Source organism: Quercus suber, unplaced genomic scaffold (assembly GCF_002906115.3).
Source record: "Quercus suber isolate HL8 unplaced genomic scaffold, Cork oak 2.0 scaffold_488, whole genome shotgun sequence".
Taxonomy (NCBI): Eukaryota; Viridiplantae; Streptophyta; class Magnoliopsida; order Fagales; family Fagaceae; genus Quercus; species Quercus suber.
This window is the reverse complement of record NW_027069938.1, coordinates 283511-355351: the sequence shown is the minus strand read 5'-3', so window position 1 is coordinate 355351 and position 71841 is coordinate 283511. Positions and strand designations below refer to the sequence as shown.

Here is a 71841-nt window from a genome sequence, read left to right as displayed (position 1 = left end):
TGTCTTGGTCTGATAATAAAAAACTATTATTAAGAGCGGACGCCATAGGATGAAACTATCTCAAAAAAAAAGTGGTGTGAATTAATAAAGATTTGAAAAACTACATAGTTTGATTAATATTCTTCATTCCCTGTTGTAATACAACGATAGCCAATAATTGAACATTAAACATGTCAGGATTGGTCTAAAAATATATCAAATGAAAAACATTATTTTTAGGACCTTTTTACTGCTTACATAAGTTTTTATTAGATTTTGTAATATTACAGCTTTTGGCAAACACCTAAAAATAGCTATGAAAATTATTTCTTCTAAATCATTTTTCTAAATATGCTCTTTTATTTATTTATTTATTTATAATAATTTGATAGTTACAATAAGAGAAATGATGAATTTAATGCATGAACATATTTCTGTAAATAATTAAAATTTCTTTAATATAAATAAAATCCAAATTGTTTGGGACAAAGTTATATATTATGTAACTTTTATCCGTATTGCAGTACTTAATAGTTTCTATTAAAGGGGTTTTTTGACAATAGGAGCAAGTGTAAGAACAAATGAAAAAGTGTAATCCAAATAGCAGAAAAAAGAAGACATAAAGTATAAATTGAAGAGAAGAAGTATTTGAGTGCTCAAAATAATTACAAAAGACAAGCATATCAAACGCTTACAACTAAACCAAAAACTCTTTAGAGTTTAAACTACATTTTATTACTCACCAAATATGTAATTTATTTTGAATTTGACAATGAATTTTTTTAGTCGCATGCCTTATATATAATTGCATAAGGACCACCAAAGAGTTGTCATGTATTATTAAGTTTCATAAAAATGATAAATTTGAGTGAGATTTTTATAAAATTTATATAATATCATTGTAATATTTTATTTATTTTTAAGGGAGTCAAACTCCTAAAATTTTAATTTTAATAAATAGTACATATAGATAGTAGAGAGATGGTCCCCTCTAGCCCAGATATTGCTGTGTCTTCCTACACTATAGTTGCAAATCACCTAAAGATCATTTTGAAGGACCAAACCAACACCACATAAAACCTTCTTATTTTTTATAATCTTTTTTGTTTGATTGACAATTTTCTTGATTTAATGGTAAGTTTCTGGATACTTTCTTTCTCTGCTAGAGTATGCCATGCCTTTTCCTATCCTATACTATATAGAAGCAAATCACCTAATATTTTATTTCCTATGTGTTTGAATGATTAATTCTTTTTTAATTAATGGTAAGCTCATGGACGGTTACTTTGTTAGACTAAATATTTTAAATGCTTGTTTTATATGTAAGTGGGTATGGTCAAGTAGCCAAATTACATACAGAAAATTCATCAATTGTAAATAAGTGTTTTAAATGCCACATAAGAAGACCTTGGCAATTTCTCAAAAAAAAAAAAAAAAAAAGACCTTGGCAATTTGGTTACTTGACCTCATAGCAAAATATTTCAATTTTAGATTTTTTTTTTTTTAAATAGCTCTTATTTCACAAATTATAAAATAATCCTCAAGATACATTTCGCTCTTGTGATTATGAGTTAAGCTTTAAGACTTCATCCTAAAAAGGAAGAAAAAGGATTATGTTAGAAAAAAATTTAATTAAAAATTTACTTACTATTTATTTTCTTTAAAAAAAGTCATTCACTTCATTTCACAATTTCAGTTTTTTTTTTTTTTTTTTAATTTTTTTAAAGAAAATAACTAATCATTTTGGAGCCGCCAAGTGTGAAGTGATTTTTAATTTTTTAGCAGGCTGCAAAATTGAGTCGACTCATCTGTCAGCTAAGCTGATTTGCCTAGTCAATTTAATTGATAAGTGGGCTAGTTTGGGCTTTTAAGTTAAGGAAATGGAATTGAGCTTGAAGATAGCCTGAATGCAAAACAAAAGAATTAAATGGTCAAATTATACTCTCTTTTATTTATTTATTTATTTTTAATGTGAGGTCAAATTATACATTTTTTTTTTTAATAATTACAATAGAAAGAGAGAGAATTTGAATTCTAGATGTCTTGGAATAGAAAGTATTAAAAGAAGTCAATCATTTAAGTGACAAGGCTAGATAGTCAAACTATACTTATATGTGTTACTATCATACTATGTTAGTTTAGTCCTTATATTTTAGAGTTTTCTGATAAAACAAAAAAATATATATATAATCTTATTAAAATTTTCAAATTTGAGAATCTGGTCAGCTTATCCAAATTGATGACTTTGTTGATGTGACAAATATTAAGATGAGTTACTTTTTTGTTGGATAAAATATTAAGACGAGTTACGTCTATCGATTTTTGTTATTGTGTCATTAGTAATTTAGTACTAGCCTCATCGCATGTACTTTGTGCATGCAATGGGACTTTTATTTTTTATATTTTGGGTTTATGCTTTTTACTTATGACAGTTTTATTTTATTTTTTATTTTAAGAAGAAATTGCATTAGTACTTGACTATTAATGTGAAAGAGAAATGTGGAGGTGGGAAAAAAAAAAAATGCCACATAAGAAGACCTTGGCAATTTCTCAAAAAAAAAAAAAAAAAAAAAAAGACCTTGGCAATTTGGTTACTTGACCTCATAGCAAAATATTTCAATTTTAGATTTTTTTTTTTTTTAAATAGCTCTTATTTCACAAATTATAAAATAATCCTCAAGATACATTTCGCTCTTGTGATTATGAGTTAAGCTTTAAGACTTCATCCTAAAAAGGAAGAAAAAGGATTATGTTAGAAAAAAATTTAATTAAAAATTTACTTACTATTTATTTTCTTTAAAAAAAGTCATTCACTTCATTTCACAATTTCAGTTTTTTTTTAAAAAAATTTTTTTAAAGAAAATAACTAATCATTTTGGAGCCGCCAAGTGTGAAGTGATTTTTAATTTTTTAGCAGGCTGCAAAATTGAGTCGACTCATCTGTCAGCTAAGCTGATTTGCCTAGTCAATTTAATTGATAAGTGGGCTAGTTTGGGCTTTTAAGTTAAGGAAATGGAATTGAGCTTGAAGATAGCCTGAATGCAAAACAAAAGAATTAAATGGTCAAATTATACTCTCTTTTATTTATTTATTTATTTTTAATGTGAGGTCAAATTATATTTTTTTTTTTTAATAATTACAATAGAAAGAGAGAGAATTTGAATTCTAGATGTCTTGGAATAGAAAGTATTAAAAGAAGTCAATCATTTAAGTGACAAGGCTAGATAGTCAAACTATACTTATATGTGTTACTATCATACTATGTTAGTTTAGTCCTTATATTTTAGAGTTTTCTGATAAAACAAAAAAAAAAATATATAATCTTATTAAAATTTTCAAATTTGAGAATCTGGTCAGCTTATCCAAATTGATGACTTTGTTGATGTGACAAATATTAAGATGAGTTACTTTTTTGTTGGATAAAATATTAAGACGAGTTACGTCTATCGATTTTTGTTATTGTGTCATTAGTAATTTAGTACTAGCCTCATCGCATGTACTTTGTGCATGCAATGGGACTTTTATTTTTTATATTTTGGGTTTATGCTTTTTACTTATGACAGTTTTATTTTATTTTTTATTTTAAGAAGAAATTGCATTAGTACTTGACTATTAATGTGAAAGAGAAATGTGGAGGTGGGAAAAAAAAAAAACAGTTTGCGATAATAAAAAAATTGTACAAAAAAAAAAGTTTTTTTTTTCAAAAAGAAAAAGTTGTATTAGTACTTGACAACTAACGTGAGAGAGAAATGTGAAGGTGTGAGAAAAAAACTGTTTTTTTAATATTTTAAATTTAGCTAAAATTTAGGAGTTTTTAAATTAGCAATTTTACATATATAACCCTATTATTTATACTTTGTAAACTAGTAAATTTGATAGTATTTTGGGCATCAAAATTGAGGATTCCAAACAGAGGAAACTCCTTAAATAGTAGTAAGTATAGATGATGGATATAAGAATTACATTGCAAACAAAATTATTAATTTAAAATCAAAATTCAAACTTATGGATCATTTTGGACATTTGAAACCTTCCTCCCTACCATTCTAGTTAGTACAATCATGTTCATGATTAGAGAGAGAAAGCAGAAGACAAGAACAAAATATAAAATCTAAAACTAGTAATAATCTTATAAGATGATCTTATGAGGCTTCTCTCTCAAGATACTTGTAGATTCTATACGTGTAAGTTTCTCATGTTGTAAGAGGATGGTCTTATGAGACTAACCCAAACATGAAATACCTACCAAAAAATCTACAACACTGGAAGACTATTGAATTCTTACCGTATGTTTTTAAGTGTTTTGTAGAGAAAATATTTAGTAAAATGAAAAATTACAAAGAAGAAATTACTACAAATGGAGGAATTATTCTAGTCTATAGCCTTCTCCTAGAAAACCATTTGATGGAAAACACCCCTTCTTCTTCTTTTTTTCCTTTTTTATTTTTATTTCTATTTTTTTATACAAAGGCTAGATTTGGGACCCTTTTAATTTTAAGGTTTGTTCACTTTACAAAATAATATTATAAGTGTTTATTCATAAAGACTCCTAATAGGATGAGTTTTTATATGTCACTTTTATTATCAATAAGTCTAGTTAACGATTGCCCTTAATGCATTTGTTAATAGATCATTTTAGGAAAGTTTTAATACCACTTTCATAAGAAATATAAAAAGCTACCCAAAAAAAAATCAATTTCTTTTTTGAAATTTTCTTTTCCCATAAAAATTTTCTAAAAATATTTCTTAAACCAATACCCTTAGGACTTTCGTTAACTTTTCTCTGTCAATAAAATAACATAAATCCGAATTTATAATAATTAAATGATTCAAATAAATTCAATGTAGGTAATATTAAGTCTCTTCATAGTGATAGAGAAAATCTAACAAATTTATCTGTGTGATTTGAGCTCAATTGTCTTTGAATCTTTTTTAACAATTTTCTTTTGAAGAATCTTGGAAGGCAATGAAAAGTTATATTCCTTAGCATGTTTCGGCCGAAAGGGAAGAATTAAAGTTGAACTCTCCCTCTAGAATTTCAAGGTGGTCGAAATTTTGAGGACATAATATAGTCCTCTTTGTGCATCTTTTCTTCTTTTGAAAGTTTGGGTTTTTCCTTCTTAATTTCTTGCACTTTTTTTTTCTTCTTCTTTTAATCAATTTCCCATGAATTCCTCACTCCATTTGCAAACAATACTTCATAAGGTATGTCACTCTTCACATGATTAAGGATCAAGGTTTGCTCTAACATGCTACCCACTATAAATGTTTTTCAAGCTATGAAAGTGTAGCTTTCTAAAATTCTTGCAATTCAAACTTTTTTAAATTTAAGTTTCTTAAATGATGACGATTGCGCCTTGAGCAAAATTGTAGATTTTAAAGCTTTCTTGTAGTTTTTTGTTAGATGAGAATCTTGATCATGACGAATTTTCTTGTCAAAAGGGAACTCCTAACATATAATATTTACAACATACAAAATTTTATTCAGTCTTGCCAAAAAAAAAAAAAATTGCATACAAACATATAGGAATTTATTTACATGAGCACATTTTTTTTTTTTTTTGAACGTACAGAATTTTGTATGTGCAAATTTTTTATACGTGCAAAATTTTGTATGCGGAGAATGTGTTACAAAGAAATTCTTAAACTAGGGGCATCGGCCGATAGGTTCACAAAAGGTCCTACATCAGCGGGGCATTTACCCAATAGATAATTGAAAGTAAAGGAAGTTTTGTTCGTTGTCTTTTGCAGGTTGTCAAAAGCTCTTTCACTTGTCCTATGTCAGAGGAGCATTTACCCAATAGAAAATTGAAAGAAAAGGAAGTTTTGTTTGTTGTCTTTTGCAGGTTGTCAAAAGTCATTTCACTTGACCATTCTCCATACCTCATCTTCATGAAGCACGGTAACTACTTTAGGAATTTTTTTTTTAAAGGACTAATAAATTTAATTTATACAAAATTTAATAAAGATATAACTTGAATATTTGATACAATTTCAAGTCAAGTTGTTAAAGAGAGCTAAATTGTTGTAACCGTAAAGTCAAAAATAAAGAGTATAACATCATCGTCAAGAAGAACTCACAACCACAGGTATTTTTCTTGATACCATTTTTTAAAGAAAAATGAAATTAAAAATTATTTTTATTGAATAGGTTAAATGAGCTACAAATTTGAATAGTTAGCGACTTTTATCTTTTTGTTGAATAATATGTTTACTTGTTGTTGTTTGATCTTATCTTGTTTTTATTTAGTTTATGTTTGTTATTATTTGGGCTAATATTTATTGTTATTATTTAAGTTTTTTTTTTTAATTTTATAAAAGTGATTAAGGATTATGTTTGAGGGACATAACTAATTTTGGAATATTGCTACATCCACAATATTTTTACAATAAATCTTATACAAAAGGCTATTATTGATGGGTAAAAAAATAATATCAATATTGGACCTAAATTAGAACCACTAACAGTTTATCACATTGGATTTGTTGTGAAAATATTGTAAATGCATTACTCTTATTTTTATTGAACCCAAATTTTTGTAATTCTCAAGTTAGAGTGTTCAATATTTTTATTAGGGTGATCACAATAGGTTAGTTTAGTATATAATATATTTTTAGCAACATGTGGAGCCGCCAGTGATGAAGCACCTTGTGAGTTGAGACAAAAGGCAAGGCCATCAATGTTTTGTTTTGTTTTGTTTTTGTTTTTTTTTTTTTTTTTTTTTTTTTTTTTTTTTTTTTTTTTTTTTTTTTTGAGGGAGAACATTGAAATTTTATTAAAAACGCCTCTAGAATCGGCTTGTACAACTGAATGAAGATGTGGTGGAACATCCTCCATTCACACTAAAAAATCTGGTATGCCAATGACATATCTAGCTAGACCATGAACTACAGAATTACCTTCTCACATTGTATGAGAATAAAGCAATTTAACATATTGTGAGGATAAACCCTTCACCTCGTCTATAAATAAACCAAAAAAAAATTGCTAAGGGGTTGAACCGTATAGTTCTCACCGGTTCATGCGGTCCAACCCCGATTTTAGGGGTTCACGAAATTAACAAAAAATCCGGTTCTTAAAAAACCGATTTTCATCCCGATTTCTGGTTTTCACAGTCCAACCTCTCAGCTCGGTTTGGTTCTGAGAACCATGAAAGAAATAGCGTCTTCCCTTTGAGCCTTAATTCCAGGTTTGTAGATGAGAAATTTTTTTTAAATGAGCCCAATTTATTTGGATCCAATATTTTTGTTTTAAGGGTTCAGAGCCTTGAAAAAACTCTCAAAACTTTTCAAAAGAATCCCTAGCTTAAGGGCTTAAATCCTAAAGGACCACAAAGTTTTTCAAGAATTTGACTTAAAAGTTTAAGGCCCATTGACCCATAGAGATTTTTATAAAAAATATTGGCTTAAGGAAGAACTTTCAAAATTTGAAAGGCCCATGGCCCTAGAACCCGCAAGTCATCCAAAATCCCAAATGTCCATCAAAAAGAATAGTCAACATTTGTAAACAATGCTTTGGACTTAAAAACCACTTAATTATTATTATTATTATTTTTTAAGAAAGTAGATTTCAACTTGGGATTAAGTTGAAAATGAGTTTGGAGGGGCTCAATAGTTAGGATGGACTTGAATGGTTAACACCTTCTCTTTACCAACCCCTCAACTTGGGGGAGAAACAAGCCTCTCTGTTGCTAAGAAAGTGAGTTTTCTCTCTTCTCTTAGGCAGTAGAAGTTTTAGTCCCTTCTTTCTGAAGGAAAGTTTTGTTCTCTAAAGGTATCAAGTTTACCTCTAGAGCTTGTGGGTTTTTTTCTTCGTGGGCCCTCTCTTGTGCCTAGGTTGCTTGTAGAGCTTGTGGGTTATTTTTTTGGGGTACGGGAAACAGAATAGGGTGGGAGGGAGTTTCTTCTCATCTGCTACAGCATGGAGGGTTCATCCAAAGATTGGGGAAAATTATCCTTATCCAATAAGGAAGAGAAAGGGTATGTACTTCCAAAGGTTCAGCGGAAAAATGAGTTTATGGTTGCTGCAAAGGTGATCTTTGTCCTTGGTTTTTATGATAAATTGGGGTTGGAGAATGACAAAAGGCCGGGGAAGGGGGGTCATGGTAAACCAGTGGTGTCAGACAGCAGTGATACGGCGGCGCAAAGAGAGGAAAATTCAAATATGGAAATGGAAGAGATTGGGGAGGCATTAATGACAAATTTGAATCATGATGGGGCGACAGTTAAACTTGTGGAAACGGCTCCCGAAATAAATGGGGTAGCAAATAATATGGAGAAAATCTCTAATGTTGATAATGGCATATCAATTACGTTACAACTACAGCGTGTTTCAGGGAATTCCATTATGAACAGCAACAAGGAATTGTTTGGTAATAAGTCAGAAGAGCATATTTAGGATCTGCCAAGTGGATTAGTGATGACTCATGAGTTTGGGTCGGTTAATATGGTCAATATTCCAGACGAGGAAAAAAGCGCAACAACAACAATGAAGGGTAATGAGCTAGATCAGTCCGACCAGCCTCCACACCGTGCCATTTGGAAACCACCTCCATGGCCAATCCTGAAGATGACCTCTGATGATGCGATTTTCCGGGAACAAAATTCTGTGGATGTTGTTTTGGATATAGGAGGTGGATTAGTATTGTTTTGGAGATCGACTATTGATGTAATTGTGGAGGGTTCAGGCACAAATTATATCGATACAATGTTTCAAGAAGAAGATAGGGCAGGGATTGGAGTGATCATCCGAGAATGCCAAGGAAAAGACTTGGCACACATGGTCGAAATCATCCCTCTCCCCCTAACTGTCATAGAGCTTGAAACTTTGGCTATATCGAAGGCTTTACAGTTTGATGCTGATCTGAGTTTGGAAGATGTCACCCCAGAGGGAGTTTCAGAGATTGCAATGAACACTTTGAATGCAGATTCACAGTCTTTGGAATCCTTTGGTTTACTTAGTCGTGATGTCAAATGTTTTGCAAGTTTATTTCATTGTATTAGGTTTTCACATGTTCATAGAAAAGGATTGTTGTATTCTCACATTAAGAAAAACAACAATAGGGTTGCTTATAATCTAGCTAAAAATGCATTATGCATACCAGATTTTTAAGTATGGATAGAAGATATCCATCTCATATTGGTTTGATTTTACAATTGGATGTAGTTGAATTTTATTAATAAAATCCATCAGTTTCTTTCTCAAAAAAAAAAAAAAAAAACTTGGGATTAAGTCTCAAAGAATTAAGCCCAAAAAATTTCTTTTCAAAGGAATCAATCATTCATCAAAAATCTAGATTTTTCTAAAATTATGTTCGGAAGCATAAGAATTCCAAATTACCCTTCTTTCAACTAAGAAAGTTAAAAAGATTTTATCAGGATTTTTAAGCATGTGCTCAAGATTTGATTTTGGAAACTTTTTATCCTCTAGAAATTAAATTTTCAAAATACCAAGGTTCTATAAATTTTCAAAATTTTCATTCGAATTTCCTAAAGTTGGTTAATAATTCCAAAATACTCTTCAACATATCCTTAGGACATATTTCAACCTTCTTGAAAACAGTTGAATAAATGTCATACCCTAAGGACACACTTCAACCTCCCTCAAAATAGTTGAATAAATGCCTTACCCCTAGGACACATTTCAACCCCCTTGGAGATGGTTGATTAAATGCCCTACCCTTAGGATACACTTCAACATCCCCTATAAAGATGGTTCAATAATTAATTAATTATTATCTAAAACTATTTATTTTTTCAAGAGTAATTTCAAAATTATGCAAAAATAAAAATTAGAATAAATAATTCCTATTTTTTTCCCAAAAAAAAATCCTTTTTTATTTTTTTTGATTTTTTATTTTGGTTGAGAATCATGAATTAATTTAGTGGGTTGTTTCCTAAAAAATAAAAATAAAAATTGGTGGGTTGTTAGACAATAAGAATATATGTTGGACTAATTTTTGTAAATGGGCCTAGAACACTAGTCTTTTTATTTGTCCTTTCCCAGCTCTCTTATATTTCCTTATCTTTCTCTATAATAGGAAAATGTATTTTATATCAAATGATACCATGTCATTTGTATCAAAATCCAATAAACGAGAGATATGTGTGCAAAAATAACTACTCACTAATACATGTCTTTTATTTGTTAGTGGATTAGTTATTTTTTGCTGACATGTCTCACACTTAATAGATTTTGATACTGCTAATATGGTATCATTTGATACCAAATACCTTCTGCTAGACTAGAGTGCTGCAACCAATATCAGTCCCTCCACCCCAGTTAGAATTAGAATTCTCTAGGTATTCAAAATTCTTTGAGGCTCACTGTTTCTCTTATCAATTGGTCGCACATGAGTTTATCACAATACAGTCAATTGGGGAGGTACTTTAGCAGGGGAGGTGGACTTCGAAAATACTTTAGGTGATATTCTAGAGATAGCCTATAAAAGTGAGAAGTTGATAATCTAATAAAAAATAGGAAACAAACGTAAAGAAATAATAATAATAATAATAATAAAAATGTTATCATTTGAGAACACTCAGAATACTAGGTATTGAGCATTCTCCAAAAAAAAAAAAAAATAAAAAAACAATACTAGGGTTTTTTTTTTTTTTTTTTTGGGTAGAAATGGGGAAGTCTTATTTAAATATAATACAGTTTATACATAAGCAGTTCCATTTGCCTTGATGGGACATACCCTACTAATCCCTAGGCCTGCCTTATCCCTTATAAAACAGTGGTATACAAAATTGGGACAAATATCATAGATAGTCAAAAGTTGCTGGTGGTGGTTTCCCCATTTCGCTAATGCATCTATGAATGTATTGGCCTCACGGTAGATGTGGCGCACCTGAACCACCCAGGCCCGCTCCATAAGGCTCTTGCAATCATAGATTAAGGGAGGTACATCAGGAGGGAAATTGTTAGTTAAAGCAGTTAACCAGGATATTACTATCACAGAATCAATCTCTAGTTGGATAAATTTGAAACCCAAATTCCACGCCAGCGTGAGACCCTAATGCACCACTCCCAATTCTGCCATATTATTCGTAGCAATACCCATACTTAGAGAAAATTCGAAAATCCATGAACCTGAACTATCTTGTAGAAGCCCTCTTGCCCCAACCTTCCTCGGGTTGTCTATAGCACTTCTATCCATGTTTAGTTTAGTAAATGGGTCAGTGGGGGCAAGCCACTTAATAAGTTGAGGAATACCATGACGAACAGGTTTGGCAAGGCTAGCCAAGTAAAAGAATTTGATGGCAGCTTGAATCGTTTTGTGGACTATTCTATGCTGGGAAAAAGAGTGGTTTTTAAAGATACACTCGTTTCTAGCTAACCATAAATGCCAACATAGGAATGAAAAATATATATTCCAAGGCTACTGTTGGTACAAAATGACTCGATCGGAAATGGCATTGGTTCGAACCAAGGCTTGAAGGGGTAGCTGAAAAAAAGATAGTGGTAGGATGCCTGGGGAATTACCCCATACTTCCTTAGCCCAAGGGCAATCTCGTAAGAGATGTATTGTGGTTTCCGGAAAGTTGCATCGTAGACATATGATATTCACATGTGGGCGAGAGAAGGCTAAATACTGGAACTCAATTGCACATAGCTTTCCAAATGAAAATTTGGATTTTAGTGGGACATCGGAGTTGCCAAATCCACTTCCACAATTGCTTATTTGTATTGACTTAAGCTTGTTGGTATAAATATTTTGAGGCGGACTTAACCAAGCAAATGCCTTTATTGTGGGGCCACACAAAGGAATTCGGTAGTCTAGTAATTTATGCCATGAGGATACCTTTAATAAGTTGCTCAAGTTGCACAGGGAGGGGGACTTGAAGGACATCTAAGGCCCAATCATGATTGTTATGCAACGAGCACACAACTCGTTGCTCCTCATGTGGCATTAGAGGTCTTGCAATACGACTCCTCAGTGTGCCCCACGGAATCCAATGGTCTGTCTAAACCCAAATAGTTTGACCATCCCCTGGGATCCATCTCATTCCTTTCCGTAACCATTGTATGCTGTCCTGGAAGGCTTTCCAAATGTGGGTTTCACAAGGAGTCCTAAGACTGTCAAAAAGGTTTGTGTGGGAAAAATATTTAGCTTTCAAAACTTGCGCCCACAACATATTTGGCTATTGGTGAAGTCTCCAAACCTTGTTCATAAGCATGGCTAGATTCATGTGGCGACTCATTTTTAATCCTATCCCTACTGCCTCTTTCGAAGATGTAATAGTATCCCAGCTAACAGTATGGCAACATTTTTGTTGTGGTGTATCTCCTTAATACTAGGTATTGATAATTTAAACAAGAACCAATAAGTTTGAGGACAATTTATGTAGATTAAGGTGGAAGTGGTTGTGAACAGAGTATTAAAAATTGTAATTAAATTGGAATTTTGATGCTCTTAATGCTTTCAAACCATTTTTTTAGGGGGATAAGTTGTTTTCATGCCAAACTGAAGGTGAAATATTATATTAGGATACCTAAGTGTAAATTTTAGCATATAATAAGTTAGGTATAGAATTGTTTATGTATTCTTTAGAATTAGGGGAAATTACATTTTATCTCCTTAAAATATACCTCTTTTACACTTATCCCCTAAACTATGAGAATGCACACTTAGCCCCCTAAACTATTACCCGTGTAATACTTGGCCACAAAAAATATAGATAGAGGGGCTACTAATGCAAACAGAATAGTATTTTAGGGGGTAAAATTTAAATTTTGAAACTTTAGGGTGTAAAATCCAAACATCCCTAAACTTTAGGGCTGTAGTTTGCAATTTATCCTTTCATTTACTTCTTGGCTTCTTGCTTCATATGAACTTATTACCTTTTCTTGCTTCATGTGAACTTATTACCTTTTGTTACCCTTGATAGTAGTATGTGAACTACCATTTACTAAGCTTTTAGCTTATCCATGACAATCCTCTTTTTTTTTTCTTTTTTTTCTTTTTTCCTTCAGATTAGCTATTAAGATTCATAGAGGTAAGAGGTTGCTAGAATGTGATTGCTGCAAGTGAATTATTACTAATCTTTCACTTAGTGTTTCATGAAGAAATATCACTTAGTTTGAAAAGATTGCTGTCTAATTTATCATAAACCAGTAAATTAGATTGGATCATGTCAATTAGGTTGGTTGGTTGAATGTCAACTATACTTTTCAACATTCTCTTTGGTTGTCTTGTAGGAAAGGTTATCACCTAAAGGTGGTATCTATACTCTATATAAAAAATGACAGTTGAGTTGCTTGTGTTTGGCAAAATGACACTAAAAAACTTAAAATGGTAGAGGCTCAACAGATTGGTAAAATTACATTGTTGCTCCTAAAGATATATGTGAGCTAAAAAAAATGTTGGATCTTGGAGTCCTTTTTGGTCTTTTCTTCTATAATTTTTTGCTGACACATTTGGTTGAAATTACTTTGTTGCTCCTAACTTCATTTGTTAGCTAAAGAAAAAGTGGGGGCTTTTTTGTCTTTTTAATGTCAACTTTATGGTGCTGCCAGACGTTCAACTTTACAGTGCTGCCATATGTGTTGCTTTTTTTTTTTTTTTTTTTTAATGAAATTACAATCTTGACTCCTAAGTACATGGGTAGGCTAAAGGTGTATGAGGGCTTTTTGTCTATTAACTCTAGAATATAGATGCTTCTTGAATATTACTGTTTGTGGCTTCCTTGTCATTTTGTTCAGCTACTTAAGGATTCACTTGAGTGTGGTCAATCTTGCAATGCAAAGGCAGCTGTTGTTGTTGTTGTTGTTGTTTTTTTTTTTTTTTTTTTTTTTTAATGGAATTACAATCTTGACTCCTAAGTACATGGGTAGGCTAAAAGTGTATGAGGGCCTTTTTGTCTTTTTGTCTATTAACTCTAGAATGTAGATGCTTCTTGAATATTATTGTTTGTGTCTTCCTTGTCATTTTGTTCAGCTACTTAAGGATTCACTTGAGTGTAGTTGATCTTGCAATGCAAAGGAAGCTGTTGTTGTTGGAGAGGTGTTGGCTATGCAACTCAGGGTGGAGGGTCTTGAATAGGGGCAGGGCAAAGGGATTCATGTTGATTTAAACAAGGAAGTAGAGAAGAAAGGCTTTAATAACCGCACTAAGATCTGGACCATTGTCAATTCTCTTAGGAACAATGGAGTCAAACTTATTCTGGATAATAATGATGATAGTACTTCTCGGCCAAGTTAATAAAAAAAAAGTTCCTACATTTTTGGTATTATATATAGAAGATAGCTTTACAAATGTTTTGTGATAAAAACTTTTGTTTTCTTGCAAAGAAGAAAATGGATATAGGAGCATGTCTTTAGAATTTTAAATTTGATATGCAGCAAAAATGTTAATAGAGGTAGCTGGTTAATCTAGTTGGTAATTATAATTCCCACTTTTGCTTTACACCCACATCTTTTATTTTGAAACCATAATTCTATTTCGCCTATCTTGAAATAGGAGAAAATGGGCCTAGGCTTTGCTTGTGTTTACAGGGATGTTAATGAAGGAATGGGCCTAGGCTCTGCCTGTGTTTCTCCTGGGCAAGTCACATAATTCTATTTCTCCTATCTTGGAAAAACATAAAATATTGCTAGAATGTGGTGGTCTATTCGTAGGTGATCTTCAAATTTTAGACATTAAGGATAGTATAGGATTATTGCATATGGGAATTCACAACAACACACTTAAGTTGTCATGGACATTTCATCTCATCTCATGAAGAATCTAACTTGACATTGCCTTCTAGCTAAATCAACTAAAATTCTTCTAAGTGAAAGTGGGATTTGATTGCAATGCGTCTCAATTTTTTAACCTAACTTCAATAAGGCCAGAGGTTAGTTAGCTATGAAGGATGAGCTATTGTGGGGCTCAGACATTCAACTAATAAAAAAGAATAAAAAATTGGCATGAATTGATGAATGCTATCTTGCATTCTCTATTAGCAAATTAGGTAGAGTTGTTTATGCTGCCTAATATAATTTCTAACCTAGTTTTTGTTTTTCTTTTTCTTTTTCTTTTTGTGGGCATCGTTTATTCTTTCAAAATATAATAGTTTAAGCCAATGAACACTATAGCTCAAGGGTTACTTCTCCCTTTAAGAAAGGGCACCTCTAACTTATCAATAATTATATAAAAAAAAAACTTAATTACTATTCCGAAAATGACTTAGTTTTTACTATCCTAACCATATCATAAAATATTTATTTGAAGTTAGACAGTGTTTTGCACGTGCAAGCTAGTCATATAAACAAGGCGAAAATCACATTTTCGTCCTTACATTTTCAGGTAATTCCCACTTTGATTCCTAGATTTTATTTTTACCGCTTTTAGTCCCTATCCTAAAAAATACTTCCCGTTTTGGTCTCTGCCGTTACACCAGAAACGGAAAATGTACACGTGGCAAACAGCAAAATATATATATATATATTGTCTATGTGGCTTATCTGCCCTAATTAGTTCCATTCTTGTCCTTAAATAGTCACGTGGCCCTCACGTGACATTCCCTAACATTTTAAATTCAGCTGCTCGCCAAATTGAAATCCCTAACCCCCAAATTAACTCAGCTCCCCACTCAATTCCTTGCTCACCACATAGATTGAATGAACTCAACTCCTTACTCTCATGGATTCAAGCTCATGGGTCATGACTCATGAGTCATACACTGGATTCAAGCTCAATCCCTAACCCACGAACTTAGCTCCTTGCTCACCTCACACTACGGGTTTCCAAATTTTTAGGGAAGTTTCTAGGTTTTTAAATTTCTTTGTAAAGTTTTTAAATTTCTTTTTAGTTTCTGGGTTTCTGAGTATTTTTGTTCTTCACTTGAAAGCTTATCAAGTTTACTAAAATTGTCTCCTACAATTGCTGGGTTACTCTGCTTTCTCTTGGCAATGGTGCTCCTGATTTCTTTACAAGCATTGTCTTGTTTATGGGTGAAGGTACATGTGACGTTGGCCTTAATACAGTACTAGGTGGTGCTTCTTTTGTAACGTGTGTTGTGGTTGGAATCATAAGCATTTCAAGGGGCCGAAGAGTGGTTCGAGTACACAATTCTACCTTTATTAGAGATGTTTGTTTTTAACTTTTGGTTCTTGTGTTTTTGCTTGTTATATAGATTCAAGAGGAAATTGATCTATGAAGTGCAATTGGTTTTTCTTCAATGTACCTTGTTTATGTGATAGCACAAGGGTGCAAATGCTTTTTAGTTTTGGAAGATCAGAGAGCACAAGGGTTTTTATTTTATAGCTATTTTCTTTAGTGGGTCTTTTTTAGTTTCAAGGATTTTAGTATTTTGCTAATACAAGTGTTGGATTGGTTGTGACCAAATTTCGCTAATTCTATTTGTTGTTGTTTTTCATGATTTTGGTTGAAGAGGCAACGGAGCAGAGGCTACAAGAAGAGTGAGAAGATGTTGCTCATCTGCCTAGGGCTGTCTCTGGTGATAAGTGGAATGTTACTCTGCTTGATGTTTCTTTCGGTTGGCTAAATAGGTGGGGGGTGCCATAATTTTGGTGTATGTTGGTAGGTTTTGGTAGAATGTTTGTGTTGGTACGTGTTGGCCTGAATTTGTGTTGGTATGTATTAGTGGGAAAAGGCCTGAACTTTGGTGTAATTCTCTTTGTAATCCAAGACTTTAGCAATGGAACATGGTCTTTTTAATTAATCTATGACTTGTGTACCAATTTATTGCATTGTTGTGAAGTGTTTGTGCCTTGTATGCAGTTAACATCAAAGTAGTTTGAACAGTACCTTAAAAGGCTTGTTTGTGATATTATTGGGAACCATAAGAAAGAAGCAGATTAACTCCTCAGCTGTATTCATATAGCATAAAAAATCAAACAATGTTCAAGTAAATGGACTTTTAAATGGTGTTCCACTGTACCCAAACAATGTGCAGTCTAACATTATTTGAACCACCAATGCAGCAGTATTCAATGCCATCACTCCTCATAAGAGAGCTAGTCAGCATGTTGCAATAATATCACAAACAATTAATTCAACTTGTTCTACAACCTGTAAAATGTGAATGGTTTAAATGTCCTGTTTTAGACAGCAATTTGAGACTACAGAAACATCATGTGTGTCTGCCAAGCAACAAAATGGAACCTAAACCATTAATACACTCAAATTGAATATGCAGGTTGACTATATAATACACTCAAAAATAAAAGAAGCTTGATCCAAAAGAGATGGTACAATCTGCACAGGTTGACTATATAATACACTCAAGCTGAATATTACCTGTATACAGGGTGACTATATAATACACTCAAACTTGATCCAAAAGATATGAGTTTAAGCCTTTTAAAAACTAAAGCTAAAAGCCAGCAAATCTGAATAATGGAAGCAGAATCATCACAACAATGGGAGAAAGGGTAAATACTAATGAACACAGAAACACAACATCACCTGTAAATATTAATTATCGCTAATTAACACCAATGACAGTTTTTGGTGTGCCATAATAATTACAAAATATGAGACAAAGTCTACCCAGCACATTCATACAAAAAAAGGACTTGGTCAGCCATTATATAAGTATACCAAAATGCCAATTGTCTTGGTAGTTACATGAATATATGAAGAGTGCTTTCAACATATAGCACACCAAAAAAAAGGTCTTGCTTCAGCTTGCTATCTTCCGGCAGATCTCATTGCTGCCATATACCTTGCTACATTCCCAGTTGCATTCAAGGTCTCAATGGTGACTACACTTCTCTTCCTCTATCTTTTTGGTCTTGGATTGGATTGGTTATTAGCTGGGTTGTTTGCATGACCATCCTTGGCTGCCTACAAGCACAAGCACAATAACAATTAATAATCTGCTAATTGAAAAACAAAACAATGGAGATATCTAAGTCAAAGTAGTATATTTACCCTCCTAGTGGTCTTGCTAACTTAGGATGCACTCCCAGGCAGGGAGGAGTTCCCTCGTACTTCTCCCTTGCAACTCCTCCTATTGTGTCCTAATTTCTCACATAACTTGCATTATTTTGAGATGCCTAGACCTCTATTTTTTCTGTGACTTCTAGGTTCATCAGGCTGTAGTGTCCTTTTCTTCTTAGGCCTGCCAAGAGGTTGCATAAGTGGCAGTCCACTAGGTATCCACATATTCTGGCCATTGATGGGCTCTATAATGGGGTTATAGCAATCAATGTAGGTAGTTCTTTTGTAGCAAGTATTTACATATTTTTCAGCATCTTCCCTGTTGAAAAAGATACAGGAAATGGCATGGCAACATGGTATGCCAGTTATGTCCCACTTCCTATAGCTACACTTCTTCTTTTCCAAGTCCACAATGAAACTCTCTAGCCCGTTCTTCACTTCAAACTTGGTACGACCAACCCAACATGCTAGCCACTTGTACAGTCTCTTCCTTATCTTAGGACACAACTCAGATTCCACCTTCATAATCATTTGTCTGTTTAGTTGAAATCTAGTCATCAGATATAGCCTAATACACTCAAGTTGCAAGCACATAGAGAGAAAGGGAGAATTAATCATTCATGAATCACACAGGTCTATGGATCATAATGCATAGATATAGCCTACCATGGTGATTATAGGTTTGCTCTTGAACTTAACTATCTCTCTGTTGAAACTTTCACACATGTTGTTCAGGACTGTGTCACTCTTGCCATCACTTTTAAACATGTGCCATGCCCAGATAGTTGTTGAGTGAGACTATAGCCATTTGAATGCATCTTCATCCGCCTCCTTTAGCTCATTCATTGCCCTCTCATGTGCTTGCTGATAGGTAGCCTTGGTTGTTTTCCAAAAAAGGTCTCTAATAAGGACACCAGGATGATTCTTTCTCAAGTTATTGTATAAATGTCTGCAGCAGATCTTGTGCTCGTACTATGGCCAATTGTCAACAAAGGTGTTCACCAACCCCCGCAAAGCACAATCATTTAATTCAACGAGCAATAAGGCTACCATCAACCACAATTAATTCAGCAAGCAATAAAGCTACCATCTGACCTTCTGTTGATCAAATATGAACACCTATTTGTTGTCATCTCCTATGTCAGCAAGCAATAAATTAAGAAACCAAGTCCAAGTGTCCTTCATTTAACTTGGACTACTGCATATGCGAAGAGGAAGTATTCATCATTGGGATCTTTGCCAACAACACACATCAACTAACCACTTGTCTTGGTCTTCAGATGGCATGCATCTAGACTAATGATTGGCCTGCACCTTGCCAAGAAGCCCTTCTTGTAACCTTCCAAGTAGATGTAGATTCTTTCAAAATATGGCAGCCCAGTTGCCAAGGCATGCTCAACTGCCAAATCACCATCATTATAAGTATGCACCTTCATCAATACTATGCTCCCAGGACTGCACCTTCTCAACTCATCACAGTATTCCCACAGCTGGTTGAACTGTGCAATGTGGGCCCTATTAACAGCATCTTGAGCTTTCTCTCTAGCCCTACTTGCCTTGCCTACACTTATGTCAACCACATGCTTCTCATGCACAACATCCTGAATGTTCTTGAGCTTTATGTCAAGCTGTCTTCTAACCCTTTTCACTAATTTCTTCCCAATGTATGATGTTGTGCACCTTGGATTTCTATAACTTTTGCTGCATGTGTGTTCCATGTTTAGTGTTTTCAATTTAAAACTCTTCTCTCTTGGCACCTTTGCGAGGTAGGCAACAAACTTGTACCCTGGCTGGCATCAGGCTCTCACTCTCACCAAGTCATTTTTCACTAATTTTATACCCTACCCACCGTGGACTGCATAATCAGTTATAACATTTTTAAATTGTTTATTTGAGATGAACAACATATCCTTCTCAAACCTGAGATGCTCAGTTTTGGCTACTGGCCTAAAGATTGGGTATTCGCTCCTTTTAATAGAATTGTCAACCTCAGCAATAGGGATGTCATCATCACTTGAATCATCACCATGCTCACTGCTTGATGATGATTCGTCAAGGCTGAGTAGCTCCTCACTCTCATAGTTAGAATTCATGACACCACCACCCATTTGTCCTGGTTCAACCTCATTATCTTCAGCTTAGTTGTCCTAACTATCAGCACTATCTTCACCAATGTTCATTGGTTGCATTTTTTGCTCTTCTTCTCAGTCACTCCTCTTATCCTCACTACTTTCCTCAACTTGGTCATCAACAACTAGTGCTTTGCCAGCCCTCCTAACACAAACCTACTTAGCATCTACCTTATGTGGCTCACCATGGTCAACATTAGTAAATTCAACATTATCATGGCCTCCAAATTGTGAAAAATCAGGTCTGTACTCTTCATCATCATACTTAGCATACTCATAATAGTATTCACTCTGAAGCTCACTGTCACTAACAAAAACTTCTAAGGCCTTAACATCTACAAGTTTTGGTTCACTACCAGGTTGTCTAGCAGCTAAAGGCTCAAAATCCTCCATTGGTAACTCAAGTGGTTCATGCACTGGATGCTCCACAAAAACATGAATCTCCTCATATCCCTTTACCAAGTCAGTCGTTAACATAGTAGCATCATCATCAACCACCTGATGGAAATTTGCCTGATTTGGGTTCATACCAGGCATTTTAAACCATAACTTATCTACTGTAGTGTACCCAAACACCCTACAGATACTCTCAACCGACCACTTATCTGGGTCACAATTATCCATTATATCAATTGTCCCTCCCACATACATTTGAGGGTCCCACATGAAATGCCCACCATGGTGGACATACAGAGTAAAAAGCTTATCCATCCTACATGCAAGTCACGGAAAGAAAACATAATGAAAACATATATCCACTTTTTGAAATTAATAATACATTTTTAGGCTAATAAACTTATAAGCAAATAAAAAAAACATACAATACAGACAAAGGGAACACATGGACCCAACCACTTCTTGAAAAGCAAGACACAATACAGACAAACAATGCAATTACCAACAAAAATATCCCATTGTTTATCACAGTCAGTATTGTGGTCCCTGATAAACAAAAGCAAAACAAACAGAGCTACAAATACCAAAAGCTATAGACAAAAGTAACACACACAGCCAAACAATGCAAATCCCAAAAGTTTTCCACTATCAAAGTCAATATTATGTCCACTACAAAACCCAAAAGCTGAGATTTAGACCCAGCACTTAAAAATGGCATTCATAAGAGAGAGAGAGAGAGAGAGAGAGAGAGAGAGAGAGAGAGAGAGAACCTTCTCAATCTGCTTAGCACAAATACTCTGATGCTATCTAGGATTGTGCTTACTGATTTGTGGTTTTTTTGTGCAAGTCTATGGTCATGTGATGAGCAACGGGTAAGAGATTAGGGAATGTGGCCGCCGATTTGGTCTTTTTATTTTGTTTTTGATGTGAATTGATTTGGGGTTTTGTGGTGTAGGGAATGTCATGTGAGAGCCATGTGACTATTTAAGGGCATGAATGGAACTAATTAGGGTAGATAGGCCACATGGACAATAATTTAAAATTTTTTTTTTTTTTTTCTGCCGTTTGCCACGTGTACATTTCCCGTTTCTGATGTAATGGTAGGGACCAAAACAGGAAGCGTTTTTCATGATAGGAACTAAAAGCGGTAAAAATAAAATCTAGGGACCAAAGCGAAAATCGCCTGAAAATGTAGGGACTAAAATGTGATTTCCGCCATAAAACAATTATGAAACAATCCTATCATATAGAGTTAAGTGATGTTACATATTATCAACACATAGATAGTAAATAATCTGATGAGAAGTTTTATGAAAATGAAACCACTTGTGATATCCATATATGTAGATATGACAAAACGGGCTGAAATTTGCTAGCCCGACCCGAACCCGCCCATTTTTTTCAGAAATAAATATGGGCCAACCCGTGGCCCACCCGTTTTTTGTGAGCCAACTCGACCCAAACCGCTGCTTGCCCCTTTTTTTAACTTTTTTTTCCCTAGAAAATATTTAAAAACTAAATGGCATCATGGCAAGGTGTGCTAGACTACTCATAGGTACATAACATTATTATAAAATGCACAATGAACTTGTGTGTTTTGATAGTTCTGCCCCCTATTTACTAAAAAAATAAATAAATAGTTAAATGAAAAGAAAAAATATATATACAAAAGGAATAGTAATATACTAATATCTATCAAAGTATCTAACAACATGTCCGAATTTTTTATTATCCAAGTTTATCTATTTAATATAGTAATAATAGTAATAATGTAATATACTAATATCTATTCAATCTATGTATCTAACTAGCACAAAGCCACAAACCTAGCCACAATGAGTTAGTGACAAAGTGACAAACAGTAAACAAAACAAAATAATTCAATAGTGACTCAAATCAAAAGGCCAAAAAGCAAAACTAAAAAAAAAACAAAAAACAAAAAAAAACCTAACTCATTAACTATTTGATTTGATTCATTCTCTCTAAAAAGTTAGCATTTATTTGTTTTTTTTTTTTTTAATGTGAAAAATATGGGCCAACTCGATTGACCCAACCCATTTTCAACCCGTTTAAAATGGCTTGTTTTTGGCCCACAACTTGGCTCGAACCCGAACCTAACCCGACCGTTTGCCATGTCTACACATATGCAGGACCCACCATATTAAATCTTAATGAGGGTATGAGAAGACAAAACTCATAATAATATTTTGTTGAAAACTGAAAATACTGTAGCAAAATTATTCTTAAATATGTGAATAATACCGTGTGATCCATTTTTAATGAAAATTTTGTTAAAAATAGAGATTTGTAGGTCCCGTGAACAATGCACAAGATCCATTGAATAGTCACATTCTAGTGAAAATTTTAGATGTTCAAAGAATTAGTGTGTCACGTGCACAGTGCACATGGCCCACTAACAGACACATTTCCATATAAAAGGCAGCTTCTTAAAAAAAAAAAAAAAAAAAAAAAAAACGCAATCCATACGTATACTAAGTGTCATCAAATTGCCCTCTTGTGAGCTCATATATTTTTATATATTTTTTGAAATGATTACAGATCTGTAAATATTTTATTTTTGAAATTGTTAAAAATAACGGTATAAAAAATTCTAAGACCAAATAAAAAATCACAATTTTTGCTATAATTCTATACGCCACAGACTGCAAATGATAGAAAAACAATCTGTCACGACTCACGTACAACCATTGTGACAAAAAAGATGACTTTTTAGGTGGCAATATAATATAATTTCTCTAGATGTATATGCCTGCCGCCAACTCATCTCGAGCATGATGATAACTTTTTCAATTTTGGTATATATTGCATTGGTCAAGGTCTTATTTTTTTATTATTTTTTTAAAGTCTGGTCAAAGTCAATGACGTGGTGCGAGGCTGCATGCGGAAAATCAATTTCGTAACTTCGGAGGAAGTTGCATTGTATCTTCGGTCATTTCAGCATTTGTTTTTGTCCTTTTCTGGTTGAATGCCCATTTCAATTTACAGCCTTTTGATTAATGAATACTCAAACACTGTCCTACATCTAATCTTTTCTGTGGCCCATCCTCTTTCACTCTTCTTGACCCTATCTCGTTTTTGTCATGCAAGATAGGAACATTACATACTTTAGTAGTAGGAACGAGTAAAGTAATTTTAGCATTACAATTTTTTTTTTCTTTTTTGCGTTTATTTTGTGTTATGAATAGTTATTTGTCACTTTTATCAGATTTTTTTTTTTTGCAATTATTTTTTTTTGTAGCATTTTAATATTAAATAGTTAAAATGAATAAAATTAGAAAACTAAATGTAAAGATTTGGAAGTTAATATAAAAGATAATGAGCTAGTCAAAATATTTAATCCCACGTTGAAAAAGAGACTATGTTATTGTTTTTTTTAGTGTGGAGATTAATAGGTAGAAATGTATTGGAGCACATTTTGGATTAGATACAAGCACATGAGGAAAGTGAAAGGAGGAGGAGCCATTTAGGCCTACTTATTCTTCTTAAACTCCTTTTCTAATCCATTAAAACGTGTACTTCTAATCCATTAGATTCATGTCTAGTCTGTTACTTTTACATGAGCTCACTGTTTTTCATTTCACCGCTCACAGTTTTTCACATTAAAATTGTGGCAAAGAACGTTGTGATACTAGATTTTTTTTATTAGGAATTTTAGGACCACACCTTTTATCACCTTTTTTTATTTTATTTATTTTATTTTTATAGTTATGTGATAGACTGTAACTGATTACCTATTACTTTGACCCACTACTTTTTCTCCGCTAGTCATAGTCTATCATGTTAGAGTTGTGGTACAAAAAAGTGTGATCCTAGCTTTTTTTTCTTAGTATTATTGGGTTAACTATTTTAGGGTAAGACCCCAATTTAAGGAGAAAAGTCCATAATACTTTTACATCATACTCATTGCTGGTTTTCTTCTTCTTCTTCTTCTTCTTCTTCTTCTTCTTCTTCTTTATTTTTTTTATTTTTTTAAATCTAAGCATGGTTGATTTTCCAAATCTGATTTTTGTTTTGAATCTTGTTTATTATTAATTGAAATAAAGAAAAATCAGTATTTTGAAAAATAAAAGTAATAATATATATATATACACACATACTACTTTGACTCACTACTTTTTCTCCACCGGTCATAGTCTAACATGTAGAGTTGTGGCACAAAAGAGTGTGATCCTAGATTTTTTCTTATTATTATTTACTTATCTATTTTAGGGTTAGACCCCAATTTAAGGAGAAAAGTCCATAATACTTTTACATCACACTCATTGTTGTTTTTCTGTTTTTACAACCACCAAAAAAAAAAAAAAAAAATCTAAGCATGGTTGTTTTTCCAAATCTGATTTTTTTTTTTTTTTTTAATTTTAAATCTTGTTTCTTATTAATTGAAATAAAGAAAAGTTAGTATTTTGAAAAGTGAAAGCAATAACAATAATAAAAATAATATTTAAATAAAATGCTAAATTACAAACTATACTCCTAAAGTTTGGGAGTGTTTGTATTTGACTTCTTGAAGTTTCAGAATTTAGATTTTATCTCCTGAAGTTTTATTTTGTTTGCATTAGCAATCCCTCCATCCATAGTTTCCTTTAAATGCCACATAAACTTGTTACATATGTTTAATTTATCCAATAATATGATGCCACATTATTTTTGCAACCTAAAAAAAATTAAATAATTAAAAATAGCATGACATCATTTTATTAGATGAATTAAATATTTGTGGTAAGTTTATGTTGCACTTAACGAAAAATGTGGACAGAAAGTTGCTAATGTAAACGGAATAGAACTTCAAAGAGTAAAATCTAAATTTTAAAACTTTAAGGTGTAAAATTTAAACATAAAATAAATTCCATTTTAGAAATATTACTATATCTTTATCATTTCATTAATAAATTGTACCATTTGGATTCCCCTAATCTTGGGAGATATGAAGTATATAAATGGCATTTACTTTTTTTTTCCCCTATAAATGGAATTTACTTTATACGAGAGGTGGCACTACTTTTTTTAATAATTTTTTAAGGTAAGTGTAATATAAGAAATGGTAAACTACATATTTGGTTCTTATACCATATTTCAATTTAGTCCCTAAATTTTTAATTGTATTTATTTGTTCCCTAACATTTTGGTGTCGTATCAATTTAGTCCTTGCTGTTATCTTTTATATGAAAATTGCTGACATGACTAAATTGACACGATAGAGACTAAATTAACACAACACCAAAAGATAATTACAGATACTAAATTAAAACGACACTAAAATGTCAAGAACCAAATTAATACAATTAAAAAGTTAAGGACCAAATCAAAATATGGTGTAAAAAATAGAGACCAAATATGTAGTTTACCCATTTTTGTTTAAACTTAAAAATAATTTATTTTGATTTATTAGAGCATTCTTATTCGAAGAGGTAAAAATCATTTTTATATATTGTAAAAAAAATTAATTTGAAAATTTTGGTAAATTTCTTATTTGTGAGTTCTAACTTGCCTTACTTGTTTTATAATTTTTTTTTTTTACACTTAAAAGCCCTCTATTTATTTAATAAGGTACCCCCACTAACCCACACAAGAAGTTATATATATATATTTTTTTTAAATTTTTTTGCCAAAATACTTTTAGCTATTCTAAAATAAATGAAATTTTGCAAAACTACAAAAATTCAATTTCTTGTATTACACTTACCTTAAAAAAAAAAACAAATAAAATTATTAAAAAAGTAGTATCACCTCTTGTTTAAAGTAAATGACATTTTCGGAACATTACTATATCTTTATTTTTTTTATTAATAAATTGTTCCATTTGAATTTCAGGGTATATAGAGTACATAACTCTCTCTCTCTTCAATTTCTTATATTACACTTACCTAAAAAAAATTATTAAAAAATTAATGCCACCTCTAGTATAAGGTAAATGTTATTTAGGAAAACTTCTATATTTTTACCTTTTCATTAATAAATTGTGCCATTTGAACTAGACTTTTATAAGGATAAAAAATACCCTCATTAATGAAGGGTAACTTCATTTAGAAATAGGGTCATAAATGTCAAATAACAAATTTTATTCTGAATTAAAAAAGAAAGCTCCTAAAATTTAGAATTTTTTTCCCTTCACGTTCATCTTTTTATTCTTTAAAATTTAATTATTTATTTATTTATAACAAATGCAAATTATTAATCTTTAACAAAAATAAATAAATAAATAAAAGAGTCTTTGAGCACACGCAACGTGCGTGCTTAGAGGTTAGTGTGTGTGTATATATATATACATAAACAAATAAATTAAACTAAAAATTCAATTTCTTATATTACAATTACCTAAACAAAGTTATTGAAAAATTAGTCACCTCTAGCATAAAGTAAATGCCATCTTAGGAACAATACTATATCTTTATATTTTCACTAATAAATTGTGCCATTTGAATTTCACCTCTTGGTTGATAGGGAGAATATATATATATATATATATATAACTAAATAATCAATTTCTTATATGGTAAACTATGTATTTAGTCCCTATTTTTTACACCATAATTCAATTTGATCTCTAACATTTTAATTGTGTTAATTTGGCTTATAACCTTTCAATGTTGTGTCAGTTTAGTCCTTACTGTTATTTCTTGAATGAAAATTGCTAATGTGACTAATAGTCAAAATAAATAATTAGTTGATTGAAACTATTTTATTTTATTTTTAATTTTAGCTGTTAGCTATGTCAACCGTTCAAAATGTTAACATAATCAATTTTTATCTAAATAACAACGTAGGAGACTTAATTAACACAACATCAAAAAGTTAAAAACTAAATTGATATTTGATGTAAGTGATAGAGCTAAATACGCAGTTTAGCAAACAAAAATTATAAAACAATTTAAGGCAGCTCACAAATGGGAAATTTACCAAAATTTTCCTTAAAAAAGAAAAAGAAAAAGAAAAAGAAAAAGAAAAAAACAGTTAAGTGATTTATTGGCTGGGGACAGAACAATGTCACGTGCGTTTGACTGAAATTTCTCTCTTCCTCATACAATTCGCCGTTGGCTCGTCATCTCTTTCGTCTTCCTACCTTTTCCAATCTGTTTTCTTTTCCCCCACTATATATAAAGAGACCCCATTTTGGTTTTTGAGGAATCAAAAAGCTATTTTAATTTTTGAGCTGTTGGTGGCTTCAAGCAACAAACAATGGCTTCCATCAACATCTCTTGTTCTTCAAATACATCTCTCTCTCACCTGCAGTAAGCTTCTTCTTTTCTCTTCATTTTCCTTTCTAATGCTTATATTTTGAAATTTTTATCACCTTTACAATTTACTTTTTGATTGTTTGAGTTAAAACTCCATCTGGGTGTTTTTGGTTTTTTTCTTAAATCTTCTAAAACTTTATAGTTGAATGTGATTTGTTGACCAAACTTGGGTTTTTTTTTAATGGTCAATTGTGTCATATCATATATTCAAATTCATCATCTTTGTGATGGGAAATACCATTATGTTAACTATTTTTTATGTTGTTTGCTTATTGTGGCACTTGTTTATTATTGGTATTGTATATGGGGATGTGGGTTTTCTCCCTTATCCTGATCTGATCCAACTTTTTTTAAGGATATGCAATTTTTAGTATTAAAGATAGGGTATAAGAATGACATGATGATATTATGTTAAGTAGAAAGCTACTTTTCTGTTTAATTGCTGAGTAACATGGTGGTTGATAAAAACCAATGAGCTCTAGCTCAGTTGGCGCCTCCTCCCCTTATAAGTACTAGATGAAGGGTGAGGATGTGGGTTCAAGACTCATTGGGTGCGTATCTAACTTGCCAATAACAAAAAATGAGGTTGAAGAAAAGTCAATTTCTGTTTTCACTTGTTTCTATAATTTGGTTTAGTCGAAACACATCTCTACCAAGCCACTAAATTCCACAGGGCAAAGTCGAGTGTCAGCTTTTTTTTTAGCTAGTCTTAAATAATATATATATATCAGTGATTCGAATTCTTGCATCTGTTTGGTTCTGTAATTGTGTTTCAGAAACCTTTTTTTTTTAAAGAGTTTTTAAAGGATGATAATGAAGTTTTCAAACATGCTGATTTAAGTGTTTTCTTTTTTGATAACAAAGAGCATGAAGTGATGAATATCAAATAATGTTCTCTCCATAGACTGCATTAAAAATAAAAAGATCTTGAGAAGTAGGTTACTGAATGCACCTTGGTTCTGTTTTTGTTCTTTTGTGTCTTTAGAAACTGATAAGTTTCAGTGTTGGCCAGAACCAAACAGGTCCTTGATTTGCCGTTATATTTCTACATTTGCCTGGTAGTAAAATGAAGCGGATATTTTTATGCTAAGTAATTGGCTGGTCCTTATAAAATTGTGATTAGTTTAAACTCCTTGCATTAAGTGCTTTGCATTGACATGGCTGTTGCACATCTATTTTGTTTACCTCTTTTTAGCAGATATATATATATATCAGTGATTCGAATTCTTGCATCTGTTTGGTTCTGTAATTGTGTTTCAGAAACCTTTTTTTTTTAAAGAGTTTTTAAAGGATGATAATGAAGTTTTCAAACATGCTGATTTAAGTGTTTTCTTTTTTGATAACAAAGAGCATGAAGTGATGAATATCAAATAATGTTCTCTCCATAGACTGCATTAAAAATAAAAAGATCTTGAGAAGTAGGTTACTGAATGCACCTTGGTTCTGTTTTTGTTCTTTTGTGTCTTTAGAAACTGATAAGTTTCAGTGTTGGCCAGAACCAAACAGGTCCTTGATTTGCCGTTATATTTCTACATTTGCCTGGTAGTAAAATGAAGCGGATATTTTTATGCTAAGTAATTGGCTGGTCCTTATAAAATTGTGATTAGTTTAAACTCCTTGCATTAAGTGCTTTGCATTGACATGGCTGTTGCACATCTATTTTGTTTACCTCTTTTTAGCAGATACTATTAATTCTCTACTCTTATGAACACTAAAAGCATCTCTTGCATAACAAGCTGGCAAAGCTCACGGTGCCTCATCTTGCAATTCACTTTGTTTACATTTTTTAGATTGAGAGATCCCCAAGTCAACTAAATTCTACTGCAAATTACCCAGCTAGACTACCATTGGCCCAACCAATACCATAAAAGCCTTATTCTTATAAACATATTAAAAAAAAAAAAAAAACATGAAAGCCCTACATGTCTTGATCCAACTTGGAGTTGGTCATGATTTTTTATCCACTACTTTGCAATGTTTTATTTAATCATGGGCATGGATTTTCATTTCCATAACCTTTCCTCTCCAAAATAATGAAATTTTTTTAGCTTCACGTTGGTAAAAAGTATGTATAAAGGTTCCTATGCTATATCAACTTTTTGAAAACGTGATCTCTTCTTCTGGGCCTTGAGGGGTACTTAAACTGGATAGTTTCCACATTCTGGCAAAAAAAAAAAAAAAAAAAAATCTATGGTCCTTGATTTGTTATGTTGAGATTTGCATCATGAACATTCTTTTATAGACACGTTCCAAGTGAATATGGTATTTTAATGCCAAGCTTGTTGTGCTTCCTTTCTGCTGCTTCTGCCATTACATCTTGGTACTTATTAACCTTCTCTTGAATTTAGAGTATGCAAAAACTTCAAATTGTTCAATGGATTGCACGGAGTTAATCTTTCTCTGGCAAAAGGGTATGCATCCAATTTGCCCTTGATCCAGCTGGGTGGCAAATCCTTAAGTATTGAAGGTGTTGGTAGAACTAGAGCTACAGTGATATCTGGAGAAGGTGACCTTCTGTCTTATGCCAATGAAAATAATGTTGAGGAAAATAACACTCTCATTGGAGATCAATCGGTTGGGATTGAGATACAGCCTGATAGAGTTGCGTTTGGAACACTTGCAGCTGATACTGCTCCTACAAGTGGTGCTTTTCCCATTGAAAATGATGAATTTGATTTGGATTGCCCTACCAAAGGTTTTTCTTCCATCCCAGAGGCCATTGAAGACATTCGCCAGGGAAAGGTAGCCTGTTTCCTGAGTTTTGTCTTGTTATGAAATCTATTAGCAATAAACTTTTGATTTTCCACTATATTTTAGTAGTTGTTATTCCATCACTTATTTTGTACAGTGCTGCAGATGGTAGTGGTTGTGGATGATGAGGACAGAGAAAATGAAGGAGATTTAATAATGGCTGCACAATTAGCAACACCTGAGGCTATGGCTTTTATAGTGAAGCATGGAACTGGGATAGTTTGCGTGAGCATGAAAGAAGAAGATCTGGAGAGATTACAAATCCCATTGATGGTAACCCAGAAGAAAAATGAGGAGAAGCTTTGTACTGCATTCACTGTGACAGTGGTATGTACTTTTCCTAGTTGACATCTATAAATTTTGAGGCTTTTTTGTCATCTTAATATTTTTGTCTTGGGTATCATGTAGATTTGAATTTAGACAAACTATTATCCCATCAAGAGTCGAGTCCTTCGAACTTTTGAAATTTAAGGGTTTTGTCTGAAATTGCAGTTATATAATGCATTGTATGTTCACAAACTAGGCCATTTCAACAAATTCTAAATGTATTATTAATTATGTATTTGAGGGATATTAGTGATTGTTGTATTGTATATGCAATCAAAGGACGAGAACACAGATCATTTGCTATCCATTGTCGAATTTTTGTGAAGATGGGCTTTTGACTTTGTATTGTTCTGCATATGATGGATGATGCCTAAATCAGTGAAATATGTTGCTTCAGTGTTGAAGAAGGAGACCTAATCCTTTGAGATATAGAGTGGACTATAGTCCTATCATGTCTCATGTGAACTTTATGGAAAGAGAGAAATAGGACTTTTTCCTTGATTTTTCATACTCATTTCAGATTTTTAATTATATTTATTCACTACGTTTTTAAAGGATTTTGGTGCTTGTGATTATGGAAATAATAATAAAACCTATTAAACGTCTACTGTCTCAAAGAAGTTGAATTTGATAGTGACTTTTGATATAGGATGAGTATTTTGCTCTACTTTTAGTATAGAATTGGCTTTTTTAGTATTTAAATAAATTATCTTTTCGATAACTATAGTTGATTTCATCCTTGTTAATTATTTTCATAGGATGCCAAAAATGGTACAACCACAGGGGTATCAGCTCGTGATAGGGCAACAACAGTATTGGCTCTTGCATCCAAAGATTCAAAACCTGATGATTTCAACCGCCCAGGCCATATTTTTCCCCTGAAATACAGAGAAGGTGGTGTTTTGAAAAGAGCTGGGCATACAGAAGCTTCTGTTGATCTTGCCATGCTTGCTGGGTTGGATCCTGTTGGAGTTCTATGTGAGGTTGTGGATGATGATGGTTCCATGGCTAGATTACCAAGGCTTCGTCAATTTGTAGAGCAGGAGAAGTTGAAAATTATATCTATTGCTGATCTGATTAGGTAAATATTGTTTTGAAGATTCTTAATTATACGCCTTTTACAAAAACATATGGTTGATTTTATTTATTAATGTCTATATGTTCATCTTCAGTTAAAATGTAAGGAGATCAAATTTATTGATTGAATCCAACCCCCTTTAAGCGCCAGCTGATTATTATATTGCAAATTGCCTTAACACCATCAGAATGTGGCGAGTTATATATGAATGATTATATACATCATAGCTGCAAATTAATGTTTTTTTACTTGAATTTTAATGTCAAGTTTTTTTTCATACTACTCAATGTTGAATTTTATAAATTTTCAAGCAATAGTTGGAAAGTCAACCCTCTTTGGTTGCCCTATTTGGTTGCTTAAGATATGCACAACTTGGATGAGTATTATCAAGCTTCAGGCTAAACTGGGACCTTAGGCCAACACAAAATGGTAAATAGGGCAGGCTGTCAACTCAAAATCTGTTTCATTTTAGGGTGTTAAACTGGCCAGCGTCCCTGAAACACTGATTTGTGTGTGTGCATGTGGGGTTTGGGTTGTGTGTGTTTTTTGTGTTTGGAAGGGAGGATGGGAGAGTGGCAAGTTTTCTTATGTCAAGTAGTAACTTCTATTGAGGTGTTTGATACCCAATTTATTTGTAGTTTTGGTGCTTTTTCATTGGAACATAAAAGAGATCATTGTTCTAACATTGATAATCCTTGTCAGGTATAGAAGGAAGAGAGATAAATTAATAGATCGCTCTGCTGCTGCCAGGATACCTACCATGTGGGGCCCATTTATGTCCTACTGCTATAGATCCATCATAGATGGGATTGAGCACATTGCAATGGTTAAGGTAAGTGATGCTTGTAATTTTGATAGTCAAGACTGTGATTTTTATTTTTCTTAATCTCACAGCAAACACAAATAAAATTGCTTGAAGGCCCAATGGTGGTTTCACTGTCATATTGGTGTCTGAGTTGTATTTACCTATCAAGAAAATAAAAAAATAAAATAAAAATTAATAGAGGGTGCCATTAATAGGCTACTCAAATTCTTTTGGTATTGTTGTTTCTAGAATGTACCACAATTTGTCTCAATCTGTTATGTCGTGTGTGTGCGTGCGTACAAAAGGGGAGGGAGATATATATATATATATATATATATGAGATAGGTTCAACTTATACATGGTGTAACTTCTGTAAAGTTACACATTTTTTATATCGTAGATTTCTAAGAGATCTAACGGTTAAAAAAAAATCATTAAATGTATTGCTTTTTACCTTATTAATAGTATTACCTAATTAATACTAACATTCTCTCTCTCTCTCTCTCTCTCTCTCTCTCTCTCTTTATTTATTATTGCTTTCCACTTGATCCAAATCTTCAAATGTGAGCCCATCATAAGCTAAACAAAATATCAATTTAATTTAAGAGACCGTCTAGTATATCCTTTATAAGAAAATCATTGCATAAAAAATCATTCTTATATAAGAGGGGTGTACAGTTTCCATTTTCAAATGATTTGTTTATCCTTTATAAGAAAAGATTTTTATATTATATGGATGACCAAAGCATGAACAAGGATAATAATTTTTCACTATCGTTGCATTTGCAATGCGAAAACTTTTAAAAAGCAGTAGATTACTTTTGAGTTCAATACTTCAATTATATACATAATCGTATAAATTTTATTTCAAATAATTTATTTCATCATCAAATACTCTTTTTAGGATGAATCATTTAAAAAGCAGGTTGTTGAAAATGGCATGTGCCCTTTAATCAAGTGAAAATCATTAAATAAGGAGAGAAATCAAATTATAACATTTAATGATGTTTTTTTTTTAACCGTTAGACCTCTTAGAAATTTACGGTGTAAAAAAGGTGTAACTTGAATTTATCTCTCTATATATATATATATATGTTATTGAGTATATGCATTAAAAATCCTCTGGTCTCTACGAAAAATTAAAACCAAAGGGAGAGCTGTTATGTACATCCATTTGGGTAAGCTCCTTCAATAGAGTCAGAACTCTTACGGTTGCCACTAGCATGATAAATAAAATTTAAAATTACATTTTATAGGTATAAGGATTTTTTTCCCATTATTATTTGTCATATTGATTTTAATCATGTAAACATGGAAACAGGGTGACATTGGGGATGGGCAAGATATTCTGGTGAGAGTACACTCGGAATGTCTCACAGGTGATATATTTGGATCAGCCAGATGTGACTGTGGGAATCAATTGGCACTTGCCATGCAGCAGATTGAGGCTGCTGGCAGGGGTGTACTTGTGTACCTCCGTGGACATGAAGGGAGAGGCATTGGTTTGGGCCACAAGCTTCGCGCTTATAATCTACAGGATGATGGCCGTGATACAGTGGAAGCCAATGAGGAGTTGGGATTGCCCGTTGACTCCCGAGAATATGGCATTGGTGCTCAGGTACTCTAGAGTTAGATTTCTATGTTGCAAGTTGGACAAACCAATATTTATCTCCTGCATCTGGCTTATGCATCATCTGTCTCACAACATGTGGGCTTCACACAATTGCGGGATCCACATGTTGTAAAGAATGCATATGTCGGATGCACGTGATACCTTTTTTGGACATGTTGAAATACGGTTTAACAAAGCATTTGACTTATTTTTAATCATGACCGTGTCAAATGCTTTTGGAAACAAGATTTACTTTTGGACATACTTTGATAACAAGATGAAATGACATCTTTCGGTGTGGACTCCAAATGCACAAGATTTCAGCTCTTAGAACAACTTACTGGGTATAAAAAGTTGGTTTTCACTGTTCAATGCAACAATTGTGCATTGAATTATTACCTTAATGGGTTATAAATAAAGCAGACACTTAAAGATTATAGCAATGTTGATTCAATAAAAATAATTACAACTTATTTAATATGCTAATAATTGTATTTCAAATTTTTTAATCAGGATTTAAAATATAAAATGCATCTTTCCCTTGTTTAAATGCTCAATTCGAACAAAAACTTATATACAATAACAACTAATTAAATTGTAGACAGTACAATCCTTAAAAACATATAATGATGCTTTGTTAAAACAAAAGGCTGAAAACAGAAATTCCAACCTGAAATACTTGAACCATGTTTTTAAGTTGCCTTCTTTTTGACATGAATTTTATTGCCTTTGTTACTGCAGATACTTAGGGATTTGGGTGTTCGAACAATGAAGCTGATGACGAACAATCCTGCCAAGTATGTTGGGCTCAAGGGTTATGGTTTGGCAGTTGTGGGCAGGGTCCCTCTATTAACACCCATCACAACTGAAAACAAGAGATATTTGGAGACGAAGCGTTCTAAAATGGGTCATGTCTATGGATTAGAATTTAATGGCCACTTAAGCAATCTTATCAGTGGCAATGGTAAACCGAGTGTCAGTCGTCCTTCTGATGCTGCATCTGAGACATAAGTCATGATGCATGCCCCTAAAATGGTACACTAGTTTATGCAGCAGAAATGGGACTCACACAATTCAAGTGTGAAATACATATTATCTTGAATTTGAGGAAAGTGATTGATAGAGGAAAGTGTTATCAATCAGACAATACATTTAAATTTGTCAATTGATTTAAAATTACTCAGCCTGAATCCAAGGCATTGCTACATGTCTAGCCAAAAACCCTCTTACAAATTTTGGCAATTAATTGTACTGTATTATCATTCATTCTATCATCTTAAATGTTGTAATTATAACAAAGGAAATGAATCCCATTTATTTGTAAGATTGTCTAATGGCTAGGTGAATTTCTGAATTATTGTTCATGAAGATGTGACAACTGAGTGATTTCTCTTTAAGATTTCAAGGTTCTACCAAGGCTAAATGTGGTACTTTAAACGTATTTTATTGATAATTAATGCAGCGAGCTAGAGCTATCTACTTAGTATTGTTGGCGGCTGCATAGGTTTGGATTAAAATTTGTTTCCCTTGTTTCTCCATGACAGAATTCAAATTTTAGCTGGAAATGAACAAAGAGATACAACGTCCCAATTGTAATTGCATTGTGAGGATACTTTGGATGAAGGACCATACATTTATTTCATTTTATTTTATTGTGGTTACTATTTTGATCCTTATATTTTGAAGTCATTTTCAATTTTGTTCATACTTTTTCTCAGCGGTCAATTTGATTTATATTATTTTTTAACTTTCTGTTAAGTTAATTTCTAACATCAACTCACTTACATCCAAACAATAATGGGGTCCGTTGATTTGGAAATCCAAAATCCAAACTCCTCTCTTCCAAAAATGGATTCAATACAATTATTTTTACTTAAAAAAAAGAAAAAGGAGTTTCCATAACTCAATAATGGGGTCCATTGATTCAAAAATCACAGGAAGGGTAAATGTAACAAATCATGAATCTATTTTCAAATTTTATTATATATTTAAACCCCTTATTAAAATTTTGTCAAATTATATTTTCTTTCTTTAAATAAAAAAATAGTTATAATAAATATCTATTAATAATTATCATAAAAACTCAATTATAATAAATAGTACTCATTAATAACTATCATAATTATTAAATTTTCATATTTAATATTTCATATACAAATATAATCATAATAAATGTCCATTACTATTTATCAATTTTCATAATTATATAAAGAAGTGTGAAAATCATTTTTTTTTTATAGATAAAATCATAATTTATTAAACATTCCTGTGCAATGCATGACTAGTAAAATATAAACTTTAAAACCTCATGTGTTAAAACAAATTTACTCTAAATTTAAATGGTTAATAAAAAGTTGGACTATTTTGTTGAGATTGCCCAGAAATAGCGTTAAAAATTCCACCTTAACCATTACTTTTAGGACACTCAATATAGATCTTTTACATTAATTTGGAGTCTAATGTGAGAAAAGAGTTTTGATTCTCTCATTTTTCAATTTTTAAAGAGTAATATTATACCAACAATATTTTTTACAATAATTTCACAACAAATCCTAAACGACATATTATTATTTATTTTAAACTGAACTCATCATTAATATCGTTTCTTTTACCCACTAATAACAACTTGCTATTTAAAATTTTTAGTAAAATTATTGTAAAAATATTATATCATAAAGGCGTAAATGCACTTTTAGTCCCTACATTTTGACGTTTTTCCATTTTAGTCCCTACATTTTATTTTTTCCACTTTTAGTCCCTAAACCAATTAACGCGTTCCATTTTAGTCATTTCCGCCAGTCAACCAACGGAAGTAGCTGAGGTGGCAGCCGGAGCAATTAAAATATTATAAAAATGCCACATCACCCATGACACATCAGCATATAAATTTAAAAAATTAATTTAATAATTTTAACAAAATTAAAAAACATAAAAACAAAATTTAAAACATAAAAATAAGTCAGAAAATCAAACCAATAACACAAATTCAAAATTAAACCCAATTTAGATCTAACACAAGAACATTCAACAAAAGAACAAGAACACACAAGAATATTCAACAAAAGAACAAGAACACAAGAGCTCAAACCAGAACCAAACACAAAAATCAAATTTCAAAACACAAAGAACATTAATCTAAAATTTTTTTTCGTAAGAACATTTCTTCTTTTCCAGCACATGAATATCATGTTATTCTCCAATCAACAAACTAGCAAAACCCAAAAATTTTCTTAGGAAACAAACACATAAAAAATCCAAAAAATTTCAGCTCAAAAACAAAATCATAAATCTCAAAGGCACCATTTTCTCAAACCCAGAAAAATCATCAAATCCTAAAGCCCCAAAGTACCAAATCAATCCAAACAAAAAAAATCTCAAACTCAAAAAAACCCATCTCAAGCAAGTTGAACCCAGCAAACCCACTCAAGCAAAACCAGATCCGGAGGCCAAGCTCCCCGCCGACGAGCTCTTCTCTCCAATGGAAACCCAACCTGAATAATACCCAGACCTGATTCTACGACCCGTACCAAGGGATCCAAGTCTTGATCCCAGTTCGCAACATCTACCAACTCCCCACCGCCCCTCAATACCTCTTCAACGAAGAAGCTCGCCGAAGCCATCGTAATCTCAGCGACAACCTCACCTTCTTCACCGGTTGCAGCTACCTCCTCGGAGCACTAGGCGGCGGAGCTTCTAGCCTCATCGCCGGAGTCAAATCGTTCGAGCCCGGTGATACCGCAAAGCTCCGGGCCAATTGGGTGCTCCAGCCATCGGATATGGGTTTTCTTGAGGTGGGTTTGCTGGGTTTGAGATGTGTTTTTCTGGGTTGAGATTTTTTTTTTTTTTTTTGTTTGGGTTGGTTGAGATGAGAGAATAGTGTGTGGCCGTGTAGTTTGAGTTTGAGATGAGAGAATAGAGTTTGAGATGAAAAAAAGAAAAAATGTGTGGCCGGTTTGAGAATGGTGTTAATTTTTGAGTTTGGATCTTGTGTTAATTTTTTAGGTTTTAAAATTTTTGGGTTGGTGTTCTTGTTCAAGAACCTTTTAGATGTTAATTGATTTGAATTTTAGTTTTTAATTATGTTTTTATTTTTATTATTTAGTTAAAATTAATAAATTAATTTCTTAAATTTATATGTTGATGTGTCATGGGTGATGTGGCATTTTTATAATATTTTAATTGCTCCGGCTGCCACCTCAGCTATTTTCGTCGGTTGACTGACGGAAAGAACTAAAATGGAACGCGTTAATTGGTTTAGGGACTAAAAGTGGAAAAAATAAAATGTAGGGACTAAAATGGAAAAACGTCAAAATGTAAGGACTAAAAATGCATTTACGCTTATCATAAAATATAAAGTGAAAAAAATAGTAGACGCAAAATGTGTAACAAAATTTTATTTATTTATTTGTTCTTTCTTTCTTTTCCTTACCAGTCTCATCTTTCTTTTAAGTCTATGCATCTCAAAAGGTCAAGAGTCCAGATTACCATTTCAAACAGACGTGTTCAACTTCGATGTTCCCAGATACGGCCGTACCGCGTACCCACGCTGTGAACTGCCCCGCACAACACCCTACACAACTTACCGTTTTCCGACCGTTACAAACACCACACTTTTACTATTCATCCTTACGGCTCCGCATTTTTCGCTACCAACTCCCCACGTGTACGTCCACGATTCATTTCAAAGCCAACTGTTCCTTACTCATACATACTAGTCACCAAAAAAGCACCTATGACTTAGCCGTGTTTTTTTTTCCTTTCCTTTTAATAAAGAAACAATCTCCACCGTCCAATCCTTCCCGAGATACGTGATATAGACGTTAGGAAATCTCTATATAAACCCTACTCAGTCTCTCTTCTTCATATCTCAAACCCAAACACTCAATCAAAACTCTCTTTCTCTGTAGGCTTCAGTCTTTAAAACTCTCTCTTTCTCTCTCTCTCTCTTTCAGAGTCTTAGCTTTTTTTCTACAATGGCTCGCTCTAGCTTTGTGGCTTTGGTTCTAATGGCAGTGCTTGTGGGCTCCGCTTTAGCCCAATCTCCTTCACAATCTCCTTCAAAGTCGCCAACACAAGCACCTGCTCCTAAAGCTTCAGCGCCGTCGCCTACAGTTAGAAAGACTCCAGTGCCTGCTCCGTCTCCGGCAGTGGTGAACTCTCCACCATCTCCTCCTCCGGCTTCTTCTGAGACTCCGGTGAGTCCTCCATCTTCGATTAGTACCCCACCTGCTGAAGCTCCTCAGAGTGGCGCCGTTTTGAACAGAGTTGGGTTCGCTGCTGGATCTGTGGCTGTAGCAGTATTCGCTGCCGTTTTGGTGTTTTAGAATATTACAAGTGTTCGTTCTATTGTATTTAATTATTCATTATTCATTCATTTACAGTGGATTTGGTCGTATTTTTATCATGTTATATTTACTATACCCATTAATATAATTTCTTCTTTATTCTTTTAATTCTTCAGTTGTTGTTAAATATTGTGAAATTTTTATGGGTTTTAATTGGGCGATTAAACGGAAATCAATTAGTAAACTTGGGTAGTTAGCAGTGTGTTGCTCAAAAAAAATCGCAGCAATTGTTTTAAGACTTTACGAATACAAAAGTTACAAAAATGCAATAGAAAAAGTTTTGCTTGAAATATTAATGTAATGAATAATAAAATGTGAATGTTCCACTAAAAATGCGATTGCCAAGAAATGTTAGCCAGGTGAAATGATTCAAATTAGTTTTGCACTCTGATAGAACCAAAGGAAGTCAATAAGAGATATTTTCCATTTTTTAGCATTTCACCTAAAATTCCATTTTAGCACCAAAGGAACTCCAAATTGATTTTCCATTTTTCATTAAGAGGAGAGTACTTTTTCCCAAAATCCGCTGAAAGATGCAATTTTCAATTGCTGATAGGAAGAAAAGTAAGAACTCTCACAGTATTTTTAATCTTATGTACTGACAAATAAAGCCTAATTAAAATAGAAAAAAATAAAAGAAGTTTTATAATAAAGCTCCTAAAAAATAAAAAAAAAAAAAAAAAACCTACTAAAGAGAGTGAAACTTTTGATTCCTTCGCTATAGGTCTATTTAGTGCCTCCCTGACCCCTTTGCTACTAAGTTTTTGACTCAAATTAAAAGTTGTAAAAATATGTAAAAAGAAAAAGGAAACAGTTAGGAAAAGTAAACTACTGTAGAAAATTTCGTTTGGTTTGCCTGATATCATAATGACTATCTAAGATGTAAAACGTGTTGCTTATCGTTTGAATTGAAGGAATCTGAGAGGAATGAAATGAAAATAGTGTCATTCCCTTATCAAGATATAGAAATTTGAAATGTGATCAAAATCCGACCTTCAAATTTGTATTTTTGTTTAAAAAAAAATTATGATTTTTTTTTATTTCACAACAAGATATTTTACCCGTTGAATTAATTAAAACCTACAAAATTCAAATTTGTGTTTCGCATTAAATAGATATAAAAAAGGGGTTACTCACTCTGATCGATTATTCATTCACTTAACACCATTATTAATGGTTAGATACTAATTCCTAACAAGAAAAAAGATACTAATTAAATAATAAAAATTTATTATACAGCTTGCAATTGCATCACTCCAATTAGACAGCACTGACTAATCCAATAAAAAAATCAAACCGTGTCTTTGCAGTTTGCACTGATTGTTAATTTTTTTAATAAAAAAGAGTATTTCTAATACTATATAAATTATTACCATTTTTGTTATAACTATTTTAATGTTTTAGACTGTGATTGAATGTTTGTAACTTTAACATAAATTTATCATTTTTTTTTATCACTTACAATTACGTGAATAATTGTGGGATAAATTGTACTATTTTATATAGACTTAAAATTTTTAACCCAAAAAAAAAAAAATCACTTCTATCTCATTTTTTAAATATAGAAAAACCAAAAGGTAATAATAATATCATATCTTATTATATCCAGCCAAGACTGTTCCCTACTCATTCGCTCATAGTCATACTGGTCACCAAAAAAGCACCTAATACTTAGCCGTGTTTTTTTATTCTTGCCTTTTATAAAGAAACAATCTCCACCGTCCAATCCTTCTCGAGATACGTGATATAGACGTTAAGAAATCACTATATAAACCCTGCTCAGTCTCTCTTCTTCATATCCCAAACCCAAACACTCGAACTTTCTCTCTTTCTCTCTGTGTTTCAGTCTTTAAAACTTTCTCTCTTTCAGAGTCTTAGCTTTTTTTCTACAATGGCTCGCTTTAGCTTTGTGGCTTTGGTTCTAATGGCAGTGCTTGTGGGCTCCTCTTTAGCCCAATCTCCTTCGCAATCTCCATCAAAGTCTGTGTTAAACTGGCCAGCGTCCCTGAAACACTGATTTGTGTGTGTGCATGTGGGGTTTGGGTTGTGTGTGTTTTTTGTGTTTGGAAGGGAGGATGGGAGAGTGGCAAGTTTTCTTATGTCAAGTAGTAACTTCTATTGAGGTGTTTGATACCCAATTTATTTGTAGTTTTGGTGCTTTTTCATTGGAACATAAAAGAGATCATTGTTCTAACATCGATAATCCTTGTCAGGTATAGAAGGAAGAGAGATAAATTAATAGATCGCTCTGCTGCTGCCAGGATACCTACCATGTGGGGCCCATTTATGTCCTACTGCTATAGATCCATCATAGATGGGATTGAGCACATTGCAATGGTTAAGGTAAGTGATGCTTGTAATTTTGATAGTCAAGACTGTGATTTTTATTTTTCTTAATCTCACAGCAAACACAAATAAAATTGCTTGAAGGCCCAGTGGTGGTTTCACTGTCATATTGGTGTCTGAGTTGTATTTACCTATCAAGAAAATAAAAATAAAAATAAAAATTAGTAGAGGGTGCCATTAATAGGCTACTCAAATTCTTTTGGTATTGTTGTTTCTAGAATGTACCACAATTTGTCTCAATCTGTTATGTCGTGTGTGTACGTGCGTGCAAAAGGGGAGGGAGATATATATATATATATATATATGAGATAGGTTCAACTTATACATGGTGTAACTTCTGTAAAGTTACACATTTTTTATATCGTAGATTTCTAAGAGATCTAACAGTTAAAAAAAAATCATTAAATGTATTGCTTTTTACCTTATTAATAGTATTACCTAATTAATACTAACACTCTCTCTCTCTCTCTCTCTTTATTTATTATTGCTTTCCACTTGATCCAAAACTTCAAATGTGAGCCCATCATAAGCTAAACAAAATATCAATTTAATTTAGGAGACCGTCTAGTATATCCTTTATAAGAAATAAAAAATCATTCTTATATAAGAGGGGTGTACAGTTTCCATTTTCAAATGATTTGTTTATTCTTTATAAGAAAAGATTTTTATATTATATGGATGACCAAAGCATGAACAAGGATAATAATTTTTCACTATCGTTGCATTTGCAATGCGAAAACTTTTAAAAAGCAGTAGATTACTTTTAAGTTCAATACTTCAATTATATACATAATCGTATAAATTTTATTTCAAATAATTTATTTCATCATCAAATACTCTTTTTGGGATGAATCATTTAAAAAGCAGGTTCTTGAAAATGGCATGTGCCCTTTAATCAAGTGAAAATCATTAAATAAGGAGAGAAATCAAATTATAACATTTAATGATGTTTTTTTTTTTACCGTTAGACCTCTTAGAAATTTACGGTGTAAAAAAAGTGTAACTTGAACTCATTTCTCTATATATATATATATATATATATATATGTTATTGAGTATATGCATTAAAAATCCTCTGGTCTCTACGAAAAATTAAAACCAAAGGGAGAGCTGTTATGTACATCCATTTGGGTAAGCTCCTTCAATAGAGTCAGAACTCTTACGGTTGCCACTAGCATGACAAATAAAATTTAAAATTACATTTTATAGGTATAAGGATTTTTTTCCCATTATTATTTGTCATATTGATTTTAATCATGTAAACATGGAAACAGGGTGACATTGGGGATGGGCAAGATATTCTGGTGAGAGTACACTCGGAATGTCTCACAGGTGATATATTTGGATCAGCCAGATGTGACTGTGGGAATCAATTGGCACTTGCCATGCAGCAGATTGAGGCTGCTGGCAGGGGTGTACTTGTGTACCTCCGTGGACATGAAGGGAGAGGCATTGGTTTGGGCCACAAGCTTCGCGCTTATAATCTACAGGATGATGGCCGTGATACAGTGGAAGCCAATGAGGAGTTGGGATTGCCCGTTGACTCCCGAGAATATGGCATTGGTGCTCAGGTACTCTAGAGTTAGATTTCTATGTTGCAAGTTGTACAAACCAATATTTATCTCCTGCATCTGGCTTATGCATCATCTGTCTCACAACATGTGGGCTTCACACAATTGCGGGATCCACATGTTGTAAAGAATGCATATGTCGGATGCACGTGATACCTTTTTTGGACATGTTGAAATACGGTTTAACAAAGCATTTGACTTATTTTTAATCATGACCGTGTCAAATGCTTTTGGAAACAAGATTTACTTTTGGACATACTTTGATAACAAGATGAAATGACATCTTTCGGTGTGGACTCCAAATGCACAAGATTTCAGCTCTTAGAACAACTTACTGGGTATAAAAAGTTGGTTTTCACTGTTCAATGCAACAATTGTGCATTGAATTATTACCTTAATGGGTTATAAATAAAGCAGACACTTAAAGATTATAGCAATGTTGATTCAATAAAAATAATTACAACTTATTTAATATGCTAATAATTGTATTTCAAATTTTTTAATCAGGATTTAAAATATAAAATGCATCTTTCCCTTGTTTAAATGCTCAATTCGAACAAAAACTTATATACAATAACAACTAATTAAATTGTAGACAGTACAATCCTTAAAAACATATAATGATGCTTTGTTAAAACAAAAGGCTGAAAACAGAAATTCCAACCTGAAATACTTGAACCATGTTTTTAAGTTGCCTTCTTTTTGACATGAATTTTATTGCCTTTGTTACTGCAGATACTTAGGGATTTGGGTGTTCGAACAATGAAGCTGATGACGAACAATCCTGCCAAGTATGTTGGGCTCAAGGGTTATGGTTTGGCAGTTGTGGGCAGGGTCCCTCTATTAACACCCATCACAACTGAAAACAAGAGATATTTGGAGACGAAGCGTTCTAAAATGGGTCATGTCTATGGATTAGAATTTAATGGCCACTTAAGCAATCTTATCAGTGGCAATGGTAAACCGAGTGTCAGTCGTCCTTCTGATGCTGCATCTGAGACATAAGTCATGATGCATGCCCCTAAAATGGTACACTAGTTTATGCAGCAGAAATGGGACTCACACAATTCAAGTGTGAAATACATATTATCTTGAATTTGAGGAAAGTGATTGATAGAGGAAAGTGTTATCAATCAGACAATACATTTAAATTTGTCAATTGATTTAAAATTACTCAGCCTGAATCCAAGGCATTGCTACATGTCTAGCCAAAAACCCTCTTACAAATTTTGGCAATTAATTGTACTGTATTATCATTCATTCTATCATCTTAAATGTTGTAATTATAACAAAGGAAATGAATCCCATTTATTTGTAAGATTGTCTAATGGCTAGGTGAATTTCTGAATTATTGTTCATGAAGATGTGACAACTGAGTGATTTCTCTTTAAGATTTCAAGGTTCTACCAAGGCTAAATGTGGTACTTTAAACGTATTTTATTGATAATTAATGCAGCGAGCTAGAGCTATCTACTTAGTATTGTTGGCGGCTGCATAGGTTTGGATTAAAATTTGTTTCCCTTGTTTCTCCATGACAGAATTCAAATTTTAGCTGGAAATGAACAAAGAGATACAACGTCCCAATTGTAATTGCATTGTGAGGATACTTTGGATGAAGGACCATACATTTATTTCATTTTATTTTATTGTGGTTACTATTTTGATCCTTATATTCTGAAGTCATTTTCAATTTTGTTCATACTTTTTCTCAGCGGTCAATTTGATTTATATTATTTTTTAACTTTCTGTTAAGTTAATTTCTAACATCAACTCACTTACATCCAAACAATAATGGGGTCCGTTGATTTGGAAATCCAAAATCCAAACTCCTCTCTTCCAAAAATGGATTCAATACAATTATTTTTACTTAAAAAAAAGAAAAAGGAGTTTCCATAACTCAATAATGGGGTCCATTGATTCAAAAATCACAGGAAGGGTAAATGTAACAAATCATGAATCTATTTTCAAATTTTATTATATATTTAAACCCCTTATTAAAATTTTGTCAAATTATATTTTCTTTCTTTAAATAAAAAAATAGTTATAATAAATATCTATTAATAATTATCATAAAAACTCAATTATAATAAATAGTACTCATTAATAACTATCATAATTATTAAATTTTCATATTTAATATTTCATATACAAATATAATCATAATAAATGTCCATTACTATTTATCAATTTTCATAATTATATAAAGGAGTGTGAAAATCATTTTTTTTTTATAGATAAAATCATAATTTATTAAACATTCCTGTGCAATGCATGACTAGTAAAATATAAACTTTAAAACCTCATGTGTTAAAACAAATTTACTCTAAATTTAAATGGTTAATAAAAAGTTGGACTATTTTGTTGAGATTGCCCAGAAATAGCGTTAAAAATTCCACCTTAACCATTACTTTTAGGACACTCAATATAGATCTTTTACATTAATTTGGAGTCTAATGTGAGAAAAGAGTTTTGATTCTCTCATTTTTCAATTTTTAAAGAGTAATATTATACCAACAATATTTTTTACAATAATTTCACAACAAATCCTAAACGACATATTATTATTTATTTTAAACTGAACTCATCATTAATATCGTTTCTTTTACCCATTAATAACAACTTGCTATTTAAAATTTTTAGTAAAATTATTGTTAAAATATTATATCATAAAGGCGTAAATGCACTTTTAGTCCCTACATTTTGACGTTTTTCCATTTTAGTCCCTACATTTTATTTTTTCCACTTTTAGTCCCTAAACCAATTAACGCGTTCCATTTTAGTCATTTCCGTCAGTCAACCGACGGAAGTAGCTTAGGTGGCAGCCGGAGCAATTAAAATATTATAAAAATGCCACTTCACTCATGACACATCAGCATATAAATTTAAAAAATTAATTTATTAATTTTTACAAAATTAAAAAACATAAAAACAAAATTTAAAACATAAAAATAAGTCAGAAAATCAAACCAATAACACAAATTCAAAATTAAACCCAATTTAGATCTAACACAAGAACATTCAACAAAAGAACAAGAACACACAAGAATATTCAACAAAAGAACAAGAACACAAGAGCTCAAACCAGAACCAAACACAAAAATCAAATTTCAAAACACAAAGAACATTAATCTAAAATTTTTTTTCGTAAGAACATTTCTTCTTTTCCAGCACATGAATATCATGTTATTCTCCAATCAACAAACTAGCAAAACCCAAAAATTTTCTTAGGAAACAAACACATAAAAAATCCAAAAAATTTCAGCTCAAAAACAAAATCATAAATCTCAAAGGCACCATTTTCTCAAACCCAGAAAAATCATCAAATCCTAAAGCCCCAAAGTACCAAATCAATCCAAACAAAAAAAATCTCAAACTCAAAAAAACCCATCTCAAGCAAGTTGAACCCAGCAAACCCACTCAAGCAAAACCAGATCCGGAGGCCAAGCTCCCCGCCGACGAGCTCTTCTCTCCAATGGAAACCCAACCTGAATAATACCCAGACCTGATTCTACGACCCGTACCAAGGGATCCAAGTCTTGATCCCAGTTCGCAACATCTACCAACTCCCCACCGCCCCTCAATACCTCTTCAACGAAGAAGCTCGCCGAAGCCATCGTAATCTCAGCGACAACCTCACCTTCTTCACCGGTTGCAGCTACCTCCTCGGAGCACTAGGCGGCGGAGCTTCTAGCCTCATCGCCGGAGTCAAATCGTTCGAGCCCGGTGATACCGCAAAGCTCCGGGCCAATTGGGTGCTCCAGCCATCGGATATGGGTTTTCTTGAGGTGGGTTTGCTGGGTTTGAGATGTGTTTTTCTGGGTTGAGATTTTTTTTTTTTTTTTTGTTTGGGTTGGTTGAGATGAGAGAATAGTGTGTGGCCGTGTAGTTTGAGTTTGAGATGAGAGAATAGAGTTTGAGATGAAAAAAAGAAAAAATGTGTGGCCGGTTTGAGAATGGTGTTAATTTTTGAGTTTGGATCTTGTGTTAATTTTTTAGGTTTTAAAATTTTTAGGTTGGTGTTCTTGTTCAAGAACCTTTTAGATGTTAATTGATTTGAATTTTAGTTTTTAATTATGTTTTTAATTTTATTATTTAGTTAAAATTAATAAATTAATTTCTTAAATTTATATGTTGATGTGTCATGGGTGATGTGGCATTTTTATAATATTTTAATTGCTCCGGCTACCACCTCAGCTATTTTCGTCGGTTGACTGACGGAAAGGACTAAAATGGAACGCGTTAATTGGTTTAGAGACTAAAAATGGAAAAAATAAAATGTAAGAACTTAAATGAAAAAACGTTAAAATGTAAGGACTAAAAGTGCATTTATGCCTATCATAAAATATAAAGTGAAAAAAATAGTAGACGCAAAATGTGTAACAAAATTTTATTTATTTATTTGTTCTTTCTTTCTTTTCCTTACCAGTCTCATCTTTCTTTTAAGTCTATGCATCTCAAAAGGTCAAGAGTCCAGATTACCATTTCAAACAGACGTGTTCAACTTCGATGTTCCCAGATACGGCCGTACCGCGTACCCACGCTGTGAACTGCCCCGCACAACACCCTACACAACTTACCGTTTTCCGACCGTTACAAACACCACACTTTTACTATTCATCCTTACGGCTCCGCATTTTTCGCTACCAACTCCCCACGTGTACGTCCACGATTCATTTCAAAGCCAACTGTTCCTTAGTCATACATACTAGTCACCAAAAAAGCACCTATGACTTAGCCGTGTTTTTTTTTCCTTTCCTTTTAATAAAGAAACAATCTCCACCGTCCAATCCTTCCCGAGATACGTGATATAGACGTTAGGAAATCTCTATATAAACCCTACTCAGTCTCTCTTCTTCATATCTCAAACCCAAACACTCAATCAAAACTCTCTCTCTCTGTAGGTTTCAGTCTTTAAAACTCTCTCTTTCTCTCTCTCTCTTTCAGATTCTAAGCTTTTTTTCTACAATGGCTCGCTCTAGCTTTGTGGCTTTGGTTCTAATGGCAGTGCTTGTGGGCTCCGCTTTAGCCCAATCTCCTTCACAATCTCCTTCAAAGTCGCCAACACAAGCACCTGCTCCTAAAGCTTCAGCGCCGTCGCCTACAGTTAGAAAGACTCCAGTGCCTGCACCGTCTCCGGCAGTGGTGAACTCTCCACCATCTCCTCCTCCGGCTTCTTCTGAGGCTCCGGTGAGTCCTCCATCTTCCATTAGTACTCCACCTGCTGAAGCTCCTCAGAGTGGCGCCGTTTTGAACAGAGTTGGGTTCGCTGCTGGATCTGTGGCTGTAGCAGTATTCGCTGCCGTTTTGGTGTTTTAGAAAATTGCAAGTGTTCGTTCTATTGTATTTAATTATTCATTCTTCATTCATTTACAGTGGATTTGGTCGTATTTTATTCATTCATTAATATAATTCCTTCTTTATTCTTTTAATTCTTCAGTTGTTGTTAGATATTGTGAAATTTTTATGGGTTTTAATTGGGCGATTAAATGGAAATCAATCAGTAAACTTGGGTAGTTAGCAGTGTGTTGCTCAAAAAAAATCGCAGCAATTGTTTTAAGACTTTACGAATACAAAAGTTACAAAAATGCAATAGAAAAAGTTTTGCTTGAAATATTAATGTAATGATGAATAAATAAAATGTGAATGTTCCACTAAAAATGCGATTGCCAAGAAATGTTAGCCAGGTGAAATGATTTAAATTAGTTTTGCACTCTGATAGAACCAAAGGAAGTCAGTCAATAAGAGATATTTTCCATTTTTTAGCATTTCACCTAAAATTCCATTTTAGCACCAAAGGAACTCCAAATTGATTTTCCATTTTTCATTAAGAGGAGAGTACTTTTTCCCAAAATCCGCTGAAAGATGCAATTTTCAATTGCTGATAGGAAGAAAAGTAAGAACTCTCACAGTATTTTTAATCTTATGTACTGACAAATAAGATTAAAATCCAAAGCCTAATTAAAATAGAAAAAAAATATAAGAAGTTATATATAATAAAGCTCCTAAAAAAAAAAAACCACCTACGAGAGTGAAACTTTTGATTCCTTCGCTATAGTAGTGCCTCCTTTGCTACTAAGTTTTTGACTCAAATTAAAAGTTGTAAAAATATGTAAAAAGAAAAAGGGAAACAGTTAGGAAAAGTAAACTACTGTAGAAAATTTCGTTTGGTTTGCCTGATATGTCATAATGACTATCTAAGATGTAAAACATGTTGCTTAACGTTTGAATTGAAGGAATCTGAGAGGAATGAGATGAAAATAAATAGTGTCATTCCCTTATCAAGATATAGAAATTTGAAATGTGATCAAAATCCGACCATCAAATTTGTATTTTTTTAGAAAAAAATTTTATGATTTTTTTTTTAATTTCACAACAAGATATTTTACCCATTGAACTAATTAAAACCTACAAAATTCAAATTTGTGTTTCACATTAAATAGATATAAAAAAGGAGTTACTCAATCTGATCGATTATTCATCCACTTAACACCATTATTAATGGTTAGATACTAATTCCTAACAAGAAAAAAGATACTAATTAAATAATAAAAATTTATTATACAGCTTGCAATTGCATCACTCCAATTAGACAGCACTGACTAATCCAATAAAAAAATCAAACCGTGTCTTTGCAGTTTGCACTGATTGTTAATTTTTTTAATAAAAAAGAGTATTTCTAATACTATATAAATTACTACCATTTTTGTTATAATTATTTTAACGTTTTAGACTGTGATTGAATGTTTGTCATTTTAACATAAATTTATCATTTTTTCTTTATTACTTACAATTACGTGAACAATTGTGGGATAAATTGTACTATTTTATATGGACTTAAAATTTTTAACCAAAAAAAAAAAAAAATCACTTCTATCTCATTTTTTAAATATAGAAAAACCAAAAGGTAATAATAATATAATATCTTATTATATCCAGCCAAGACTGTTCCCTACTCATACGCTCAGAGTCATACTGGTCACCAAAAAAGCACCTACTACTTAGCCGTGTTTTTTTATTCTGGCCTTTTATAAAGAAACAATCTCCACCGTCCAATCCTTCTCGAGATACGTGATATAGACGTTAGGAAATCACTATATAAACCCTGCTCAGTCTCTGTTCTTCATATCCCAAACCCAAACACTCGAACTTTCTCTCTTTCTCTGTGTGTTTCAGTCTTTAAAACTTTCTCTCTTTCAGAGTCTTAGCTTTTTTTCTACAATGGCTCGCTTTAGCTTTGTGGCTTTGGTTCTAATGGCAGTGCTTGTGGGCTCCTCTTTAGCCCAATCTCCTTCGCAATCTCCATCAAAGTCGCCAACACAAGCACCCGCCCCTAAAGCTTCGGCGCCGTCGCCTACAGTAAGAAAGACTCCAGTGCCTGCTCCGTCTCCGGCAGTGGTGAACTCTCCACCATCTCCTCCTCCGGCTTCTTCTGAGGCTCCGGTGAGTCCTCCATCTTCCATTAGTTCTCCACCTGCTGAAGCTCCTGTACCGGCTCAGAGCGGTGCCGTTTTGAACAGAGTTGGGTTCGCTGCTGGATCTGTGGCTGTAGCAGTATTCGCTGCCGTTTTGGTGTTTTAGAAATTAAAAGTGTTCTATGTTTTTTTTGGGTTTTGGTGTTGTATTGTATTTATTCATTATTCATTCATTCACAGAGGATTTGATCGTATTATATGTGATGTTTTATCATGGTATTTACTATAACCATTAATATAATTTCTTCTTTATTCTTTTATTAATTCCGCAATTGGTGTTAAATATTGTGAAATTTTATTTTTGGAAGTCTAAGGAAACCAACTTTATGGGTTTGAATTGCGATTACACGGAAATCAATTGGTGCTTGAGTTCCATAAACCTGGGTATTTGTAGCTGTTGCTCAAACAAAATCGCAGCAATTGTTTTAAGACTTTACGAATACAAAAGTTACAAAAATGCAAAAGAAAAAGTTTTGCTTGAAATGCGAATGCAAATGCCAAGAAATGCAGCTAGGTGAAATGATTTAAATTAATTTTGCACTGTGATAGAACCAAAGGAAGTCTTAAGAGAATTTATCCCAATTTTCCATTTTAGCATTTCTCCATTTTAGAAGTATACTTTTTTCAAAAAATATTACATTGCAAAAATCCGGGTCAAAATTGAGAATTAACACTGTTTTCTAAATAATATAATTAGTAGGTACTATTACAAAATTATACTTTTTACTAATATCTCCTGCAACATATCGAAAAATTTTAATTCAAAGAAAAAAAAAAAGAAGAAGAAGATAAATTGGATTATTTGCTTAAGTTTGATTACCAAGAAAGATGGAATTTTCAATTAAGAAAAGTAAGAACATACTCTCACAGTATTTTAATCTTGTACTGGCGAATAAAGATTATAAAGTCCAAAGCCTAATTAAAATAGAAAATAAAAAAAAAAGTTATAAAGCTCCTAATAAAATTGAAAAGAAAAGAAAAACACTAAAGAGAGTGAAACCTTTAGATTAGGCAATTAAAGTAAAGTAAACCTTTGCTAGAGGGTCACTACTTTACTCTTTATTTAGTGCCTCTCTGACTCCTTTGCCTAGCAAGATGCTCTAAGTTTTTGACTCAAATTAAAAGTTGTTTGTAAAAAGAAAAAGGAAACTGTTAAAGGAAAAGACAATATAAGCTACTGTAGAAAATTTCGTTTGGTTTGCCTGATGTGTCATAATCACTATCTAGGATGTAAATTATGTTGCTTACCGTTTGAATTGAAGGAATTTGAGAGGAATGAAATGAAAATAAATAGTGTATATTGTCATTCCCTTATTTGAAAGATGCTTATCAAGATATAGAAATTTGAAATTTGAAAATCTAACATTCAAATTATATATTTTTTAAATTTTTATGAATTTTATGTTTTTTATTTGATAACAAAATATTTTACCCGTTGAACTAATTGAAATTTAAAAAATATAAATTTGTGTTTCAAATAAAATAGATATAAAAAAAGAGTTACCCAACAATTTGATGGATTATTCATTCACATAACACCATTACTAATGATTAGTTAAATAATAAAAATTTATAATACACCTTGCAATTGCATCACTCCAATTAGACAACACTGACTAATCCAATAAAAAATATCAAACCATGCCTTTGCAGTTTGCTCTAATGTTAATTTTTTTAATAAAAAAAAGTAGTTCTAATACAATATAAATTACCACAATATTTGTTGTAATTATCTTAATGAGTCAGAGTGTGATACTTTCATATGAAACTGCTGTTTTCTCTTTATTACTTATAATCTGTCATGTGAAACAATTATGACACAAATTATATGGTCTTACAATTTTTTTTTTTAAAAAAAAAAATCACTTCTATCTCTTTTTTTTTTTTTTTTTTTTTAACTCACTTTCTGTCTCATTTTTGAAATATAGAAAACGAAAGTAATAATATCTTATTATATCTAGCCAAGACTGACAACTTCTTTAACGTGTACTATTTGGTGTTGGAAGAAAAAAGTTCAAGAACAACTTTATTTTAGGAATTAAAATATTAGATTAATAATGATTGATTACTAAACCAGCTGGACCGTTTCAATTATGGTCCCCGAAATGGTCCCACCTTGTATTATCGATCTGGTACCCATGTGTGAATGATTTGTGACATCTGCACCGTCACATTTTCGACCGTTGCACGTAAAGCAACCCAATCCAGACGGTTCACATTGCTTACATATTTCAAAAAGAAAACACCCCCCAACTAACATGTTCGCCAGTGATTCGATGACAACTGTACCCTTAGTGTCAAAGCATCAAAACGTGTTTCTGGGATGAGTTGTCCGTGATTTACGTAGTGGCATTCTCGTACTTTCACTTTTAATTCCCTCCTATAAATACAACTCCAACGTTGGTGCTTCTTCAAAACAAACACAAAGTAGTAAACTTTACTAAACTAAAGTGCCCAAACTCTCTTTTTCTTCCTTAGTGGTATTCTCGTAATTTACTAAGCTTTTTGTTTTTGAAAATGGCTCACTCCTCAAGCATTGTGATTCTTTTGCTTGCAATGTTGGTGGTCTCCGCCATAGCTCAATCTCCGGCGACTTCTCCGGTGGCTTCTCCCAAGAAAATCTCCGGCGTTGTCTCCTCATGCCTCTGCGCCTTCTCCGGCCACCGTGAAGTCTCCTCCATCGCCTTCTCCGGTGACTACTCCCTCATCGATCTCCGGGCCACCATCTGAAAGCACCTGCTCCCGCACAGAACGGTGCCCGTTTCGAACAGTTTCGCTCTCGCTGGATCTGTGGCTGTTGTGGCGTTTGCTGGGTTTTTAGTGATGTAGAAGAATGGGGTGGAGTGGTTAAGTATTATTTGTTATTTATTTGTGTAATTAATTTTTTTGTTTCGGCTGTTTATTTGAGATTGTTTGATGAGAGAGAGAGAGAGAGAGAGTTTGGATATTGATTGGACTTTGTATTGCAAACTCGATTTTTAAATTACAGATTCATTGCAGCTTGCAGTTCTTTTTACGTTTTTAATTTTCGAAATTTCCTTTAGATTTTTATGACTGATATTTTTTTCAAAAATTTTTTTAAAAGAAAAATATAACAAATTATAACAGTTAAGAAATTTTTTTTTTTTATTTTTTTTTTATTGAGATAAAATGTGAAGTTCTTTTATGGACACTAAAATATTAACTTTTTACCTTATATAAATAAACTAACATATAGAGCTTTCTCAAAAAAAAAAACTTAACATATAGAGGACTATGAGACCGTTTTGGCCTCAGCTTTTACGTTTTGCTTTTGCGTTTTTTCCTTTTTTTTTTTTTTTTTTTTTTTTGCTTTCAGCCGTATAAATTCACATTTTCGGTCCTGTGCGGCTACTGTTCAATGAACAGTAGCCGCACTTGTTGACTTTTGACAATAAACAGTACATTTGTACACTGTTCACGGACCCACAATTTTCACTTTTCAGCAACTTTTTCATTAAAAATGGGTCTCACGATACTATTCACACATTTAAAAATTATTTTGTTACAGTGTTTTCAGTTTTCAGTTTTCAGTTTTCAGTTTTCAGCTGCATCCAAACAGGCCCTATAATGCAAAAAATGCGCAACGGCACTGTAGAATAACCTCATATAGTCCCCAAAACACAAAACAAAAAAACCTTAAATCCCATTTTTACACATTTTGACACATTTTGAACTCAATAGAATTTCAGGCTAAAATAACCTCAAATAATCCCCTAAACACGGTAGAATTTCAGGCTGAAATAACCTCAAATATAGTGTGATATAATGCAAAAAATGTGCAACGGTACAGTAGCTAAAATAACCTCGAATAATCCCCAAAACAAAACAAAACAAAAAACATTACACGTATGGGATTGAGCAATAATTTTTAGTTTTTAAACAACATTACACATATTTTCACACACTTTTTCATCCATACGTATTTCTAAAAATGACAAAATTTAAGTACATTATCTTAGGTGCTGCTCCTTAGATTATTTTTTTAAGATTTAATCATGTGACTATTTAATTAAAAAGTACACTTTCATCCCATGAGAAAAAATGATAAAATCTTAAAAAGATAATCTAAAGAACAACACTTAATTACTGTAAATAAGTCTTGCTCTTCTAAAAAATATAAATAATGTTACCAAACAGTCCAAATTTCAGTCACTCTCCAGCATTTCAAACTGTCTTTTCAGGGAACAATTACATTAGAAATGAGCAACATGATTTGCACCCTGCACTGCATGACTTAAGGCATGACGCATTCCACGCCTAAAATTGGGGGAAATGGCGAGAATCATGGAGTAAAAGATTAAAGAGTTTATATAATAATAATAATAATACATCTCATCATGCCGGCATGAGACAAAATCTCAAATACTCCTTTAGTATTTGTATTATGGGGATATTGAATGCTAACTTAAGCATGGGAGAAATTTTGGCTTACACTACATTGGTATCACTCCGAGTTTCCCTTCACATTATCAGTATTATTATGCAAATTAAAATAAATTAGGGATTTACATACTTGCGTTTGAATTAGTTTATTTGATGAAAATTTATTTGCTAAAATGTTGATGAAATCGTAGTTTTTTTTTTTTTTTGAAAGGATGAAATCGTAGTTATATATATATATATTTTTTTTTTTTAAATGTGGTTTTTTTATATATATATATATATATATATATTTTAAATGTGGTTTTAAAAAACTATTAAACTAAAATATAAACAATAAAACTCACTTTTAAATGTTTTCATGCCAAGAGAGGGTTTCATTTTATTTTTTTTAAAATTATATAATTTGATAGTTGGGAAAATGAGACTTGAATTTTGAACATCTAGGTTACAATGAATAGAAATTATTAATCGAGTTAGAAGGCTTTTGATGAAATATCATTATAAAATATTTTGTGAAGAACCCCGTAAGTTCAATCAGACTCTTTCTTATGTTTTTAATGTAGGCGTCTAATGTTCAAACCCTCTTCTCAAACTATATAATTGTCACACACACACACACACACACACACACACACACACACACACACAATCATTTCATTATAAAATACTAACTTGAGCAATCACATTAGTTTGTGCCAAAGTTTCTACCTAATTTAGCCAGTGGTGGCTACTAAACTTTTATTTTTATTTTTATTTTTATGAGAGTCATTAAGAAATTTGAATTAAACATAATTTAATTAAAAAAAACTTGAATATATCGAATTATCGACAAAAAGGAAAAAAAAAACTCTCAAATACATGAAATTTTACAATTTTCTTCTACGAATTTTTAATTTTGAAATTGTTATATGATAGTTTATTATTAATTATCATTATCTATTGTCAATGTGGGTAGATATGACTATTTTATTTTGCTAAGCTTGTATATTTTATTTATTTATTTATTTTTATTTATTTTTTTATGTAGTTGCTATTATTTATTTGTCATTGTTTTTATAAAAATATTTTAAACTAAATGATAAAATCAACCAATTTTCACAGGAATAATTTTTGACTTACACAACCATATTCATCTATACGTTAATAATACACTAAATGTCTACTTAACCAATCAAATGCTTGTATCTCTCTGATTAATTTCATCTCATATCTCTTCTTTATCGGACTATTTTGATATCTCCGACTCTAAGAGTAAATAGTAAGTATTTGTAAATTGTGAGCATCTTTCTCTTTATTATAAATTTATATTATATAGGTGTGTGTGAGTGTGAGTGATATGTGTTGTTGTGATTATTATTATGTTATAATGTTATTTGTGTGAATTGTGATGTGTGTGAATGTATATAGTATAAATATAATATAACTTTATACAATTTAATAATTAGGAAATTTAGAGGGTTTATTACACGTGTGTGTAATGTTATCATGTTATAATAATATTTTGTTATAAAGTTTGTGATTTAAGAAGAAAAAAAAATAGTTTGTAATCCGGGTGCGCAAAAAAATTTTAAATGGTAAATTAAATTGGTAAAAATTATTATATATATATATATATATTAATATAGATGTCTAATGTTCAAACCTCAAATCCTCCCCTCAAACTGTATAATTTTCAAAAAAGAAAAAAAAATCATTTCATTATAAAATAACTTAATAGTAATACTTGTTACACATAGTTTTACACACATTTGGTTTTAGTTCAAAAATGGAATGTACGATTATGCGCAAGAGTTTGTTTGTTTGTGTATAAAAAACGCAACTAAGGCTGTGTTTGGTTCCAGTAAAATATTTTCCAGAAATGCTATTTTTGGGAAATGAAAATATTTTCAAGTGTTTGGTTGCATTCTAAAAAATATTTTGAAAATATTTTCTGGTGTTTGGTTGTATTCTTGAAAATAATAGAGAAAACACATTTTCTCCTTGATGCTCACATTTTCTCACATTTTCTCAGCTTCAAACAAAACCCAACCAAAAAAAAATTCATCAATGGCGCGATCTGAGTGAAAGAAAACCCATTCGTCGGAGTGGTGGGTTTGACGAATGGGTTCGTCGGAGTGGTGGGTTTGTCGGCGCAGTGCGATCTGGTGCAATCGGCGCGGTGTGAGTGGGTTCGTCGGCTATCTAGTGCGAGTGGGTTCGAGAACGATCTCCCCGGTGGTGCGACGATCTCTCTACTCTCTCTTTTCTTCTCTCTTTGTCGCTCTCTTTGTACGTGGTCTGGAAATGGCGAGACGATCTCGATGATCGGTGACTGGGTTCGACGAGGGTGGATTTGAACGATCGGAGCGGTGCGAACGTCTTGCTCCGATTCGATCTGGTTGTATTCTTGCTCCGACAGCGATCTTCTCGCTCTCCTCTCTCTCTCTCTCTCTTTTTTTCCAAGGCCAGAAATCATTTGAAGTAAAAATGGAAATCATTTTCCACTATTTTGGCTATATTTTTGGTCAATCCAGAAATGCTTTTCAGTTTAACCAAATTTGAAGTAACAACCAAACACCCACTTTTCTGATAAATTATTCTCGGAATCAGTTTGAAGCCAAAACAAACGAAGCCTAAGTATAAATTTGGGCAAAGCAAGGGTCAAACTAGTATACAATCTAACACATCCCAAGGTCCCAATTCTTGGAAAAATCAAATTCAAAGATCAATCCCAAGTATGCACGCCAGATTCAATGCCAACTGTACCCTTAGTGGTGCAGCACGACCTTCAAACTCCCATAAACCTCAACCAGCTCCAACTCCCTCAGTCAATTCACAAAGGAGAACCCACGTCTATGGTTGACAATTCCTACGTTAAAACTCTTCCCTTCTATTTATACAAACCCTCCATTCTCCTCTCTTTCTCAGACGACTAACAAAAGCCTCGAACTTTTCTCTCTTTCTCTGTGTGTGTGAGGCTGTGACCTGTGAGCAATGGCGCACCTAAGCTTTGTGGTTTTGGTTTTGGCATTGTCTCTTGTCTCCACTTTGGCAAACTCTCCAGCTCCCTCCCCATCATTGTCTCCTGCTAAGCCACCAACTGTGCCTCATTCTGCACCAACTCTACCACCAACCGTGCCTCATTCTGCTCCAACTCCGCCACCAACTGCGTCTCCAAAAGCATTGCCACCGGCCCAATCGCCGTCTCCAAAGGCCACTCCTCCGCCACCTCCACACTCTCACTCTCCTTCTCCTTCTCCTTCAAAACCTTCTGCTCCGTCACCGGCCAGTGCCACTCCTCCCTCATCGATTGCGACTCCACCAGCTGATGCGTCTGCTCCACCTTCACCTAACGCTGCTGTTTCGAACAGATTTTCCGTCTCTGGGTCCCTGGCTGTCGGTCTCCTCGCTGCTGTTTTGGTCATTTAGAGCCTTTTGATTGCTCTTGCGCTGCACTGAGTGAAGTCAACTACACTCGTGGTTTTTTTTTTTACCTACTGTGCATTTATTTTTTCTTCTCTCGTTGAGTCTGTTTATTGTTGTCATATCTCATCGGCTGGACATGAGTTTATTGCTACTGTTGTTTTAACTCTTCTATAGATAATTTGATTATATGATGTCTTGCTTTTAATATCATTTCGTATTGATCATATTTTATCAGTATATGGACTGATCCTTTTCTGTTTCCTAAACTGTGCTTATTTTTTTTATTCATTATAATATATATTGATGATTTTAATTATAGTCAATTACCATTTTGTCCCTAATGTCTACTCCATACGTCAAAATGGGATTTTATTTCTAAATAACAATAAATATTAAAAAACTTAGTTAGTTGTCACGGCGCAAAAGAATGTTGAAAAGTAGCATCTCGAGTGTTTAAAACTCGAGTTCTAAGATAAAACTCGAGTTTTTAAGTCTTGATTTGTAAGTGAATGGGTAAAATGTGGAGAAAAAATCAACATAAAAATCGAGTTTAAAGACTCGAGTTCTATAAAGGGCTCCCTGATGATACTTAGAAAAATTTTGCATAAAAACGCCGCTATAGGGCATTAAAACGTCACTATAGGGATTAAAAATGCTACTATAGGGCTCCCTGAACAGACTTAAATAACAATATATGTTATGAATAGGGTATTAAATAACAATATATGTTATAACTCAAAGAAGCTAGAAGCCTAGAATGTTGATGTTGATGTTGATGTAAAAAATCACGATGAAAGAAATAATTTTGCAAGATGATGAGCATGATGATAACATTGACATTGAATGTAGTTTATTTGGCAAGATAATGAAGAATTTTTTTTTTTTTTTTATTATTTTGGCTCATATGTCATATATTATCACTTTTGAGTTCAATAAATTTGAATGTGTATTTTATAAACATATTTTAATTTGATTTATTAAGTTTTCTTTGTTATTAGTTGAATATATTTTGATGATGCATAGAAAATCAGTAGGCTAAATGCTCCGGGTTCAATGGGCTAGAAGTTGCTTCAAAGGCCTGAAAAGAGAAAAACAAAAGATCAAAGGTGATCGGGATGAACTGGCCAAGACCTCTTTGATGCTTAAGTTAGATTCTAACTTTAGGAGTGGTGGAAACTTACTTTCATTTGATGTGGATGAGTCCTTATATAGTGAGCCTTGGAGTGGTTACTTGTTTAATAACTTCTTCAACTTGTACGAAAATTAGAAGGTTCATACTTAACTTCCACAACTACTATAGAAGTTAGAAGGTTCAATCTTATCTTCGTCAAGTATTTAGTGGGAAGTTATAGCAATGAATAAGGATTTTGCTCATACTTCAAAATAGTAGAACGTGGTTCGAATTATAAGCTTTTGTACATAAATCCATTTTGAAAATTTTCTAAGTGTTGAAAGGTCGTCTAAGTGCTTTCTTGATGGATGACCTTCATACCCATGGACGACCTCCTGATGGTGGATGACCTTCTTATGTTGGGTTCACCTTTTTGGTCCTGGACGACTCTGTGGACGAACTGGAGATGGTCTGATTTTTAGTTCACCTTCACATTTCAAATTTATAATGAATATACATTTTATATGTATATTTATATTTTTTAAATATAAATTTTATTAAGTGTAATTGTATCTTATAATATACGATATGATAAGATACATGATACAAAAAAAAAAAAAAAGACTCATGATACGATTCATGTTTTGACATATATGGGTAAGATCATCTCATTATCATAACTATTGAATGTTTCTGCATGTAAACACATGTTACATGCATTTTAAGAATTTAAAGCACATAAGCATATGATGAGTTAAGAATTTAAAGCACATAACTAAATGGCTCTTTACTAGTTGATTTTTAACATTTCAAATACATAAATTGAATGAGGAATATTATTATTATTTTTTTTGGTGGAAAGCGGGAGGTTTTATTTAAATAAATTGAGTTTATACAATACCAACACCTGTGCCTGGAGCACATAGTCTAGTGTTCCCCAGGCCAGTCAAGTCCCTAACATATGATACATCAACAAAAGTGGGACATTGACTATATACATCCATCAGATTTTGTTGGCGAGTCCCGCTTCGCTAGTGCATCAGCACATCCATTTGCCTCACAGTACATGTGAAGCACGTGCACCTCCCGCAGTCATATTATTTGTTGCAAGTCCCACATGAAGTGAGAATCCCATGATCCACCGGCCTTGGTGGTCTCGCAACACTCCCCTGCACCAGTTGTTCCTGGGTTGTTTAGGGCACTACCATCAGTGTTGAGTTTAATATAGGGGTATGGGGCGCTTGCCATCGAATAAGCTGAGGAACCAAAATCAGGGTTTGTCTAGTGGGACCGGCGAGGAAATGAAATTCTGCCGCTGCTTAAGCCGAGGAGTAGATAAGGCTATGTTGGGAACGAGATTGATTCTGGAATATTCTTTCATTGTGTGCTAACCAAAGTTTCCAACAAGTGAAAGGGAAATAGACTTGCCATGGGGGGTGATGGGGCAAAGTAGCCCTATCCAATGTAGCGTTGTGTCTCAGCCAGTCTCTCCCCCTTTCTGTCACACACACTCTCTCTCTCTTTCTCTCTCTCTCTCTTCGTCTGATATGATGTGCAGCAACCATTCACCACTCCACAAACCCACAACCAACACCCACAATCTATCAAACTCCTTGCCACAACCCTTTATTTTAGATTAAATTTAAGCAACAACGATCAATGAAACCCTTCATTCATTTTTCTTGATTTTCTCAGCAACCAAACAAACCACAAGCATTAATAAAATCGGAAAAAAAAAAAAAAACGACCCAGTAACAAAACCCCTATCTCAAACACCTCTTGTACATCTACAATCAACCCAAATTCATATAGGTATTAACCAAAGCACTACCAACCTAGGTTTAAACAACAGCCCATAAATCTTCCTAACCTTCAATACCTCACCACAACCTACCCAAAAATGCCGATCTCAACCCTAGGCAACCCAAAAAAGCCAATCTCAACCCCAACCGACCTAAAACCACCAACACCAAGAATGCCCACCACTCAGCTTGTGAAGTCAACCCATGAGATCCACGACTAAAACCACTGAAACCTAGAAAAGGAGAGAGAATGGTTCACGATCCACCACCACGGAGATTCGAAGACAACGATCCATAATCTCCCTATGAGAAGAGAAGAAAAGAAGAAGAAGAGAGAAATGGGATTGAATAGAGAAGAAAGAGAGTGACAAACAGGACTGAACAGGGAAGAAAAGAAAGAGAGAAAAAAGAAAATTATTTTTTTTAGGAAAAGAAGAGAGAAGAAATAAAATAATAGTTTTTATTATAAGATTTTAGCTACAGTAAGTTGTCAAAAATGAGATCACACTGTAGCAGAGTGTCAAAAATTATAGCATATAGCATGTTTGATGGAGTGTGTTTTTGTGTGTTGTTTGTTATTAATAGCATTTTTAGCATTATCGAATTCTTGATGTGAATGCTCTTATGCATTAATTAATGAGAAGTACTACATCCATAATATTTTTACAATATTTTCATAATAAATCTTAAGTGACAAATTGTTATTGGTTATAATTTGAATCCACAACTTAAAACCTTTTTGTTCACCCATAATAGCCAGTAACAACCTTCTACTTAGAATTTGTTACGAAAGTGTTATGAAAATGTTGTGCACGTTTCTCTTATAAGTGGAAAAAAGCATTGGTTTTGAAGTACTAAATAATTTCTCTTAGAAAGATTACAATCTTTTCTAACGCGAATTGCTAGGTTCTAAATATTTAGGATTAAATGTTTAGATTCTTATTTTGTGTATGCTGGCAAACTAAGAACACAAAAACATGTCTAAATTAGGTATTAGACATTGCTAAAGATTGTACAAATCAAGATTCAAAAACATTCAAGTTGTAGAAAGGAGAGTTCAAGTTCTGTGAAGCTTGATCGATCAAAAATTACACTCAACCAATTGAAAATCGCAGATAAGTTAATTCTGCAGAATTTAAATTAGGTTCAAGCCCATGAAAACGTTTAGGGTTTCAGTCCAACACTACAAAGTATAAAAGAAAAACCCTAATTATGTTTTAGAGGCCCTTGGAAGACTTGTGAGTTACTCCTGTGAGATTTGAGAGGTTTCTGTACCGTCTAACTCTACAAGTGTCTATTGGAACGAGATCTACAATCAAGAACTGGTGGAAACAAGTTGTTGCATAAAGATTTACTATTGATGGTGATTTGAAACTTTTGAGTGGAATCTCAAAGTCACAAATGGGGAGTTTGTGTTCAACAAATCCAAAATAGAAGAGTCTGTGGAGTCTGAGCAGCACGTGGTCGTTTTAGTAAGTTTTATTTGAGTTAGCTTTAGATTTAGGGTTTAAATCTATTGTAATCTTCCATTCTATCATAGTAGATTTGTTTACTTTGAAGATAGTTAGGTTAAATTCTTTACAAGTTTTTACCTTAAAATTGTTGATTTTATTGGTTTTCTTGGGTAATTATATCATTGTTTTCTTTATTTTTCCGCACTATGTGATATAATTGTATGTGTTTAACTTAGAATTGAATAATTAACCTAAGTAACTACTTGGCCAATTAATTATGTTAAACTAATCTGTTTCCAAGGGGTTTAAACAAACAAACAAGTGATACCATTTGTCGGACTGTGAGCTATGCCATTCTATCTTATAACCAATTGGTGATGAGGAAGGTATATTCAAATCTTTTATGGCTTTCAAAATCACACCACATGAGCCTATTTTTAGAATGATTGTAAGGAGTCAAATTGTGGTCCCTTCAATAATCCCTCCCTCACAATGACACTCCTGTAACTTGAACCATGATATTGACTCTGATACGATTTGTCGGACCGTGAGATGTGCCATTCCACCTCAAAACCAATTAGTGATAAGAAAGATATATTCAAATCTTTTATGACATTCGATATTACATCACGCAGACATATTTTTAGAATGGTTATAAGGTGTCAAATTGTGGTGCTTTTCTTTGTTTGGGAGTGTCACATATACATTACAAGGTAACATGAAGTTTTCTAGAGTGTCCACAAATTCTAAAATTACTTCGCTTTGGATTCTTGCTTCGCAATATGATCAATAACGGGTTCAACCAGAGTCTCCACGTCTTCCTTCAATGTATCCACCTATGTTTTGATCAAACAGAAATCATTCAATACCTCTACACTATGTAAATACATGTATGTACTACTCGCGTAATGCATGTTTATGATGTTTGCACAGCCTTGGGAGATGCCCAAGTAATGCTTTAAAATTGTTATATATATATATATATATATAGTTTTTTTGGAATTATAGAAAGGGGATTTGTAGGTGTGCTCGATGTCCCTGACCCACTTAAAACTTATCATTTATGATGCGGGACCACCTCAATACTAGATGGGACGTACTAGTATTCCAAATCCATAACCTCATACTTGCAAGGTGATGAGCCACAAGGACATCAGGCCACCTCCTCGGGTGGTGTTTTAATGCACTATGTTGAATCAAACAAAATTGTGTTGTTTTGATAGTGAATGATTTATGTATATTGCCAATAACTGATGCTTGGTCAATGGAGAAAACTACTAATAAAGTAAAGGAAGAGAAGGAATTAGCAAATGAATGCAATAACTTGCGAATTAACAATGGTTCAAAGGGAGTACTTTTATATTGCAATACCTTGTGGATAAAATCTTCTGTTAGTTGAGCATCGTGGACAACCTCTTTTGAAATACGTTCAACCAACAAAGCTGCTTTCTTCAGATTACCATTTTCAGGAAGCTTATCTGCAGCTTTTGCTGATACCTTCTCTGCCGCAGTGCCCACCTTTTCTACTACTTCTGCTACAATTTCAACCTCTTTAGCCACTATTTCTGCCTCTCCTATAACATCCAAATAATTCCATAAATGAATTAAAACCTTTTAGAAATAATATTGGGAGAAAATGGTACTATTTTTTTGTATTACCTTATAGATAGAAGTGTTTTTGCTTTTTACTCTTCTAGGCCAAGTTTGTAGTTGTGTTTTGCTTGAAGTTCGTTTTTTTTTTTTTTCCAATTATACCTTAATTTGGGACATAATTCTTTTCCCAAGTTTGATCATGCCAATATTGGAATTTGCTTTGAATCCAAAAACAATAGTTACAATTTACAAGTATGTTTATTTATTTTCTAAATTCTAATTAAGCAGATTAAGAGACATAACATAAGAAAGCTTGATAGAAAATTCAAGTTTAACAAATTGCACAGCTGAAATTACCTTCGATCCTTTGTGGTGTCCTCCAATCCTGCTTCCAGTTCCACAATGGTAGCGAGAAAGCAAAGCTAGAGCCCAAAATCCATTTTGCCCTGTATGGTTTGGTAATTCATCAAATTGCCCACATGATGACACTGCCCCACCCTCCTGCGAAATGGTGATTATACTACCAAATTCTATAATTATTTCAAAATTTTCTAATATATATCATTAATATCTAATTAAACTAATGGAACCTGATGATTTTCCAGTTTTCCTAAGAGTCATATGCTATTCCACTACGGAATAATTCCTATATACCAAATTGTTATATAGCACGACTCTTTTTTTTTTTTTGGTGGGGATAGGTTGTACGACTTCTATTAGATTATTAATATAGGATCAGTGCACAGGAGCTATTCAGACCCAAAAAAAAAAAAAAAAAAAAATTAATATCTTTGAATGCCCCACATTTTTTTAAAAAATTATTCAATACTTAAGCAACAATTTACTCCATTATCTCATATAAATGGTAGGTTTAGTTGTAAATATAATTAACGGGACTTATTATAATGTGATCGACTAGAATGTACGGACACTTCATTTGAAGTGTCGTACCTGTGTCGTATCCGTGTTGTAACGGTGTCCAATTTGCTGTATCATGTTATAATTTTTTAAAAATTGCTAGTGTCGCAGTATTGTACCCATACTCATACCTGTACACATGTTTGTGTCCGTGCATCCAAGGTGATCAAGAGGAAGAAATATTGGTCTAGAAGTATTGAATAATTTATCACTTTTTTTTTTTTTTTTTTTTTTTTAATTCCTTAAAAAACAAATATTAATGGGAATACATACCAAGAAGGGAGGTTGAACTTTGGAGGGGTTGGTGCAGGTGGTTGAACCTTGCCCTTTTCTTGATTGACCCTAAAATTAAAAGCAAAGAAACTATTAAAAAATTGTTCTTGAAAAACCTGAAGATTATTTGGAGAGAGATGAATGAATGATCAAGCAGGAGAAGATTACGTATTAGCATCATGTTTTTTCCACGTTTTGCTATTGATGCTGAAAAACTTTGACCCTTCGTTCATTCCATAACCATTTCCAAGCTTATTTACAGAAAAAACCGGCCGGTGTCCCTGAGATATATAGCCGGAGCAAGACCTGTCACGGTGAAGAGTTTCAAGAATGCTTCGCAACTTGCAGGAAAGCCCTGAACCTGTTCTAGACATATTGAACGGTTTTCTTTCTTATCTCTGAAAATGACTATATGTAACCCTTAGAGAATTCAAGCACAATGAAATTTCAATCAACAGAAGAATATGCATATATATATATATATATAGATTATTTTCAAATTGTGACTAAGGAGGATAAAGATTTTAGTATAGTATTATAATACTTTTCCAATGGGGTTTGCGTGAGGGAGTGCTTGCGGGACTAACAGTGCTTGGAAAGAACACGCTAAGGGATAACGCTAATTTTGCATGTTTTGTCACTCCAAGCTAAAGGTTTATACCTAAAATAAGGCTAACCTGTCACTTGTGTTCCTTGCAAGTAAAAACTTCGTACTTTGTTCAGGAGCTTCAAAGATCCCTTTTTCTTTCCTAAAAAGAAAAAAAAGAAAAGAAGAGACCACTTTTTTTGTTGCTTGGCATGGTCTTCATTTTGCTTCATGCAATATGCAAAGAGTAATAACGAGTTTACAATATTTTTACAACAAATTGTAGATGACAAGTTACTGCAGGTTTTAATATCATTCTGAGTCCAAATTTTCTGTCTTACTTTTCCTGCTCCACTCTATATTCCACCAATAAATACTTGCCACGTATTCACATAATTAATTAAATATTATTATTATTGACTTATTAATACTATAGTTATTAATTAATAGTAGTATTTAATTAATTAGATGAATACGTGACAAATATTTATTGGTGGAGTATAAAGTGGAGCAAGAAAAGTGGAACAGAAGATTTGGACTCATATGATTCTACCACTGATATTACTGTTTTATCGATTCATAAAAGCTTGTCAATTTATAATTTGTTATAAAATTATTGTGAAAATATTATAAATGTAAAATTAATTACTTATATAGAAAAGAGATAAAAATAGAGTATTTGTATTGGGCACAAAGCATGTATCCTGTATGTCCATGAGAAAATAAGGTGTTAAAAATATTGGGCCGAGTTGAACCCAATGAATTGTCCCCAGTGGGTCTGGTTTAGCCCATAACAAAGAGTTGTGACTCTTACGTGAAGTGAAGGATGTGACTCTTAATAAATATGTTTGATCGTTTGTAATGGGTTACAAATTTTGACAAAGATTGTGTCTATAAATATGACACCAAATATTAGTCTTAGATGATTAATTAGTTACTTCTCAAAAAAGAAAAAGAAAAAAAAAAAGATGATTAATTAGTTTTTGTATCAAATACCACTGTGCCAGACTGCCAGTCCTATCAATATTTTTGTTTGTGAGAGATGGTACGTGACAATTTAGAACACTTCCAAAGATACGCAAATAAATAATTCATGTTCTCTGTGTTCTTCCTCTTCCACTTTCCAAAAAAAAAAAATACTTTGCTTTGTGTTGGATCATAGTTTTTTGTGTGGTCTCTTGTCAATTGCTAAGTGTTAACCTTGCCACACCCTTTTCTGTTGTTAGGGATCAAGTTTGGAACTCGATACCAAGCCAAAGAACACTGATGGCTAACCGCATTAAGAAATTTGGTGATAGTTTTTGAACTCTTTTCAGATACCTTTCACTCTGACCCAAACTGCTCTACAAACTATCTCCATAGCGAATAATACTTTTAAAACCTACATGTTCAAGTAAACCCATTAAAAATGATATTTCTTCAATAAATAATCTCCAATAATTCTAAACGGTGAAAGAGCCTCCAAGATTATGATGAAGAAAAATCCACATGATCAAAGTTTAACGTAATCATTATGCTCTGACATCCCACTTAGTGGTATATTACTCTACTTAAATATAAGTTCAAAACTATTTCACAACAGATGTGTGACATTTCCGTCCTCAATTGTAAAACAGAAATTTCCAAAGTCTTTATAAAAATCAATTGAGTATTGATATAGTGTTTGTCATAGAATGCCTATCTTAATCTTATAAATTATCTTCAAGATTAAGCAACAGCCTAGAACTTAAGTATAATGTGACTTTATAATTATTAACTATTTGCCAATATAAAACAAAAGGTACCACAATTGACTATAATTCAAATTGTAATAGTCTTTCAAAATAAACTCTCTTGGCACCCAAATCTATCAATATCCAATCAAAATATGGTTCACTAATCCAATTTTATAATACCACAAACATTGCTTCCTACACACTTCATGTTCTATTGAGTCAATCCATTAACTCTTATCAATTAATATCAAAGATTTACATTTCTGGCATCAATACCTATTCCCCAAGATATTAAACAATCTTCCAAGTCCATAGAAAAGAAATTGAGGACCTCAAACTTCTATGTAACAGAACTTGTCTCAAAAACATTTAAGGACTACCTCATTGTTCTTAACATCAGAATAAACAATAACAAGAACAATGATCCGACCAAAAGATAGTCAGTCCTTAACATCAGAATCCAAAGAAATCCACCGATATTATAAATGAATTCTTTAAATGCCCTCAAAATTTATATCCATAACATATAATATAACTTCAACTATAATAACCACAAATTAATTTTCCTTCACACTACAAATTTTTTGAAAATTTCTTAACTCCATATAAACTAAAATCGAGGAATCATAGCTCTAACATCAAACCTTAACCCCTTAAATTGTTATGCAATTTCTAATTCTCTAATAATGATCAAGCACTCCAAATTCTAAATAGGACATACCCTAACTATCATTCAATAATTAGACCTATGAGAATCCTTGCAGATCAAACCTAGAGCTTGGATACCATTAAATTGTCATGTCCCAAATCCAAGCAAAAGCTAGGAATGTGACAACAACCGTACGCTTATAAAGTAAGCACCCTACAAGTGTGCAAAGCCTTCTTAGAAACTAAAATTTATCCTCAAAAATTACATCAAATAAATCCAAAATATCTCAACAATTTCTTTATGAATAGATCTCCAATAATTCAAATGGAACAAAATCCAAACCTTATGTACATAATGCCAATTGGCCAACAGATATAAGACTATTATAAGACCATCTAATCCCAAAATCACTAAACTTCTTTCCTTGCTAACAACAGAATAGCAAAACTCCCAAAACTTACTATTCTTCACAATTTGAAACTGGAGGGGAAAAGGGGGGTGAGCTGACAACTCTTTAAGTAACCAAATCCTAACTAGCTGAGACAAGCATACATATTGACAAAATAATACATTTTACATAGGATCAAATATTATATGTTTCTCAAAAAAAAAAAAAAAAAATTCACATATATCAAAAATTATAATATACTATGAGTTTCAAAATAAACATAAGAAGTTTCATAGACTTAAAATAGTTCATATATTCAAACATAATTCATATTTTTAACAATCTTTTATGACTATAGTCACGCTATATTCTCGGGACTGGGCATCAGATTTAGATGAAGCTAGTTCCATGCTAATGTATATCCCCGCATTAGCTGGGTTTAGAAACACAATAGGCTCGTGATGCCCCAGATGGAACTAGTTTTGACACCAATGATTAACTCCCATTGGGTAGGTATCAGAGTCAAAACATAGTCAAATTATCCAAAATTATATATTTCAAATCACAGTTCAAATAAAAATATATCTCATTTAAATAAATATATAAAATCATATATATAGTTATTAAATATATTTACGATGATTCGTTATTCTTTACTGAAAACGTTCCTCTAAAATTTTATCTCCAATTGTACAATATTTCCACCCACACCCTAAAGTGGTAAAGCTTGACCAATATGATTTCTACTTCTTAAACAAATAGAAAATCAAGCCTTTTTTTTTTTTGGTTTGGTTTGTTTTGTTTTGTTTTATAAACCCACGCAGCCTTCTCCCTAGCCTTTCTAATCCATAAGACTTCCACTTCTAATCTGTAAGACCACAAATGTGTGTGTATTTTTTTTTTAACGGTGGCTAGTGTTTTTGACATAAGGTGTATATATATATATATATATATATTGCTAACCCCAATATCAAAATTACTAAGCTGCTCCTTAAAAAAAAAAAAACTCTTTTAAAAAAAAAAAAAAAAAAAAACCTAAAATTTCTATATTAATATCTTTGAATGCCCCACATTTTTTTTAAAAAATTATTCAAATACTCGGGCAATAATTAATACTCCCTCATCTCATATTAATTATAGGTTTAATTGTAAATTTAATTAACAGGACTTATCATCATCATGTGATCGACTAGGATGTATGGGCACTTCATTTGGAGTGCTGTACCCGTGTTGTATCTATGTCGTACCCGTATCGTATTTGTGTCATAATAGTGTTCAATTTGCCGTATCATGTTATAATTTTTCAAAAATTGCTTATGTCACAGTATCGTATCTATACCGTATCTGTACACGTGTCTATGTCCATGCATCCTAGGTGATTAAGAGGAAAAAATATTGGTCTAGAAGTATTGAATAATTTATCATGTTTTTATAATTCCTTAAAAAACAAATATTAATGGGAATACATACCAAGAAGGGAGGTTGAACTTTGGAGGGGTTGGTGCAGGTGGTTGAACCTTGCCCTTTTCTTGATTGACCCTAAACTTAAAAGCAAAGAAACTATTAAAAAATTGTTCTTGAAAAACCTGAATATTATTTGGAGAGAGATGAATGAATGATCAAGCAAGAGAAGATTACGTATTAGCATCATGTTTTTTCCACGTTTTGCTATTGATGCTGAAAAACTTTGACCCTTCGTTCATTCCATAACCATTTCCAAGCTTATTTACAGAAAAAACCGGCCGGTGTCCCTGAGATATATAGCTGGAGCAAGACTTGTCACGGTGAATTGTTTCAAGAATGCTTCGCAACTTGCAGGAATGCCCTGAACCTGTTCTAGACATATTGAACGGTTTTCTTTCTTATCTCTGAAAATGACTATATGTAAGAAAATTCAAGCACAATGAAATTTCAATCAACAGAAGAATATGCATATATATATATATATATATAGATTATGTTTCAAATTGTGACTAAGGAGGATAAAGGTTAGTATAGTATTATTATACTTTTCCAATGGGGTTTGCGTGAGGGAGTGCTTGCGGGACTAACAAAGTGCTTGGAAAGAACACGCTAAGGGATAACGCTAATTTTGCATGTTTTGTCACTCCAAGCTAAAGGTTTATACCTAAAATAAGGCTAACCTGTCACTTGTGTTCCTTGCAAGTAAAAACTTCGTACTCTGTTCAGGAGCTTCAAAGATCCCTTTTTCTTTCCTAAAAAGAAAAAAGAAAAAAAGAGAACACTTTTTTTGTTGCTTGGCATGGTCTTCATTTTGCTTCAAGCAATATACAAGGAGTAATAATTAGTTTACAATATTTTTACGACAAATTGTAAATGACAAGTTACTACGGGTTTTAATATGACTTCACCACTAATATTACTGTTTTATCGATTCATAAAAACTTGTCAATTTATAATTTGTTATAAAATTATTGTAAAAATATTGTAGATATAACATTAATTACTTACGCAGAAAAGAGATAAAAACAGAGTATTTGTTTTGTACTGGGCACAAGGCATGTATCGTGTATGTCTATGAGAAAATAAGGTGTTAAAAATATTGGGCCGAGTTGAACCCAA

At 32.7% G+C, this 71841-nt stretch overlaps 5 protein-coding genes and 1 long non-coding RNA gene across 8 annotated transcripts; 4 read left to right on the top strand and 2 right to left on the bottom strand.

Moving 5' to 3' along the window:
- Positions 1–27432: 27432 nt before the first annotated feature.
- On the top strand, positions 27433–35591 carry LOC111993679 (bifunctional riboflavin biosynthesis protein RIBA 1, chloroplastic). Of its 2 annotated transcripts, XM_065763039.1 has the most exons (8): positions 27434–27648; positions 30003–30160; positions 30278–30396; positions 30511–30732; positions 31491–31813; positions 32513–32642; positions 33937–34233; positions 34969–35591. In XM_065763039.1, exons 1-8 carry the CDS (start codon positions 27596–27598, stop codon positions 35236–35238), a joined length of 1572 nt encoding a protein of 523 aa, XP_065619111.1. In that variant the 5' UTR covers positions 27434–27595; the 3' UTR covers positions 35239–35591. The 2 variants fall into 2 exon arrangements, with proteins under 2 accessions (XP_065619110.1, XP_065619111.1); XM_065763038.1 differs by having other exon boundaries at positions 27433–27648; positions 30003–30396.
- Positions 35592–39082: 3491 nt separating this feature from the next.
- LOC111993622 (classical arabinogalactan protein 10) lies at positions 39083–39680 on the top strand. The gene has a single exon (XM_065763050.1). It carries the CDS (start codon positions 39201–39203, stop codon positions 39549–39551), a length of 351 nt encoding a protein of 116 aa, XP_065619122.1. The 5' UTR covers positions 39083–39200; the 3' UTR covers positions 39552–39680.
- Positions 39681–41770: 2090 nt separating this feature from the next.
- Positions 41771–44879, top strand: LOC136063130 (bifunctional riboflavin biosynthesis protein RIBA 1, chloroplastic-like). The gene is made up of 3 exons (XM_065763047.1): positions 41771–41915; positions 43192–43488; positions 44224–44879. The coding sequence occupies exons 1-3, from the start codon at positions 41844–41846 to the stop codon at positions 44491–44493; spliced, it is 639 nt and encodes a 212-aa protein (XP_065619119.1). The 5' UTR covers positions 41771–41843; the 3' UTR covers positions 44494–44879.
- A 3444-nt stretch (positions 44880–48323) lies between these two features.
- On the top strand, positions 48324–58932 carry LOC111993547 (vegetative cell wall protein gp1). The gene is made up of 4 exons (XM_024025388.2): positions 48324–48801; positions 50686–51039; positions 51269–51344; positions 58336–58932. Exons 1-4 carry the CDS (start codon positions 48454–48456, stop codon positions 58770–58772), a joined length of 1215 nt encoding a protein of 404 aa, XP_023881156.2. The 5' UTR covers positions 48324–48453; the 3' UTR covers positions 58773–58932.
- Positions 58933–63713: 4781 nt separating this feature from the next.
- On the bottom strand, positions 63714–66520 carry LOC112012173 (uncharacterized). Of its 2 annotated transcripts, XM_065763052.1 has the most exons (6): positions 66465–66520; positions 66089–66328; positions 65921–65989; positions 65087–65175; positions 64508–64710; positions 63714–63972 (listed from the first exon to the last, which is right to left on the bottom strand). In XM_065763052.1, exons 2-6 carry the CDS (start codon positions 66292–66294, stop codon positions 63889–63891), a joined length of 651 nt encoding a protein of 216 aa, XP_065619124.1. In that variant the 5' UTR covers positions 66295–66328; positions 66465–66520; the 3' UTR covers positions 63714–63888. The 2 variants fall into 2 exon arrangements, with proteins under 2 accessions (XP_065619124.1, XP_065619123.1); XM_065763051.1 differs by lacking the exon at positions 66465–66520 and having other exon boundaries at positions 66089–66386.
- A 4177-nt stretch (positions 66521–70697) lies between these two features.
- On the bottom strand, positions 70698–71442 carry LOC136063131 (uncharacterized). Its single transcript, XR_010624832.1, has 3 exons — positions 71268–71442; positions 70897–71136; positions 70698–70797 (listed from the first exon to the last, which is right to left on the bottom strand). It is a non-coding gene; the product is annotated as an uncharacterized LOC136063131 (long non-coding RNA).
- Positions 71443–71841: the final 399 nt, after the last annotated feature.

What these genes read in the sequence shown, in the direction of transcription:
- LOC111993679 (XM_065763038.1), top strand. Translation starts at nt 27,596, where the DNA reads ATGGCTTCCATCAACATCTCTTGTTCTTCAAATACATCTCTCTCTCAC. An exon ending in TCTATTGCTGATCTGATTAG is followed by an intron (nt 31,814 to 32,512) that starts GTAAATATTGTT and finishes AATCCTTGTCAG; the next exon opens with GTATAGAAGGAAGAGAGATA. An exon ending in AATATGGCATTGGTGCTCAG is followed by an intron (nt 34,234 to 34,968) that starts GTACTCTAGAGT and finishes TTGTTACTGCAG; the next exon opens with ATACTTAGGGATTTGGGTGT.
- LOC111993622 (XM_065763050.1), top strand. Translation starts at nt 39,201, where the DNA reads ATGGCTCGCTCTAGCTTTGTGGCTTTGGTTCTAATGGCAGTGCTTGTG.
- LOC136063130 (XM_065763047.1), top strand. Translation starts at nt 41,844, where the DNA reads ATGTGGGGCCCATTTATGTCCTACTGCTATAGATCCATCATAGATGGG. An exon ending in AGCACATTGCAATGGTTAAG is followed by an intron (nt 41,916 to 43,191) that starts GTAAGTGATGCT and finishes ACATGGAAACAG; the next exon opens with GGTGACATTGGGGATGGGCA. An exon ending in AATATGGCATTGGTGCTCAG is followed by an intron (nt 43,489 to 44,223) that starts GTACTCTAGAGT and finishes TTGTTACTGCAG; the next exon opens with ATACTTAGGGATTTGGGTGT.
- LOC111993547 (XM_024025388.2), top strand. Translation starts at nt 48,454, where the DNA reads ATGGCTCGCTCTAGCTTTGTGGCTTTGGTTCTAATGGCAGTGCTTGTG. An exon ending in TCGCTGCCGTTTTGGTGTTT is followed by an intron (nt 48,802 to 50,685) that starts TAGAAAATTGCA and finishes TCTCTCTTTCAG; the next exon opens with AGTCTTAGCTTTTTTTCTAC. An exon ending in CTTGAGTTCCATAAACCTGG is followed by an intron (nt 51,345 to 58,335) that starts GTATTTGTAGCT and finishes GTGACCTGTGAG; the next exon opens with CAATGGCGCACCTAAGCTTT.
- LOC112012173 (XM_065763052.1), bottom strand. Translation starts at nt 66,294, where the DNA reads ATGTCTAGAACAGGTTCAGGGCTTTCCTGCAAGTTGCGAAGCATTCTT. An exon ending in AAAAAACATGATGCTAATAC is followed by an intron (nt 65,990 to 66,088) that starts GTAATCTTCTCC and finishes TTTTAATTTTAG; the next exon opens with GGTCAATCAAGAAAAGGGCA. An exon ending in GACACCACAAAGGATCGAAG is followed by an intron (nt 64,711 to 65,086) that starts GTAATTTCAGCT and finishes TGGATGTTATAG; the next exon opens with GAGAGGCAGAAATAGTGGCT.